We start from the raw sequence: 60,948 nt of genomic DNA, 5'->3' as shown, positions 1-60,948 counted from the left end.
TTCCTGACAAATTTATAAAGTAATTAAATTCCATATATTTTTCTAAAGAAAAGTATTTATATATGAAAGTCATGACTAACGTAACATATTATTTCCAGTGACTCTGCTTGTGAGTTGTTTCCTTAAAATACTTCGTTGCTTATAGAATAAGAGAACGTTTTTAGAACATTCTCTTCTCGTGAGGTAGAAAATCCATTTACCTGTTGGAAGATTTTAGTCTATTCTTAGAAGATCGTAAAACAGCTTCTTTACTATAATTATTTCTACAAAGACCAAAGCAAATAATTTATTTTTAAACCGAAACGCTATGAATTTTAATTGAAAAACATCATTAGTTTTAGTGTAAATTGAAAAAATAATAATTTTTTAAGTATTTATAGCATGGTTCAATTGTTATTAACTCCAAGGTGACATCTCCCCTACATTAAGTCGTTATTTCATTTTAAATAATTGGGTCCTTTTTTTTTGGTTTCGATCCGGCATTGTTTGAAATACAACCGTGGAAGCAACTTTGCTCTTCTAAAAAACTCGTTTTTTTAATCACAAGGCTAACTACGTTGTTTGTCCATGTAATAAACATCTATTTAATGTTAGGAGCTTTATAATAATAAAAATAATGGCAATTGCATGTCCTACCGCTTATTCTATAAATTGATGTATAAAAATAAATTTCGTACGTTTGAATCGTATCATGTTAGTTACAGATACGTAAACAGTTCTAGAAATAAACTCGAATAATAATAATAATATGTTGCGTGTGAGTAGTAATTAAAATTAATTAGTTTCAGCAATTAATAAATAAATATTATATGCTGTGTCTGCGAATATGTACGATCTAGATTTTTCATAAAGCGAATTGTAATAAAATGAGGGTTCCCACGCTTTCTCGAGTTTTGAACATCTGTCCACAATTGCAGATGCTCTTTATGCACGAGGGTTGTTCTTTGTATTCAGGAAATTTCCAGGCGGATCAAAGGTTCTCCAGCTGCTACCTTCCTGTCGAAAGTGCTCCCTCTCCCGCTCTTTCGTTTAATGAAAGGCACGTTTGGTAACGTAATCACATGTCAGTTCATGGAATTTTGTTGCATCCACAAATGGAAAAATACACTGTTTATAATTTGCAGAGCAATCAGTTCGTATTTAAGACGTATATTAAATAAAATTGAAATATCATTGTTTTCATTTATAAAAAAACAAATATATTGTTTGCTATCTAACTTTTTTTTTTGGCTATTTGTTATTCAATACTCTAATGATGCACGTATTAAAATAGTGATAGTATTAGTCATATTAATCAATAAATAGATTTTTACCACTTGAAATGAAATGAATATAATTATGGCGCAAATTCAGTGATTTTTAAATCTTTGTATCGTATTTTAAGATAAATTATCTGTATTAGATAATACTTTATGAATTAGTTTAACCTAAGGTAATTCCCATCTGCAAAAGAAGCAGATTAAGAACATTGACATATGAATCCAAAATTCCCAAAAGTACATTACACCAGTGATTCTCAAAGTGTGGGTCACGACCCACAGGTGGGAGATTACAGGTCAATTCTGGTTATTTTTCTACGTATACCCATTATTCGGTGGGGTCGCAGAAACTTTGTATGTCGCAGACCAAAAAGTTTGAGAATCACTAAATTACACGACAGATTGAAAAAAAGAAAAGAAATTAAGGGAGTTACAAGTTTCGGAAAAACCATAGTTGATCTATGAGAAATTAAGACGACGCACGACTTTAATGATTATGATGAAAACGCGTTTTTTTTACAAATTAAAGTTAAAAATGTGTTAAACTGTTGTGTCTATGATTTATCTATGTTTCCTTAACAAAAATTTGTTCAGTAATTCCTCATTTTTTTGTTTCATACGAAACTATTTTCGGACAAAAATCGATGTGAAATGTAGCAACTTTTTTCGGACAGAGGAAGTAATATTTATTGATAATACTATTGTAATCTTGACTTATTTTTTTATTAAAATTACGACTTGACTTATTTTTTTATTCTTTATAATTCAGCATCCAAAATTACCGAGGTAAACGCTAAATATTTTAATTAAAAACCGGTTAACCAGTTACCGGTATATTTTTTCAAATTGAAAATTTCGTGTGATAGTACTACTACCACTACAATCAATACTTTTATAGAATGTACAGAGAGGCAATGAACAATATAGTATTAGTTTTTAATAAGAACCGGTATTTATTGTAAAAAAAATACCGGTAATGGAATTCCTATTTATAACATATTTATATATTATTTTGATTAAAATTTTGTATTATATTTTAAGTATTTGGATGAATAAATGTGTTGTTAGGAATATATTTCACTGAAGTTATTGACAAACTCTGCACGGCTTTCGTTTTTTTTTTGTTTACGGATAACTCGAGTTCCAATTATTTCCCTGAACTCGTTTTTTAACGAGATCTTGAAATTGACGTGGATTTGTACAAACGTATTTCTATATTCGTCCAATGGAAATTGCTACTACCTCCAGCTGCGTTCCTGGAACGTGAGCGGATGGCTCCTGCTCGAGACAGACACTTTGTTACGTTATTTTTCTCATCGTTTTCCAGCTCGACGAGCAATTTCGAAAGCAATATGCTTTCCAATTAAGGATACTGTCGACGGCAGAGAACTTCTTTTTCCATTTGGATGAACTCGTGCACTCGCAATCATAGTGCCGGAACATTTCCTCCGCTAATTAAAATCTACTTTTAATTGCAGCTCAGGACGTTCTCTCTCCAATTGATGCACCGGCATCTGTGCTTCAACGCATGCTACATGTTCAATCTGGACTATACATTATTGTACACGGTATGTATTGTTCGTTAATACTTGCAGTATGCTTCAAGTTTGAAAACAAACCGATATAGTAACGCCATCTCCTTACACAATCACAGAGCTTAATAACAAATATGAAAATGTTATATCATTTACAATGAATAGGGTCGTATGATGCTATGATATAACGAGTCAACCGCATCTGGCGACACATAAACAAATTAGAAGTCGCCTCCCCACAGCTCAAACATAATTATGTTTGGAAGTCACCCACATATTTTAAGATTACCCACAACATTAATTAAACAATGAAGTCTGTTATCAAAAACCATTTGTTTGTAATACGCAGTGTTTCACATTTTATTGATTTTTTTGGAAAGTACTGGGTTGGCAATAAAGTAATTGCCGATATTCAATTTGGATGGGAGTAGTGTTTCTTTTGAAAGACTTCTGTCAATGTTACAATTATATTGTCATTCACAGCAATCTTAATTTGTTTGTTGGGTTCAATTTTAACAAGAAAAGCGTTTATTTTCGTCATATTTCGCAATTGAATGGATCCAAACTATGCTTGGGGAATAAAGCGAGTATTCATACATTGTTGTACTTTCATTCATTTGGCTGTAATTCCTTTCCTAGCCTCCATGGATCTATAATAAGAGGAATGTATGAGCAAATTAAACATTTGTAATCTCAAGGTTTTTTTTAATATATTTATTTATGTGTTTATTCTATAACAACTCTTATTATATGACTCACCTATCCAAGGCCTTCCAAATTGTGATAAGAAAATTTGTGAAAAGTGGACATATCTTTGTATCTCGGTTATATTTAGTTGTGTATTTCTGGTTAAGCATAAAAAATACTTAGTTTTATTTAATTATTTGCAAAATCTTTAAATATTTACTACTATTATTACTCTATTTCGATTTGCTGATTTAATTTATATATTTGCTTGATTTTTATATTTGTTTTTTGGGATTTTTTTGTTGTTTTTTTTGGAATTGAACTAACGTTTTCGTATTAAATTTTCATGATACAGGCGACTATAGACAAACGGTTTTTATATTGTTATGATGTAATTTATTTATCTATTACACATAAATTACGTAAGGCTACCATGGAGTGCGAGCTAAGTTGCATAGTTCCACTCCCTTTAAAGCAGAAGGAACAGAAGATGTCGAAAAATACATCAAAACAAATATAGGTTTCTATTCTATTTCTATTATGAATATAATTACAAGATCTTGAATGAGGATAAAATCGAGTGATCTATGATCTTAATAGAAACTACTCATTTGATTGTCGAATTGAGACACAATTAGACTTTCTAATTTTAAATTGTATTGAATTGATGACGAACATCCTCTTTTCTAACAAATTATCGTTTCATTTGATTTCGTATTATTTTGTATTTTTGTCTAATATTAATATCAATTTTTAATTTATATTTTCATTTTTCTGCACGTGCAATGAAATAAATAAATAAGTAACTACGTCAAATAAAATCAGCAATTTTAGTCAGGACTGGATCAAGGCTTAGTGCCCTAATTTAAATTTTATTAGAAAATATTTTAGTAATTAGTTGGTCCATAATAATTGGATTGATTTAAAGAATAATTGTTTTACATAATTACAATTTTAATTAATTTGTGTGTGTGTGTGTATTTGCAGCTGATTGGAGCTTCGACGACTTACATGGTTATCTTGATCCAGTTCGATTTGGCCAAACCCGCGGATCCAGCGGGCTGCAACAGCACTGCATAACAAGTTATTATTTTTTTTTATTATTTCACTAATCAACAGATAAAGTAACGCACGCTTCTTATGAAATAAGGAATTTGTTATTACAGAAATATTGATAAAAACGTAATAATCGTTAGGCGATTGCGATAAATTAAGTTGAAAAACACTTTCGACACGAAAGAATCAAACGATTTGTTTATTAACGAGCATCGCTTGATTCGAGATAGATTGTTTTTTGCACGAGTAAAATGCTGGGTGTTCTGGTATTGGTGATTGGCGTTTTTCTTGGGAATGCGGAAGGTGTTAAAGTGATAGTGGTAGGTGCAGGACCTGCAGGAATTGCAGCCGCCACGACCCTCTTATCGCAAGGAATAGATGTGACTGTATTGGAAGCGGAGGATAGAATTGGAGGTAGGGTGCACAGTGTGCCCTTCGGAGATGCCGTTGTGGATATGGGCGCGGAATGGTGCCACGGGCAAAAGAATAACGTTGTTTATGAGATGGTGAAGCATTTGGGGGTGTTGCAATCTAGCAATTATTCAGCGTCTCTGTTCATGTCGGACAGGAAGGTGGTCGGAGATCAATTGACCTCTGATATGCATGAGCTGTTCGAGGAGATTTACAGCCCGGACGGCAATAAGAAGCAGGAGGAAGGCGTCACGGTTGGAGAATATTTCATCAAAAGGTAGATCATCTTAGTTGGTGAAAGATTTTTTTGTTGAATTTTATTGTATTATGATAGGTATAATGAGAGCGCGAGGCAGAAGTTCTCCGGGAAAGATCTCGACATCTGCTTATTGAGCTTGGACCTCATGCATCACTACGTACAGTCCTCAGAGGGAGCCTTCTCTTGGTTCGATACTTCGGCCAACAGTGATTATAGGAATTGCGAAGGAGATCTTTCGCTGAACTGGAACGGTTTTGGATACAAGACCGCGTTGGAAGTGTTGATGCGGAAACATCCTAGGGTTTACGATCCGTCGTTTCCGATCCAATCCAAGATTCAACTGAACAAGGTTGTACAGAAGATCAGCTGGGACGATGGTGTTAATGTATCTTGCACGGACGGTACCTTTCACACTGCCAAACACCTGATCTTCACACCATCACTTGGCGTTTTGAAGTACAAACATAGGAGGATGTTTTCTCCCCCGTTGCCCAGACACAAGGTCCGGGCTATCCGAGATTTGGGTATCGGGGCTGTCATGAAGGTTCTGATGCATTTTGAGAAACGCTGGTGGCCCGAGGAATTCAACGGATACAGCTTCGTTTGGACTCACGAGCATCGAGACATGCTCATCGCAGAATTCACCAAAGGACCTTCCAGAGTAAACACACGTTTTTATTCTCTTCTAATCCTAATTGCTTTTTTTCTTCCAGTACGGTAGATCGTGGCTTCTGAACTTCATGTCTGTACTACCATTGGAAAGGAATCCGAACGCACTTTCCGCTTGGATCACCGGAGATTTGGTTCCTGAAATCGAGAAAACTTCGAATGAAACATTAATAGATGGCCTCCACTTCGCACTGGATAAATTCCTCGGACATAAATTCAACATAACAAAACCGGATAAAATTCTCAGGTATATTCACCGATCACTTTTTAATATTCAAATATAATATATTTCTCTATACAGGACCAATTGGTACGCAAATCAAAACTTCCGCGGAACATACTCGTTCCAAACAACCGCGTCTCGCAGAATGAAGGACCCATCCAGCAACGAAATCCTTGCGGAACCATTGAAAAACGTGCAAGGAGTTCCAACCGTCTTATTCGCAGGAGAAGCCACCCATTCCCATTACTATTCCACGGTGCATGGTGCAATCGAAACGGGCAGAAGAGAGGCTAATCGCATTCTGCACTTTATACAAGACGCCGAGAACGAATTGAGTTGAACCTCTATAGATATTACCACATTTAGCCGCAGCTAAGATTACCTCTTGCTTTTGTTAATTAAGCTATAAGAAAATCAGTAGTTGATAATTGCACATCCTGTAGCTCGTTTTGGAGAGCAATAGGGACGGATAAAAAAATAATCCGGTAGCTTGACAATAGAGAATAAATAAATTGATTTAAGAATTGTGACATTCCCAATATCCAATCCAATACATTTTTCTCTCTCTCTCTCTCAGTGAATTCTATTACAAAGTAGTAAAAGTGAAATGCGCAGAGTAAACATTTCTTGACTAGTTTTTAAGAATCGCACGTAATCCATTGTTTCAAAACCGCGTGGCTTGATTCGTTTCTGGTTAAATTGCGCGTCCTTCGAGATATTCCATTTATTATCGTATCCGTTTACATTATTTGTAAACATTTGTGGTAAAAATGAAAACCACAGTATATATATTTAATTATTATCTAAAAATAGAACTGTTTATGAATAATATTATTAAGATTCATAATATCTTGACTATAATCTAATGATTTAGACATCTATTTACTAAATTCACAAGTTTTCAATATTTATCTCGAAATATGAATAATTTCAATAACAATCATTGAACTTATTATTTATATTTATTTATATTTTTATTAACTATTAAAATTGATTAAACACAACGAAAAATTCTTTTAGTCAGAATAGTGGAGACAAATTATAAGAAATGTTGAATAAAAACATATTTTATTTATTTGAGTACACAATAACAAAAAAATTAAAATATAAAATCTATGATCACAATACTAAAAACCATTTTTAAAATATTAGTATTTCCAAGATTGATTTTTTAAAATAACAAAATATATAATAAATTCATCTAAATATACGATAATTTGTGCGTATATCTACATATGGACATAATTCTATCACAGAATTGAGATTATCATAAGATTACTTCGTCATCAATTGCTGACGATTATTTCATTGTAAGGAACATTTCCAGGCTGCTTTCTTCTCAATGTGATTATGATGCTGAAAACGAGAGAAAGCAAGAATTAATTGAATGCTTAATAGCATCGTGATATTGTTTAATTACATGATAATCATGACCTCGATTAAGAAGACGCCACCTTCGACGAGGGAGAAGCAACCTGGGAAATATTGCAACGTCCTGTTGTAGATCGCAGTGTAAAGCGGAGTTCCAACGATGGTGGTGAAGCTCTCGAGGGCAACTGCAAAGGAAAAGATCTTGCCGACTTCATCGGTGCCCACGATTTTGGAGATTAAGGTTCTCAGCATCGGACTGAGCATACCTCCAGGAGTCCTCATAACGGCAGCTATAAGAATAACGTAAGTATTGCGTTGATATATGAGTTAATTACTCAAGTTACCGAGGTAGATGTGCCAAGTATCGGTGGCAAAGCTGATGATGATTTGAGATACCATCATGAATACGAATGAAACCAAGAGGATGGACGTTTCGGCGATCTTGAGAATTTTGTGTAATAGATAAACTCCTAGGATGGAACCGACTATGAAGAAGATAGAGTGCACGCTCGAGAATATCGTGAACGACTCCATCGACCACTGTAATTTATCTATTAAGTACATGTACATCAGACTTCCGTCGTTTATCGCGAAGATGTACAAGCAGAGCGAAGCTATGCACAGCAACAGCATCGGTTTCTTATAACCATCCCGCACCTTTATGGTGGTCTGGATCATGTGTTTTATGTGATGCAACGAGAATAAACTTGGGGAATCCTGAAAATTATATTCATTGATATCATCCAATAAAATTGTATTTCTCTTCTACCTCAATTTCGCTTATGTTCACGATCGTTTCTTTCACGAAAGCGATGGTGAAAATGAAGGCGAACATATAGGATACCGTGCTTATCAGGAAGACGACTGTGTAGCTGGTCGCGTGGTAAATGTACGAAGAGGTGATCGTTCCAATGAAAATACCTAAAGCCATAGAAACTTCAAAAATGGCCATCCTACGTGTAGAAAGAAAACAAAGGAAATCAAGCAACTTCTGTATCCGCATGGAAATCACTTCACCTCATGCCTCTGCTTTCGGTCGTGCTGGTATCCGTTGCGTAACACATGCATATCATTAGGAAGGTCGGAAATCCTCCGGTGAATATCATTGGAATGGAACTCAAGAGCAGGAACCAAGGATTCGTCCACGGCACTAAGCTTATCGCTAGTTTAATCGAGTACGCCACGGCCATTCCTAAACAATTCTTCCAATGAATCATACTGTGAATGTTACTATTTTTATTATTGCAATAAATATTATTATTAGAATATTTAAAATATTTTGTTTTTGTTATATTAACGGGAATTTCATCACGAAGTTCTATTGTTACCATTATTTTGAATTACGCATAATCATGGTGTAAGTAAAAGCGTTCTGAATACCTGCTGTAGTGACAATGACGGACGATTTCCTTCCGTGCGTATCGGACCATGGCCCTACGAACAGACAGATCAAAGAAGGGATAATGGAAGAGAGCAACGAGTTGCTCATCAAAATCGTGTTCGCTTCAGGCTGGACTTCTTCAAGCAGTTCATGGGTAGCATTATCCAAATACCTCTCACCCAATTTCGAGCAGTTCGACTCGCTGTAGCCCAATATCACGGTGCAAGTGCGATAGATCACGAAATTCGTGTTGATCGAGTCTGCAGAAGAAAAACAAACAAACATTTGTATTTTTCAAGAGCGCGAACAAAATTGTAAACAAGAAACTCACCTGATATGTATGCCGCAAAAAACACCATAAAAATGGGAACCTCGATGCAATATCGGGACAAGTTCAACGTCGGACACATTTTGGTTTTCCTGCGATCAAAGAAAAAGTCCGCAAAGGAATGATTCAGTTTTTCCCGCTTCGAACAATGCAATGCAATTCTGTTACCGTATATAAATTATTGATATTTACGACTGATGACTTCACGTCTCATAGACTTTCCGGCTATCGAAACAAAGAACGTAACATTAAGACTCGTATAGTTTTCAAAAATCTAAACAATCACCGTCGAAACTCTCAGATGATTATCATAAACGCATTAGTCTGCGAGGATATTAATAAATGAGGCGAACGCAAAGTGCACAGAGCGCAGAAAACAAAGTCTAATTTAGGAAAGCCGTTTGTAAACGTTTCGTAAATCCTTCAATAAACAAGACGGAGGCTAAAACACATCTGCGCCTCCAGTATTACATAAACTACTCTATTTTTTTTTGTTCGACCCCACCGCGTTCATTTTGAACCTTATCGCATTTCCTGTTTACATCATCATCGATGAACGTTTTTGCATACTACAGCAACAAAGAGAAATGTACAGGCTATATAAATGTAATCATCCAAATTCAAGGTTTTCCCTATTTCTATTTAAAAAAAAATCAATTACAAGTGAGCGAGTCGCGCGGCGGCGGAGATTCGAATTTCGTCATTCCTGCATAAAACGCAGATCAAAATCAATACTCTAACTGGCTGTTACCTAGTAACCACCGGAAGAAAAAGGAAACAGCAAACAAAACTGCGTTACAGATGTAATATTTCCATTTCGCTGCATCGAATGTAACGCTCCAATTATGACACGAAAAGTTGGAGATTGCACATCACGATTACGTTCACGTACAATTGTTTTTGTTTTTTTATTTTGAAAATATTACGAGCGACTGGCGCAGTTTACTTGAGCAGCGCAATGTGTACTAAGTAGGATTTAGAACCTGAATGTTGTGGTGGTGGCGATGATGATGAATTGTCGCTCAGGGTCACATCTAATTCACGGTGAACGGTAAAAAAGTAGAAGGATTTCAATACAAATACAGTTCTACAGTAGGGTCAGATAAAGTAGATTAATCACCTATCAATATCTGTATCAATGACTTATCGAAATAAAATTTAGTATTATCATGGTAATCCAATGAAAGGAATAAGAACAACTTCCATCTCTTGCCTTGCGTTTTCCTATAATTTACGGTTTATGTTCACATTTACTAAGATTATTCGATTAATGATTAGTATATTAACTGTAAAACCGAAGATTTCATATGATTAACAAATTGTAATGGCTCAAAAAACGTCGGTAGTTAACCCTTTGGCCTAAATTAGTGCTAATAAAAATGTGTAAATAATTAATATAAATAAAAATATTTGTTCCATTTACAAAACTCAACAAAGACAGAACCTTATTTCTTAGTACAAAATAAATAAAAAAAAAACATATTATTAATTGGCAAAGATGTTGATTGAATAAACTATATAAGACATTAGAAACTCGTGTATCAAATATAATTTGTTTGAAATATAAACAAATTATATTTGATACACGAGTAATACACGCATAATTCATTGTTGTTGATATTCAGTAGATATTTAAACGTAATAATCTCAACGCACGAAATGATAGCATATCTATAAATGTAAAGGGTAAAATATATTAAGAATTAAAAACATATTGAGAGTAAACAGGAAGAAAACAGCGTTGAATAAGTGAATTGAGAAGAAAGACACTCACCTTCACCTTACCCTCGATGCTTGAAAACACTAACTCAAAACATATTAGATTTAACTGGGAACTGGAGTGAATATTAGGCGAAATATACAAAAAAAAGGCTATACATATTCTATTATCAGCAAATTTCGTTTTTGATCCTTGAAGACTAACATTTCCAACTGCTTAAATATTATCTATAAGAGAATTTAACGCAATTTCGATGATAGAATTTAATTAATTACTTGACCTAATTCGTTTAAAATCATTCATTTACGGTTTTTGTCACAAAGATTTTAAATAAAACATTAGTTTTTAGCACAAAACTTTCGATATTCTATACATCTCCATATTGAAAGCAGTAATTTTTGAGTTTAGTTCATATGTAATAAGTAGGTTGTGATCACAATACAAACATAAAATCTATATTTATATCATGGATTGTCCAAGCAGTTTGTTTTTTTTACGTAAATTAGAAGATCAGTTATCTCAATCTCATTCAATTCTTTAATTATTTCTAATTACCAGTATATACTAATGACTCTAGTTATTTAACTTTAACGATTATTTCGTTAAGTATAAGTATGTTTTGAAATTTAAAAATAACTTCGATATTGAGAATACATGAATCACCAGTGATTATTAACTGTTCGCAATGTCGTGAAAACGAAGGACGTGATAATATATTGCAACATTTAGATAACAACTTGACACATTACAATTGCAGTTTTCGCTACATTTTTGATATTTTTTCAGTTTGTCTAGATAGTTTGATTATCAGTTAATTAAGTAACTTAAGTTCAGTACTTTCGAATCTAGACTACGAGATTAAATTCTTTTTTATTCAATCCATCAAAACGTGTGCTTAACTTAGTTAAATTGTCAAAATTATCAGATAATTTGACTATTTTCACGTATTTTATAAACTACTGTGTAACAATACAAATAATAGGTTATCTTTTCTTTTTATTTTACGAATTAAAGTCATTAAATTTTGTACATATTGTTTTTTGCCTTTAATAATACATTTATATATATATATATTTATACTTCTATAAGGTTTCACAGATAATTTGTCTCTTAAACTTAAATAAATAGAAAAAAACAGAGCATCCCATAAAATAGAAAGATATTCAAAAACTCCTTAGTTATACAATATAATAAGAAACATCGAAGATCATATTTGAATAATCAGATAATATAACACAATTTTTTTTGAACCAACATCATGAAGTAAAACTCAACGATCGGTTATCCTACAGAGCTGATTATATAATCGTACCAATCGTAAATAAAGTGTCTTTTAAAAGTATAGAAAGCGGTAGGCCCTTGTATAGCTAATGGATTCTTGTAAGATCTTCAACCATTTTCACTAGGTCGTCGACTGTGCACTCCTGTTTCATTCCACCTTCGCCGGTGATCTGAAAGGATAAAAGGGTTATTGTAAAAGAAAATGACTTAAATGAGCTTTGCTTTATAGTTTACCTGCAAACCGTTAGCAACCTCCTTCATCTTATCAATAGACAGATCCAAGAAGCTTTCGATTAAGTCACCATCGATGAATCCCTCGCACGGTTCCGTTTTGATATCGGTGTGGAACGATCTCCAATGTGAATGTTCAATTTTGCCTACAGACTTTATAACAACCGATAATTTATTTTGAAGCTCGTAAAGAAAATCGTAGAAATCAGCAGAGATTTGCGACACTAAGCCTGGAAATAAGAAGTTCACGATCGGTTAGTTCAATGATATTCGTGTTTGGTACAAATCTAAAATTACCAATTGCTCCTCCCACTGTTCCAAAAAGCACGCAACCTGATGTGGGTGTAGATGTTTCCCCCAGGTTTTGCATGACTAACGAACCATGACGAAAGACGTTGATCATATCACCGACATGTATTTGACCAACAACTTGCATTTGAGACCGTTCATCGTCGGTCGGTGCAGCACTGTCCTTCTGGCAAACAAAAAGATTAAAATTGTTTTCAGCTCCAAGGAAGACCTCGTCATCTAATATTTCAATTGAGGTCATCCAGTTGGGGTTGTAGTCGCGAGCGATTTCCTCAAAACTGCCCTCCATCGTTTTGTATTGCAAAAGTGTCATGCTGCGCATCAAATCACCGACCAAGATAAAATCGCCCTTCGTTTTCAAGTATAGAGAAATAATATTATTGAAGTGAGAGCACTCCAAGCGCAACTCTTTCTCTGCGGTCCACTCGAACAATCGCACGGTGCTATTTATGCTAGCCAGTAGCTTCCCATTGAACTCGGCTAAAGAGTAGCAGGATCCTTTGATCTCTTTATCAGAGACCAAGGTAAGTTTGTTATCAGCTAACTGGAACATCAACAGCCTACCCTGTTTCGGCTCGGACTCTTCGGGATTCAGCATTGCCGTACCAACAACATAATACGTTTCCTCTCCTAATCTGCAAGAAATTAAGGACATAGCGTACTCCTGTTGCATCAATTGATATGCGTGGAGGACTTCGAAAGTGTTTTGATCGATAATCAGTAGACTGTGTACTTCCACTTCCTGGCCATATTCAGCAGCAGCTATAAGACCGCTGGCACCGGACTTTCCGGATGTAAGAGTCCCGACACTACTAGGTACGGTCACCGATTGCGCCATGGTGCTGGCACTTGCCCTCGAAGGATTGCAACCTGTTGCATCCTGAATGTCCATGCGTACCGAAAGCACTCCGAACGACTACAAATAATAAATAATTAAATCCAAAATTCACAACATACAAATCAATATTATTACTTGTGATTGTTCCTGATAGGCTATACGCCTGGGCGATTCCTGAAGCGGTACAGTTCTTATATGTAATTTTTGAATTTCATCAATAGTACCAATCGTTACCGAACTATCAGTAGCTAAAGCCAAACTGCATAAACAAAGAAACGCACAATATTAATACGTCTGAAACACAGCAAACCTATTATTTGAATTACCTGTCTGGATAAGCTTCAGCATTTAAACTGCACATGTGGTTTACTTCTTTCATGTTCACATTAGAGAATACGAGCTTGTGATTTGAAGAGTATATGACTGTCGGTCTATCGGAACAAGCAAAAACGTTGGTGGAATTGAGCGAGCGGAAGGCTCTTAGGACAGTCGGCTGCGTTCCCAGTGTCACCTTCTTCTTCTCAGTCAATGATCCGGACTCGATGTTCAATATGAAGTAAAACATCGAACCATCGCCGAGTGCGCATAAAAGATAATTGTTATTTTCGAATGTCGTCATTAGCACAGATCGAGGTATAATTTCTACGCAGAAACAAATTTCCATGTTTTACAATTTTAAATTATTATTCGTATAATATAGTTACCTCCTCCCAAATTATCCTTAGCAACTTCTTCTAGTTGCGGTAAGCGGAGTATCCTCGCCGATATATCAGTCCATAAACCAACTGCCACCCAATCAGTCCGTGTTATTCCTTCACCCAATGGACTTATATCCAAGCAAGCTACCTCAACTTCCAGAGTAGTAGTTCTACAAAATGTTCATTTATAGTTGTTTAAATTTGCTTTATAAGTATTTTATGGAAACTTACCCCTTTAAAATCAATTCGTCTGGATGTATTTCGATGTAATACAATTCTGATCCGGTGGACATAACTATTTGCTCCATGTTACAGGCGACCACGCTGATATTCTTATCGTTAGGCGGTTTCCATTCAGCCAATAAGTTTTTGGTTTTCGCAGAAATCAAACGTGCAGAAGACGGCGTAATCTGAACAATTTGTTCGTGAACCACGTTACCGCAGAAGAATGTCTGCTGATCAGATGTGAATCCTGCAATATCAGTTTCTTCGACTTCTTCCCCATTCAAACTTAAGATGCGGGTCTGTCCGACGAACGAGAGCACAATAGTATTATCAAATTTACCACCGGAGGCAATGTTTAAGGCCCACATTCCTTTTATGCCAGGCAAATCGATGGAAGCGTGCTCCTGTATACCGATTCCATTACGGATTATCCTCAATGATCCTTCCTTGAAAGCTCCAGAGCACGTGACTAACTGGCCCTGGCCCTGTCTCTCTAAATCTACCACACACATATCCGTAATCGGTGCCAAGTTTGTGAACGACTCCATCAGATTAACGTAAGAACCTGTATCATCCGCTTTCGAATTCAGCTTCACCAGTTGCGAATCTCCTAGGCGCGATCCAATATATAATACACCATTGTCCAAATATGTAATGCACTCTGGTATAGATATTTCACCTGCAAAGACAACGCACTTGAAGTGCTAAGCTGTTACAAAAATCACCTATGAACTGTAGTTACCCAAGAGCTCAACCTTTAGATCTCTTACAACGTCACCACCATCACCGCGACTTTCCACGTCCAAGAACAGCATATAAAGATGTCCAGCCATATCTCCCAGCAAATACCTTAGACCGCTACGATCAACTTTCGCATAGCAAGTAATAGTGCTTTGCTATTGATTGCAATAAAAAAGAGAAATAAATTAATAATGGAATTATCTTAGATTAAAAAAAAAACTTACCTTTATAACTGGTGGTGCAACAGCAATGGATGTGACTCCGTCATGGTATAGAATACTCTCCTGCCCGATAATGATAGCTCCACATAGCGGAGACGGAACAGGTATAATCATACTCGCCTCCGTTTCTACATTATCTTGTTTCCAAGGCGTCTTCACAAATTCTTTATCTCTTAACGATATCTCATGAGTCTTCACATGCCTCCCGTTTACGTCCTGGTGAATCAGAATTATTGTGGGATTTGTACATCCATGTAAGAACTCAACATCATGTACTAATAACTCGTCCATTCTACAATAATTGCTTGTGTTAAATTACACTCAAAGAAAATAAACAAATAATATTAACAACCTTATACTTGAAGCTTTGAGTTCACAATTTTCTTTATCCAGTGGTATAATTTTGAAGAGACCATCGTAGAGCCTCAAACCAATAACTCTTGCTTTAGGATCAATTACAGCTAGAATACCAGTATCAGAAGGTTTTCCTATGCAATCTGCAACATTGCCATGTGCCTTTGTTAGAATCTCTAAATTATCTCCATCACTGATACATTCAAGGATCATTGCATCATATCTTAGTGTAACCAGGAATAGTAAATCTTTTTTCTCATGCTGCAAAGAAAATTGTTAAATAACAAAAATATAAACCAAATGAATGAAACATACTTCAGGTCTGAATAGCTTCATGACTGCAATTTTTCCATAAAGTCCAATATCCTTCAGTGGCCTTAGCCCTTCAGGTGTTACCAGATATATCTCTAGTCGCGAATTCTTGGCAACAATTAGGTTCAAATCGGTTGGTGATGTGAAATTTCCTGTAAAATATCATTATAGGTTAGATACATTGTGTGCTCCACCATAGAGAGAAAAATTAATCACCTGTAACACAAGCAGTTACAGAAGTGGGTTTGTGTGCGGTTACAACATAATGATTAGCCATCGCTTTCATCTTCACGTTTCTCTAAACTCAACTATTCACAAAAATAACTGCAACTGTGACTGTTTGAATATTTATTTTTTTGAGTACATCAATGTTTATAGGTTTTGACAATAAATGTTGCCAACTTTAAAATATATTTTTTTTTATAAATCTTTGCCAATATACTATGAAAATAACATGTTAATGTTGAAAAAATGTAACAAACAAACTTGGAATTAATATATTATTTTTTATTAAACATTCTAAAAAACAATTTATTCTTTAATAAAAAAAAATTGTGGCGGCTGTTAAACCCAAAAGGGGTAGAAATAGGGCCGGAGAGATTTATATCAATAAATAAATTGATATAAATCTCTTTTATTTTAATTAATTCTTTAATAAAAATGAGAACTAATATTCATAACTGGATCAAAGTGTAGTACAATATAAATTTATTGAGTATTAGATAAATATCACATTTTAATCTGCGCATTAAGAAGTACTGAATAATAAGTATTATAACGCTACATATTTATATGAAATACACCTTTCAATTAAATAAATGTAATGTCAATGATTAAATCTTGAATAATAAGCAAAAACAGGTCAAAATTAATTATATTGAGATTATGTAGCTGTTTGGGTTTAAGCTTTGATGGTAACTCTGTAGAGGCGCCACTTCAATTGCCAAAATATGCCGCTATATAGAGGCCTTTTACAAGTGTTAATTGGGTTATCTACATTATAGAGAATGTAAATATAAAATACATCAAAATCGAGAAGGTTAAATAAAGATAAGATGAGCAACAAAGAAGAATTTGAGAAGACTATTGTACCAATTTCTGAGCAGGACAGGGATCTGGCGAGAAATGCCTTAGAAGAATTCAAACAGTAAGCCCTAACTAGTTAGAGTTTATTGGTTATAATCGAATACTATTATTTCAGGAAGAATTATGCAGCCTGTTTGCAAAATATTAACAAATTGGATATGGGTCAGGACTTCAAAGTGCTGCACAACAAATATGTGGCAGAATATCACAAGAGTGATTTGAAGAAAACTGATCAGTTCCAAAGGAACATGAACAACCTTCTAAATCAGTTTCAATTGGTCCCTGACAAATTAGATGATATTGACCATTGTGTGGCATATTACAATCTGGCAGTATTGGCATACCATCAGAAGCATTACTCCTATGCACTTCAGATTATGGATAAAGTGTATAAATTTATTGAGCCGATGGGTATAATGTGCCACATCTATTAAGTATATTATTTCATATTTTCTTTTATTTAAGATGAGGCTTTGAGTAGGCAAGTTGGACTTCTCTTGGTTGAACTGCATTTATGTGTGAAACTTGTTGATAAGGCCAGCAACTTAATCACATACCTTCATAATCATGCAGTAAATGAAAAACCCATAGAGAAAGAAAAGAAACCTCTTTCAAAGGGCACAGAGACATACTTGAAATGCTTGGATATGTATAGGATCAAGTGCAATATTCTCAAGCATTCAACAGCTTCTGTTGGATCTGATTTGCAACTCTTGTATCAGAATCAAAAGGGGGTAAGTTGAACTTAAATAAAATTAATATATAAATATAAACTATAAGAATTAAATAATTTTATAATTTAATTTTAGAATGTAGAAGTTGTGTTTTTAATGGCAAATAAAGCATATTTGGAAGGTAGTTTTCAAGTGGCTATGAATTTGTTAGAGTCTATGCCTAAAGACAGCATCAAATTGTGAGTTGATGTGTGATGAATATGAATGTTTGTATTTATATGATGATTTGTAGGACTTCTGGGGAATCTTCCATTATAATGTATTACAATAATATGGGTATAATACACCACGCAATGGGAAAACCAAATATGGCCTGTCATTTCTATCAACAGGCTATCAAAGAAGAGATTTACACTAATTCTAAGTTGAAAGGTGTGCTCTGTTTGCTTTTGTTTTGATGGGTTATTAAATAACTTGCTTTTTAGGAGAAACTACGTTGTTTGTGAATGGTAGCTCTAAATACCATGAGTTAATGTATAACCTCGGGATATCCATGCTGCACGCAGGAAAAGCCGCTCAGGCCTTCGAATGTTTCATCATTGCTGTTAAAAGGTACCACAGAAATTCGCGACTCTGGCTGCGGATAGCGGAGTGTTGCATCCAAGTTCACAAGGAGAGCAACGCCATTGATTTCGATATGTACAAGAAGCATAGGGATCTCGTGATACAAATCGTTGGTTCGAAAGAAAATCAGAAGATTGTACTTACAACGAACATCACCACCGACAAAAAGTTTAGGTAATCTTTCCATATTACAAACAACGATTGTTATTAAATCTCTGTATTTGCAGTAGTGAGAGCCAGAGCTATGCCGTTCCGATAGCTACCTTGGAATTTGCCAGTTTATGCTTAAGAAACGCCAAAACCCTTTTACCTTCCAGCGAGAATTCCTCGCCGGTTCCTTTGCTGCTAAGTCCAGGAGTCTCTCCACAATTAACATCCAATCCTGGCCCGTCACCATCCAGTCCTCTAAACTTAAAATCTATTGACGAACTCAGGAACGCTATTTTAGCTGCCAGTTCCTACGTTTCCATATGCCTAGGCGATTACATCGTCGCATTGGAACATTCAAAGGAATTATTATCGCAACCTAAGTTATCAGGGGCTCACAGGTAATAATATCGAAAAGCGTTACTCGAGTCATGAATCTTAACAGTAATGAAATCAACTAGATTTTGTTCTTTATAATACAACATTGGTAATCAGTTATTTGACATTTACAGGATGTTGGCTCACTTATATGCTGCTGAGAGTCTTGTCCTTCTTGATAAACTATCAGATGCTTTAGACCATCTGAATCCAGAAAACTTGAGGGACATCTCTCTGGATATGGATCAAAGCGCAGAGGAGTGCGCGATTAAAAGCAGCCCCCCTGCAAGTGAGTTCTGCATATATATTTAACTTTTTAAATTTTCTTTTTTCTTTCATTTTAAGAATGGTTCCCGAACACTCTGAACGGTGCAATGGCTGTGATGCATTACAATATAGCTGTGGTTAAGACCATCCGCGGACAATTTGATCAGGCACAAGCCCTGCTCAAGCAGATTTGGCAGAACCGTAACAACGAGAGTCGCGTTCCTGCTCACATTGTGATGCTCGTCCTCTACATAGAATTGCAATTAGGTTAGTTGAAGAACAACGGAAGCCATGACCATCCGCAGTATTAACTGTACACGTCCATGGTAGATGTGTCACATACAGAATTAACAAATTTGATTTATTTCTAGGACACGTCGATGTGGCAAGAACTATTATTAAACAGTATTCGCTTCAACAAAAAGTTAATTAGACTATCTTTATTTGTTAAAAGGAAGAGATTTTGTACTAAATAAAATACATGTTTGTTATTAATTAATTTGTTATAAATTATTTAAATGTGATACTATTAAGTTATCCTCTTTTCGCATTTTGAAAATATTACATTTAACGTTCAATTTTTATCTTTGCAAAATTTGACTTACAAAATAGATTAGAGGGTTATTATTTATCAGTTAATTATATTTGATTAAGAAAAAAATGTCCAAATTCTTTTGAGATTTATATGTTTTTGTTGAAATTAATCTTCGTTATATTCTAAGGAAGATTATACAATTAAAACGCTTTGTGGTAATTACGTTTACTTACTAGACTATCAAACACAATTTATTCTTACGTAATTATATAAAATTTATAAAACAATAAGTCTACTCAATTAACTTTAACGATAGATTGTAAATAGACATAGATGAAAAATATGTTTTTTTGAATAATGAAATGAATCTTCTAATCGCTATAAGTTGTATAACAGTATAACGGTTTGTATGGCCAAATTAATGAATCTTACTCATTAATATGCAAAGTATTTTACAGCGATTTCCATATTAATACATTATAAAAACGAAGTTTAAGGGGACATGTATATAGTTATAAATAATAATGTTTGTTTATTTTGAAATGCGATAGATAATTAAAATTTTGATATTGAATGGGTTAAAGAGAAATCCAATTCGTATATTCGCATGACGATTATACATGTAGAAAATACGCAATCATTTTCTCATTATCATATCGTTACGACTGTTACGTAATTGTTGCTGTTTATGTGTGTGTATATATATATTATGATGCCGTTGCGCGTCCATTGTCGAGGATTTGGGACTTCTTCTGACAGATGTCGCCATGTGTCGGTAACAATTTAATGTAATATTCCTATAAATAAATACAACAAACTATTATGCAATGATTTGCGTTTTGATCAGAGCATGGATTAATTGAAAATTTGGAGCTGGGATTGATCGCAGAGGATATGTTAGGGGATTTGGTTTGAAAAAGAATTGTAAGCGTATGCAGTAGACCAGCTGAATGTTGGTAATGGTGTGTAGTCGAGGATATTTAGGCATATGACTGAGCGACTATGCAATGCGTGTGATTTTTCATTGGACATTTCTCGACGCGGTACGCAGCAACACAGCTCCGAAATGTCGAGTGAGGGTGAAAATGGGAAAAATCCAACGGCAGAGGTAAATTACAATTGTTTTCTATTGAGGAATCGGTGTTTCGCTATGCGTGCCTTCTGCGGCGTCCCGAAACGCCGTTTCCCGATCTGTAAAATATCGATAATCGCCCGATAAACAACATGTTTCCAAGTGCATATTCAATATGGCCGGTATGTTGATAGTCGGAAAAAGCGGGAAAACTTTTAGCAATAAACAAAACATCTCGGTATGCTGCGACCGATCATGATTATTGTGCGAGGATTGTTCCTAAAATCGTTTACATTTGCAGCCCGCGGAGGCTGTGAAAGCTGAGGAGGCGACTGAAGCCCCTGACAAGCCTGACCAAGACCCCAAGCCAGAGGAAACAAAAACAATTGAAAAGGAAGAGGACAAGAAGGAACCAGCTCCAAAGGAGGAGAAGGCCAATGACAAGGTAGAGGAATCCAAGAAGGAAGAGAAGGATGAAAAGAAAGTAGATAAAAATGAATCCAAGGATGAGCCTGAGTCGGAGGACCCAGAAGATAGTGACAAAGATGACGATTCCAATGATAAAACAGAGGAAAGTAGTCCCGAAAAGAACACTGCTAAAGACAAGAAAAGCAACCAGAAAAACAATGATGAAAATAAAGATGTAAGTCTCAACATTAATTAAACATAAGCATCATTTAATCATAATCTTTTTATAATTTTAGGGAAAAATTGAAATTCCGGAAGGGTCTGGTACTCAGCTCGGAGAAATACCAAGAATACATGCTTCAATATCCCGCTTTAAAAATGATGACCTTAAACTACTGCATAAGTTGCTGTTCAAGGCACCAGGCAAAACTTTGCAGCTCAAGAAAAACATTAGGAAGTTCAATGGTTTTGATTTTGTGCACGATTCTGACGAGTACAAAAAGAAATTGACTGCCATTGAGAAATTCGAGTTGAAACAGTTGCGGATTGTCAGCGAGATGCTCGATCTGGAGAAAAAGGGTAACAAGGATGAAGTCTCCGAACGCATTCTGGATTTTTTGATAGAACCTAAGGATTCTGGTAAAGCGGTGGGCGGTGGAAGACCGAAAAGGACTGCTGCCGTTAAAGCTAACAATAGAGGTTATTCTTCGCACGATGAGTCTTATTCCAGTGATGAGAAAACCACACGAAAACCGGCACGTCGTAATGCCGGTAAGCGAGCTAATCTTAAGGACGAGACCTCTAGTGAAAGCGACGAAGAGTTCAAACCTTCCGATGCCAGCGAGGAGGAGCGACCTGTGGTAAAGCGTAAACGCGTTGGCCGTAAGAAAAAGGACGACAGCGAGGAGGATGACGCCAGCGAGGTCGACAGTCAGAACAGTTCCGACGATAGCGATGTAAGTGTTTTATAATTTCATATTTGCAGTGCGATTATAATTTGGTTGTGTTTGTGTAGGATGGTCCTAAAAATAAGAAAAAGAAGATGATTAATAGTAAAGTGAAACCTAAAGCTGGACCTGGTAGGGGAAGAGGACGTAAACCTGCTGCTTCTCCAGCTGCAGCGACGCCCAAGAAGAAGACGCCTGCTAAAAGGGGTCGCAAGAAGGCGCAGCAGTCCTCTGAGGAAGAAGAGGAGAGCGCTCACGAAGAAGAAGGCAGCTCCTCAGAGGATGAGCCTTTGGTTAAGAAGACGGCGAAAGCGCCACAACCTCCATCTGTAAATCACTCAATGCATCATCAATTTTCCTATTAATACTAATTGACTACTTATAATTACAGGACGAGGAAATCAAGACCTATGTTAAAGAAATTTTAGAAGGCGCCAATTTGGAGGAGATCACGATGAAAACAGTGTGTAAACAAGTTTATGCGCATTATCCTGATTTCGATCTCACTCATAAAAAGGACTACATCAAGACTACTGTCAAATCAGTAAGTATCAGTTCTGTTTCTTAGAATTGTAGCCTTTCATGTAGGTTACTTGCATTTATTGTATACTAACAAATCGCCATATATTCCTTATTATTAGATGTATATTGATTTTTAAAAATTGGGTTATGAACATATTTTTGGTTTTTATATTACATTAATATACACAAAAACATATATAGATACGATTTATAAGATCAACTGTGTTCTGAGACTTTACTATATCGTCTAAGTAAAGTAAATAAAAAGTAGAAATGTGTTACCTTTCGTTAGCTTTAATCATCGTATATATTAATAAAACTTTAACGCCAATATTTTCATTTTCAAGTTTACTTTAATATAACAAACAATGGGTAATTTGAATGGATCTCATTCATCAGAGAACCGAGTCGTGCGTTGTGTTAATATGTTTCTCGAAAATGATAGTAAGTGCAATGTGTATTAATAGCTTTTTCCTTTGTTTCAGCTTATATCAACATAATTAAATATATTTTTTTTTATATTATTTTCCTCGGGAGATGTTTTATTTTATGTGAATGCATGAAAAACAAAAATAAGGAAAAACATAATGGTAAAAGAAATTTACAGACACACACAAATTCTCTACTGCAAGTTTCAAGTACAAAAGAAAAAAAAAGCAAAAATATTCTCGTTGGTATTTTTCCCCTTCGGTTCCTCTCACGGATATAAAAGAAAACATCTTCACCAATTATTAATTACGACTATAATTAAATATTCATGACTACTACGGTTATTATTTGTCGTTCGTTCGTTTCGTGACGTTTCTTTCGTTTCCTTCATTTCTAATTCTGTTTTCAATTATATTATGACGACGCGCAGTGTAGGAGTTTGTAACAAGTAAGAATATAGATTATATTTTATATTTGATAATGTAAAGAGAAAAAAAAAAGAAGCTAAATTTAAATTAGATAATGTTTTATTTGTTTTCACTTCTCAAGTTTTGTTTCCCGATTTAATTGTTCCGTTTTCGATTTTGTGTTTCATTTTTTTAAATTAATTAATTAATTTTTAACAACATCAACAAAACCACCCCGCAATGTGTAAACCGTTCTATATATATATATAGAGTTTTGTGAATTTATGAATATATACATATACATATATCTATATTATTGAAACCCTTGTTTATTGCGTAACGTTTTAATTTTTTTTGTTTGTTTATTTATTTATGTACAATTGTAAATGTATATTTATATATATAGAGAGAGAGAATATATAACGCGGTTTATACATTTGTGCGCAAAGTGAATTTATTTTCGATTACGAGGATTATATATTAACTTTTACACCTTTATTTTTTGTTACATACATATATATATATCTTGGTACATATATACACGAGAAAATAGGTATTTAAGTGTTTTCTTTATTAATATATATATATCATAGTATGGCATATTACTTTGGAGGCTTGTTAGTCGCTGCGATACTTTTTCGTTTTTTTCTTCTTTTCTTTCTTTATTTTCTTGGGAAATTGATGAATTTTCGTTTTCTCTTGAAAGAGAGAGGATGCGCAATCAATAGGTATCCGGTAGTTCATTCGAATCGGAAGACTATATAAATATGTATATAATTTTGAGGAAAATGATTTTATAAATAAACTTATATTTGAACGCCAATTAACCTACTTTTTATTAGTTCCGCTCCGTTCTAAATTTAAGTATTGACCAGTCCTGCGATGAACGACTTTCAATCGTCACTCCTTGCAAATAGATGGCATCTCGTATCTTTTCAGTATTTACATACTAGATGGCGGATGTCTTCATTTTACAAACTATAGGATTAATCAAAATTTCTACAAAATTTCCTTTGATTCCTCTTTCAGCTTGTGTTTGTTTTCTTCATTCTTCATATTTGAAAAAAATAAATAAATATGAAAAAATATCCAAATTGAAGTTTTCTTCCGTAAAAATCATTATGAAAAATAACTTTTTTTAAATTAATTGATATACTTTGTAATGGATAAAGCAGTGATAATATTGGTAAAAATAGACTTTTAATTTAAAGTGACTGAAAACTCGTCAACAGATTACTTGATTGAAACAAAATTAAATACAATATGATTAATGTTTCGCGTATTAAGTGTCTGTTCTTTCCTTTTTCGGAATGGGTAGGTAGGATTGAAGGGAAGTGCATGTATATGCGAGGGCCTTTTCTGCGGAAGGAAATTAAATTTAAGTGAGAGAGGAAGTAGTCTCTCTTATATTCGAGTGGTTGTAATTCTTGAAATTCTCTCCACCCCAGCTGCCTTTTCATACGGCACGCTAATATCTCTCTCTCGGAAGGTGGCAAGTGAGAACGCAGCAGAGGCGGTGGCGGCTTCCAATTGAAAATTGTAAACCACCACCGCCTTCCCTCCGTGCAGCCAAACCGTACCACCCAACCCCCGCATCCCACGCAACCACACATTCCTCGCATTGAACATTCGCACCGCAATTTATATATATATATTTTGAGCCACCCTCGATCCTTTCTTTGCACCATGATCGACAACCATCGAAGGAGAACCGTGCTAAATTCATTATTCGAATTCAATTTCCACGTTGCGGAAATAGCGCATTCTTCAAATGATAAAACTAAATGGTACATCACCGAGATTAAGTTAAACGGATAGAATTTACGCAGATTTGCACTTTCCAATATTTTAATGTTTTGCGATTGTTTAGTAACAACAACAATATGTTTCATATATATACGATACTGTAACTAGTGTTGCTGAACCGAGAATTCCCGGAACAAATTTCTCGGGAATTTTGGAAAAATATATATTTGCGATACACGGGAATTTTCGTTCTAGACTCGAGAAAATTAAAACTTGAAAATGACACTAAATATGTAGAGAAATTGCTAAGGTTAAAAATTGTGTTAAAAAAGCATTAATTGATCATAAATATGGGTGAACTATGGAAAGAAACAAATATTCTAATATCATCTGGCGCATTAGAAGATAACTCAATTGAAAGTAACAGTGGATGCTCTAAGTCGTAAAGACTCAACTTAATTGGGGTAATTATAAATTTTTGTATGACAAAAGTTAATAAAATCGATAAAGACCTAGGAAAACATATGTAAAATGCACTATTAGATAGACTTGGACAACGGAGGGATAAACGTATTGTAATTTTCTTCAAATATTTACATAATTTAGAAACTTACTTACAAACTTACTATAACTTACAAAGTTTTTTTCAGTAGTTCAAAATTAGTTTAATGGAACGACTTTTTTTTAATTTCTCGAGTCCCGAGAATTCCCGGAAATGTCCTAAACAGTTGCCTCGTGTCCAGGGAATCAAATAAATGTCGGTGCTTAGCAACTGTAACTGTAACCAAGGAGATGTATTGTTTATTTAACACTCTTTGATTCAGATATTCAGAAAAAAATCCTGAGTTCAGGAATATCTTCTATCTTAGCAAAAAAATGTGCTTAGAGTAAGCTTTTTTTGTTTACAAAATTGCTTGCTACGTCCTTATTATAAAATGATTAAAGTATCTGTATGAATGTTTCAGTACTGGCAGTCCTCGACTAACACGGAACTTGAGTTACACTCGTATAACACGGTCAACAATCCTTGTATAAAACGGTACTGCAATTTTGTTTCTTAAAGAATACCTTTGCCTCTGTCTTGTATATTTAAGAACATATGTACATATAAATAAATACACAGGGTACAATGTTTGTGTTGGATCTGCGGTATCGAATAACACGGTTATTAAACGTGTTATTCAATGGTCGATTAGTTGATTAATTCTTGATGTAATATAAAAAGTTATTTTATGTAATAATATATAAGTCTAATATTGAATAGATGAGGAGATGGAGGTGGGTTTATTCGAGCGCAAGAAATTTGTATTTAATGTGCTATTGATTTATTTCGCGATCACGACGATACGTATATTTCAAAAGGGGATTTCTGGTGTTGAAATTATATAAAGCAATTGGGGTCGGTCGTGGGGGAGGGTCGGAGTGTGGCGGTCGGAAATTTAAATACAAATTGCACTTCTGAGGGTATAAAAATGTCGTCGGCAAATAAAAGAAACTGCGTCTCCTCACCCTTAAGCTTCAACCCTAACCGTTTCACTCATATTTTTTTTTCACCATCTCCTTCTCACTCTTTCTCTGTTTAATAGGTTCCTTAATATCATCTTTCTGCCGCCTGCTCAGATGGGGCGAGGGTGACGCGCGGAGACACTTGATATTTCGCTCGGAAAATGGTTTAATTTTCAAGTTAATTGGCTTGAAGTAACGCCCGTTTGTACACTAAATCAAATACAATGTTGTGCATATATGCAACGGTTAAAATTTAATTCTAATTAAATAGTCTATCAGGGTTTACGGAACTAATTAAATTTATAAACTTTGACAGTTTAAACAACGATTTATTTTAAGTTTTTAGATTTCATCATATTTCTCGAAAACCACAACTAGTATTTACATCAATTAGGAATGAAATTAAAGATAAATGTATAGACTTTAAAAATGTGTAGGTTTACTTATTGTAGCATTCGTAGTAAGCTGTCAAAGATGAAAAATATTTCATAAAAGCTCGAAAAACAGTCTTTAGATTTTATAGCTGTCTATACATCAATTTAGAATAATTAAGAGTGAAAATTGCATTGTCTTTAGATTTTATCATATTCCTCGCAAAGTAATAAGTATATACATCAATTAGTAATGAACTTAAAGATAAATATATAGACTTTAAAACTATATAAGTTCATGTATATTTGCATTAATGGTTTAAGCTGTCAGAGTTGAAAAAAAAGAGTTAATTAAGCCTCAAAAAGTATTCTTTAGATTTTATTGAATTTCTCGTGAACCACAATCAGTATATACAAAAATAAGTAATAAAAATTAAATATAAATGTTTAGGTTTGAAACGTGCGTTGATTTAAATTTGTAGCATTTGCGGTTTTTTTTTGTACTAAGCTTTCAATTTGCTGTTACTAAACTTTCAATTAAAAATTATTAAGACTGGATTTTCTCTAGCATTGATTATTTAGTTTACCCCAAGTAAGCTGTCAAAGTTGAAACAAGATTTTCTTTGTAGATAATATTGAACCTTTGTATCAAATCTTGTATTTAATTTTTAATTTCTCGAGTCCCGAGAATTGCCGGGAATGTTTTAAACAGTTGTCTCGTGTCCCGGGAATCAAATAAATATCGGTGCTTAGCAACTGTAACCAAGGAGATGTATTGTTTATTTAAGACTCTATGATTCAGTTATGCAGAAACATTTCTTGAGTTCAGGAATATCTTTGTAAACTGTTAATTAATAATGTCTTGTTTAGAAAAAACAGTTTAAAAATTAAAGTTTTTTTTGTGAATAATATTGAAAACTGTGTAAGAATTTAATACATTTCTACCACAAAAACACATTGATTTTCCTTCTTCTGCAGAAAAATTAAGGTTTGCTTTGTTAATAAATCTATTTACAAATATGTGTTTTTTTATGAAATTGAAGATAAATGTGTAGGTATAAAATGTGCAATAATTTAAATTTGTAACTTTTTTCACATTTTCTTGTGTAAGACATGATTTGTATTTAGATTTTATCGTATTTCTCGAAAACCACCATAAGTATTCACATCAATTAGTAATGAAATTAAGAATAAATTGATTTTAGAACATGTGCAGATTGACCTGACAAAGTTGAAGAATCGATTTATTAAGTTTTGAATAAATCAATGCTTTGAAATAATTGCTGTTAATAATAAATTAGTAATTAATAAATCTTTATACAAATTTTCTATTTTTTTTATGGATCTGAATTGGATCCGCGTTTCTTTGTGAAACATCACAGTCGCATATCGTTCTAATTACGGTAAATACTAATTAGAACGTAGTGGAATTAATGCACGCTCGTTTTGTTATATTAACTGCAGTGTGCTACAACTACCGGTGGCAATTATTGTTTGCCTGCTTGGAGTTATTCACGAAAGGGGAGTTGATTAATTCGCAATGTTATATAAATGCGTTTGCCTCACCCAACGTTTTATCGATTGCCCACAATTCATTGTTGCACTTAATCGAAATAATTAATCATTTCGTTTCGTATTGAAATACAACAACAAAAATAATCAGTTCATTAAACCTTTGTCACTGTAATCATATTTCTTTTGCTACCAGTTATAACATAAACATTGAAATATGGGTTTGGTATGTAACCCACGTATAGTATACATTAACTTATTGCAATTGAAGCAATATAACTTAACGAGGAACTGAAAATAAATTAAATGTTATCATCAATTTTACTCCAATAAATAAAACAAAATTTTCCATACTATTAATGTTTTCTTTGTTAAAAATTCTGTAAAATTGCAATTTATAGTAAATTATTTTTGCAATAAGTAAAAGAAAATGAAGATTTCTTTCTTAATAATTATATTAATTAATAGTTTGAAATTAAAGTTAGTTTTTGTTAAAAATGATCTAAATGAGTTAAATTTCTTGACAAAAAAATAGATTGAAAATTATTAATTTTCTTTGTTAACCTCTTAAGTGGTCATGTCGTATATATTCGTCATGGTCTATTGTATTACGTGGCGCTTATGACGAATATAGTTGCATTACTATAAATAAACAAATGATTTTGTAAACTATTAGTTATAATAACTTAGTTAGTAGAAAAAAACAAATTGAAATTAATCATCTATGTTCTTAATGCAGTAAATGTGTTTTTTTTGTATTAAAGTTTTCTAATTGAAACTGTAAGCTTGGTATCAAATATTTTTTACAAATAATTTGAATTAATTTAAAGAATTTCTACCAAATAAAAAAAGTAGATTGAAATTAATATATTCTTTTTCTATTCTTGAAAAAAAATGAAGGTTTGCTTTGTTAAAATTTCTGTAAATGTGCGCTTTGTATGAAATTAATTTTGCGCGTCTGAAGTGAGTTGCGTTTCTTTTCAATTAATCCTCGATGTTAACGGGTAAATTTAATAAGTAGGTGTGTTGTGTGAATGGGGAGAGTTGTGAATCTGGAATTGGGAATGATATGAAAACGGAGGAGAGGACGAAGAAAAACGAAATCAACTTTTCTTTCCCCAATATATATATATATATGTTTGTTAAGGGTTGCCGATGCTGTTGAGACTTTATATTGAATCTGTGGGGTGGCTGTGGATGCGAATGGTTCGGTTGCCGCAGCATCGGTTTGTATATATATATATAAAATTGGAAGAAGTGATATCTTGGCCAGGACTGTCATCCGCAGACCGGGACACTCGAACGGGAAGTTCAGCTCGCTCCATGTATATTCTATATCTATATAGATCTACACTTCTGCTTCTTATATTCCGCGCTCGCCCGAAAACTTAATTGAAATACTATTAGCATTCCCGACCAATAATTAAATTCTCAAATTGAAAAATTCCATTTTCAAGTTGGTCTCCGACCGGAAAGATCGAAATCATCGGCGGCGTAGGGGTGCAGCAGAAAGAGGATGGGTGATGGTGGTGGTGGTGATGAAGGAAATCGAGGAGGCGGTGTTCGCGCCGCCTCCGTCGTCCTTTGTGTCCACTGTCACACAGCAGGATCAATTATATATTTCTTCACATTTCTAACCGAATGATTATTAAAATTTGCCACCCACCCCTCGCTCATTGTGCGAACGCGACGACGACTAAGACGGCGATTTATGAAAGCACTTTCGGAAGAAACTTCTTAGCAGTAAACGGAGAAAACTTCTCTCTTTGGTCGTCCTCTTAAATAGAGTATTATTCCTCGATATATATATAAGAGAGACATATATATATATATTTATTTCACCGGGTTTCCACCTTTCCGAGACCATTTCAATGGGGTGCAAAACTTTGTCATTATACGCCCTCTTAAACTTTTAATCCTCGCCTCGCACATCCTTCGTTCTCTCGTATTTCCGACACAACCGTGTTATAATAACATCAGAAAGCACAATGCGTTTCAGTTACAGCTCGTGTTACTATTTGCAAATAATGGAACCCTGCGAAGGGTCGCACAAAGCAAAGAACGAAACAAACAAAAAAAAAATAGAGAAGAGAAAATATGCGCGGCACATAATAATAGTAATATATAATGCGATTTGTCCTCTGTATCATAATATATATACTCACACATTACTTCTCTTCTTTTTTGTGTGTGTGTTTAGTTCCGGTATAAATCAGTAGTTAACATGGTATAAAAAGCGCTGGCGCGGACAGTTAATGTTTTCGCAGCAAGGGGTTACTTGCACAACCCCTTTGTGTGTAGCCATATAACGCTCCGTCTGCGTTTTATCACCACAGCAAATCGAGATTCTTCCAATAGGAATCTCTTGTGATGTCGTAATGTCTCCTTCTTCTTCTCCTCCTCCTTCTGTTCCCTCGACCTCTGCAGCCACCGCCCGAATCACTCCAATCGGACCACTTTTGAATCAAACTACGCGAACTAATTTTCCGCTCGTTAACGTTTTTTTCCCTCTTTTTCGCCAGTCAACTTTAAAAATATACTAAGATTATTCTATTAGCCTCTCACTATTGTAGACTTATTGTCTTTATGGTTATTACAAGTGTATTCATAATTGCACAATTTCCATTAATTTTTTTTTCATTCAATCCAGTTTTTACTTCTAATATTAGTTCATGAATACGACTTTTTTAAATTAACCCTTTGTTACCTGAACATAGTATAAAAATGTCTTTGGATTTCTTTTAATACACATTAAAGTTTTTTTTTTTATTAAATTGCAATATTTTCAATGAAAAAAATATGTGGTACTTTTCGGTAAAAAAGTTTAAATCGCGTAATACGTAATTTACAGAAACGTAATTATATAATAAAAAACAATTTTCAGTATTTATAAGACATTTACTCTTACTATACTGTTTACTTATTGTTGTATCAATTATGTTATTTCTCATTCTCCTGTAACAATTGTATGGGCACCAAAATCTCTTTATTTGTTCTGTTTGTCTTAAGTTTTAGAATTAGAATGATGATGTTCTCAATTTATTTGCGAATTATATATTAAATTTATTGATGTACCTGCTGCATTAAGTTACCTGATTTTTTGCTAATGCAAAAATAAAATCCTAATCTAGAGCAGATATATTTTTATTACATCCTGCAATAAACCTAATTACTCTTTCATGTATCATCGTTCCGGTATTTCCATTATCAAATACTTTTTTTTATTACTATGAATAAAAAGGAAAGAAAAATGATAATAAACATTGCAGAGAATTAATATTTTTTTCATAAAACTTACCATTGACGATAATATACCAAAAATGTTTTCATCGTGATGTATTTTTTTTTAAATTTAATTTATAAATTCTGTAAAATACGACAATTTTACTTATGCTGATGATACAGTAATTTTATCATCAATTTAACTCTGTCGTTGCAACACAAGAGCTTCAAGATTTCTTGAATTAAATTGAAAAATGGTTATAAACGCAAATGGTTCAAAATTTACCTTAAAAAAAGGAATCCATTTGCTTTAAATCATAATTTAAGCCCAGAAGCTGACGTCGCCAAATTCCTGGGTATAATTTTAGATCGCAGACTTACATGAAAAAAAAATACATAAGAACCAAACGCCAAATTATACTGGTTGACTGGGAAAAGATCGAAGCTATCTTTGGAAAATACAATTTTATCTTATAAACCTCACAGCCAGCAATTCAAACATTGACATTATTCAACGTTTCCAATCGAAGTGTCTGCGTACTTTGGTGCAAGTTTCTTGGTATGTGTCAAACGACGTGTTCCACAATGACATCCAAATTAATACAGTGAAAATCTCTATGTTTAGTGAGCGATACCAAAACAGATTAGAATAGTGAAACTCCTTATAGACTAAAAAGACATAACACCCTTGATTTCCCTAATAGATTTTTAAATTAGAAGAACGTTTTTAGTTATTTGTTTTTATTGTTAAAATTAATATTTATTTTATAATTTGGAAAGTTTTCAATGGGAAACTATTGTTACATTTTGTTACATTCTCAAAACTATTTACTCATGTGGCAGATTGTAAATAATAAATAATTTATAATTTCCTTATAGTAACTGATAAAAATGTAAGAGTTTAAGTTTACTGATAAAGTTTTCTTACATTTTATTTTTTCTTAATTAATGAATGAATGAATTATTTATGTTATGCTTTTTTTCCATGTTTTTTTTTTGTACAATATATTATTATTACCCAGGGTCAATGGCCCTTTGAAGCAGTTGACTTTTTTTTTTAAATTTATTATATTTGTATTATTGTATTGAGTTTGTATTTTTTTCTGCTTCTATAAATATTATTATTATTAATAAATAATTATCGATAAAAATGGTAATAATGACATCGTTTACCAAATGTGACACATAGTTTCTGTTTATCGCAACAATAAATTACCCAAAATATAAACTGAATACAATAACAAAAATTAAATTAATCTATTGCAAAGAACTATTGACTATAGTCATTATCATTGTTTTATTGTTATCAGAATTATTTTGGGATAATAAGTTTACATATCGCTAACATCTTCAAATGTCCAGTGGATTCATCAAGCATTAACGAACACAAAACCGTGTATTATGAAAAAAGTTAAAAACCTTTCCTAAGATTCTGTATTGTCCTGTGTTCAAAAAGCAGGTAATAATAATAAAATATAATAGTCATGAATGGTCTTTACGTCTAGTCTTGCGTCTGCTCTGTTTGCTGGTTAGATGATCCTTTGTTTTCTTTTTGTTTAATTTTTCTTTCCATCTTCGTTTCATTATACCTTACGAGGATCTCCATGTGACGAGTGAGGAAGTAACCCGATACATAATGCAAATTCATCTGACGTCGTCTTCCTGTCGTCGTCGTTCCTACCTTCCATCCCTCTCACCACACATCGTGCGTTTTTTTGTCTTCTTCACTCCCAGACCAAGAACCATCATTTAAACCAGTGTTTCTTCGCATCACAACAATGGGGATTCGATTGCGCGTTCCCATTACAAAAAATAAAAAAAAATAAAACGGTGGTGTGCGGCGCGCGGTGAATCGAGTCATTCGATATATTCTGGCCCATTGAGCGTCTTGTAAATTGTGTTTGTATAATGCGCGCAATGCGAACGCTTTCCTCCTTGGGTATAGTGTTTCATTACAATCCGTGAATAGTTTTTTTTTCTCTTCTCTTCTTTTTTGTGTTGTTGCCGTAATGGCCATTGTATTCGAATTACGGTCGGGTCGGCATTTAAACGCTACTTAAACCGAATAATATCGCAGCTTGATTGAGGGGCGGTGAGCGCGCGGTCGGGGGTGGAAGCCCGTCGCGCCTAACCTCATCTCATTCCTTCCTTCCTCCTTCAGCGCGATCCGTACAGTACAACAATAAGAGCAACAGCATAATAGCAATAACAATAATAATGCAAGGAAGTTTCGGCGATTGTTGATTATTGCTGCTGCTGTTGTCGTTGTAGATGATGATCGTGGTTGTGGTCTTGCTGCTGTTATAGTCGCTGGATGCGGATGGTATTGTGCTACACACACTGAGGGATTGAGTGAGAGAGAGGACTGAGCTTTGGAGTCGATGTCGAGTGGACCGTTTTGCACAATAGGGTTTCTAAACAGCAAACCTCCCACTGGTTCTGTCATTGTTTAAACCTTATGAAAGCTGCACATGCTGCCATTGTCTACTAACTACTGTGATATTGTGCGCCCATTGTGCTCCTATTTAACTATAGATTACTCGGCCACTCGGCTAAAACAATCTAACAATGACTTAAAACTATTAACGAACAAATCGAAAATAAATTCTATTCAATTGCTCGCTTCGAAGAGGTGGTGGTGGTGGAGGAGGAGGAGTAGAGAAACCCCTGCATCCATCGAACAGCCCCACGCGCCGTGCCGGGCCCCACAGTTCCATTTAGCACACACTAATTGCTGCAATTTTACACAAAACCTGCATCCGCTCTTTTTTTTATACAAATTAATATGCTTATTCAATTCCATACATAATGATTTTTTCAATATACTGAATGGATTAATGAAAAAAATACCTCCAAAAATCAATGCTTTCATTTCCTCTATTCAATCTAACAGGACTATATAAAAACTTACTTTTGTACATATCAATGGTTATTGGCTTCTATCGTACAATTCCATAGAAAAATATGTAAATCATTACATACAATCACATAAAGAATTGTATCTCAAAAAATGCATTCATTATTTAATTAAATAGTGATTAATAAATATGGAAAAAAACATAGGAATTTTACTTTAAGACATAAATTTTATTTTAAGAAAATATTTTGAAAACTTTTTCTGAAATTCAATAGTTTTCACTGCTTTCATTCAATTCGAATTAAAGTTCATTCAAACTAATAGGACAACTTTAAAACTTTATCTTCTACAAATCAATTTATTTAATTCCATTACAAAAAATGATTATTTAAATGATTGAATATCAAATATTTTTTTCTAGAAAGACAGTTTTAGTTTATTTAACAAAAAACCGGTCTTTTTTCTTACCATAAAAAAAATAATGATTATATTATATCACAGAATTACTATTGAATGTAGCTAAAGCAAATTTATTTAGAATTTTACAAAAATAAATCACTTTAACTGATATTGAAAAACTATTTTGAAAGTTTGATTTTTACAAACTAATAGTTTTTTTTTTCTTCCATTTACTTATATTAATAATAATAGCAAATACATATTAGCAATTTTAGTCCAGCTAATAAGATTAGACTAGACTTTTTTTTAAAGAGTTGAAATAATGAAGTTTGCATTTTACCAGAGATTTTTTTGATTTATTATAGATTTGTCAAAGGAATATAAAATATAAATAGACTTGAATTAATTGTATTTTTTAATTAAAATTATAATAAATACTGCACAAAAGACTGAATTCAGCATTGAATCATTATTTTAACTAGAATAATTTCATGATCACTTGATTTGTAAATGAAGAATCAATATTACATTTTGCTTAATGATTTTATTTCATTATTAAAATTTAAATATTAAGATTAATAAAATCATAAAATTAGAAGAATTATTATTAATCGAACTTAAATTCTACATTGGCAAGGTTTGATTTTGGCTGAACAAAATAATAATAAGTAGGTTAAAGTTGAAAAGCTTTTGAAATTACCATTATGTTTATCTTTATCAAATTTTAGCAAAAATATTGCCTTGTCTTGATTCTATTTCTTTACTCCGAAATCACAAAGAAAAGAAATTAAGTGTTCCTCTCGATGCGCTTATTGGACGCATCCGGATAAAAGACCTACACTCTTCGCAGTGGTAAGTTGTGTGTCCAGAGGAAATAACGAGCGCTTTAGAAATTCTACAAATTCAATGGTTATCTACAGCCAGTTCGAGGGCGGACGTTTCGAGTGCTCGATTATATTTTCGAAAAAAAAAAACAACATGCATACACAACATTTAGAAGTGTACGTATATAGAAAATATGTTCTTCGTCTCTTTCCATTTCTGCTTTGAGCGTTTGTATATAAATGTCGTCCGAGAGACGCTTTGTGGAATAGATATATAGGTGTATATATATATATTTATATATTGAGAGTGTGGACAAGAATGGAAGGAACGAAAGAGATCGGAGATCGCTTTTCCAGTGTGGATGGATCTTTCGGTACTCGAGGTCTCTTGAGAAACCCCCGAGCTGCTTCCTATACGTACTCTCATACAATATACATATACACACACACGTACACACTCATACAATTTCGTTCTCTTTCTCACTAATAAACGTGAAGAAGACGTAGGCAAGAGGAGGACGGAAAGCAACCGGCGAAACCACTCGACTCGTTTGTAAAATGTTTTCGTTTTCGGCTCCACCACTCGAGAAACGAATCCTGTCCATCCAGAGGATCACGACTTGAAATTGATGCCGTTTTTTTTACGATTTCAACTATAATTACGTCATCCCATATGAACAGCAAAGACTGATTGGAAAGTTTATAAAATTGCATATAAAATATTTAGTCTTCAAGTTTTGACATGATTTAATGGTCAAAATAATTGAATAAAATCTTATGGTCTACTTATGTCTAAATTCTAAAATTTATTAACAAAAAACTAGTAAAGTTTTAATGTAGTTTATATTTACAATCAAATAATAATAATTATATATTTACATCTTCATGTAAACAATGATTTCATTTCTTTACTCATTTACATTAATTAAGAAATATAGTTTATATTGATTTTCGATTTTTTTCTTCTTATTTTTCAATCAAATAATTATTGTCAAAACTTTATTCTCTATAAAAATAAAAACTATACCCGTTTTTGAAGATAGATTGAAACTGAAGAGTAAAACCAGTAGAATATATAGTTAACATTCACAGCTATTCTACTCTTCTAATGTTTACATATTTATTAAAAGATTATATTTTTAAGCTACAAACATTTCGTTTTAAAATTAAATCTTGTTCGCTTTCAGTTTCATTCAAGATGCATCGAATATTTCAGTTTATGGCTATGCATACCATGGAAAAGGGAATAACTCAAAGTCTTCGGTCGTAAATTCTTTGCCTTTCGTTTTTACGTATTTTATTTTTTCCCGCAGACAAAATTGGTTTTATATTGTTCATAAAGTTTATTTCTCAAATGAAACAATATTTATATCATAAAAAATATTAGATTAAATATAAATCTAATCATTTTAGTTTGAATATTATATTTTTATTTTAAAAATTAAGATTGTTTGATAAAAATAATATTTTTTTTAATTTGATAATAATTAAGCAAAGTCACGATGTTGTAAAGATAATGGAAGTAATCGAATTGGATTGAAATTAATTTTTGAGGTAACTTCTGTTCGTTCCATTCATCCCATTTGTATTTTCATGTTTGCTCTCTTTCCCTTACTTCCCTCACACTGTGTGTGTGTGTATGTTTTTTCCCTTCTTCTGATGCTTTTGTTCGGTGTTTTATTTGTCGCATGAATAAGCGTGGTGCGAATGCTGGTGAGAGCGAGGGTGGATGAAGAGGGTGGCGGTTGGTGGCGAGAGAAAGACGGAAAGCGGAGGAAAGAGTCGTTCTGCCGGAGGCCTTGCTTCGTCGGTGGCGGCTGCGGCGGTGGTGGTTGTTGTTTGGTGGTTGTTTCTGCGTGTGTATCGGAGTGAGCGAAGACAATTTCCCGTCGCTTTGAGACTGTATATTAGAGCGGAGGAGGGTTGCTCTGCTGCCTGCGAGGTCGGCCCTGGAGTCGTTCCGGGCTTCTCTTCTCGTTTCCAACGGCCCTTTCGAAGTTAAACGGCCGTGAACACGACACTAACACACACTCACCATGTATATGTGTATGTGTGTGTGTGTGTGTTCTGTAATGAGACATGCTTCTGCTGCACACACACACATACTAACAAACGGTAAAGCCGTCGCTCGCAAACAACCGGAAACAACGGCCTTCCACGGAGCAACCTCGACTGATTAAACGAAATCATAAAAAAAAATCTAAAAGAAGAAAGCATGAAAAATTAGCGAGGGAGGATATTGTTTTTGAGACAGATTTCCATTTCAGTTGATTTGGAAGAATTAATTGCGTTTTTTAGAGAGACAAGAATCTTAACTTTGGTTTATAATTAGATATTGACAGACAAATAGACTCAAAATATGATTAGAAAATGTAACATTTTGAATACAATTTTTTTTTACTTTGATGATCACGTGAAAATAATAAGTTCATCAATATTACATTATAAGTTTAAGCGTTCACACTTTCAGATTCAAAGAGACAAGATTCATACTTTAATATAATTTTATCAATCGTCGGTAATTTTTTTGAATGATATAAGCTGTTTGTAGACTTCATTTTGATGCTTAAATTATCTTCACAAATTCATTAAATATATTTTATTGTTACGAATTAGGTAAATTTAGAAAATAATTACAGGTAAATGGTAATTTCTTATTGATTTAAATATTGAAATTTCGTTTACAGAATATGAAATTAATTTTATTAATATTTTATTATACAATTAATTGTAGAAGCTTTAGAGAATTAAATTTACGTATTCAAGAGTGACGTACAAACTTTCTGGATGTTGTCCATTTTTTGCGTAATCCTTTACAACTTAGAAATATACATCAAAAGGATGATTATTGTTTATCACTGTTGAATAAATAAATGATGGATAAAAACTTTCAACAGTAAACGTCTCAATTGAATCTGAAGATATTATAGCTGAGACTGAGACTGCATTTGTCCATTATGCAGAAAAATGAAGAAAAAATCAAATAAAATTTATCGATTTGCTGAGTCTGGTCTGTTACATTAAGATTTCATTTTTGATTTGTTATTGTAGTACAAAAAAAATAATTTAAAAGAAATTTCCAGTCATTTACCAACAATTTACCGGTTCATAATTTTGGATACTCTGCTACACATGTTACTTAACCAATCAGAATTAGAAGTAACGAATCATTAATCGTATGATAATGATTTAAAACTTCAGTAATATTCTCCATAATTCAATACGTTCATAAGAACTCCTTTAATTTTACGAATAATGTTAAGATTAGCTAATGCGATAAATCAGAGACGAATTTTAAGAAATCCTAATGATAATATTGATTATAAATAATAGTAATATATAAAAATATAAATAAAAAGAGTTTAAAGTTTCTCATTTCCTAAATTTATTTCTTAACAGAATTTATGTACAAATTGGAAATAATTAAAACTGTAATGATTAATTAATAATGGCTTCACAAATCAATTTTGTTATCCACCAATAATAAATTGGGTGGAAATATACAAATATACTAAAGTATTTTATTTCGATCAGATTATTTCTACATCCACGAATACCACCTTTTATATACAGTATTCCCCCCTTTTTTTATGAAGTATTATGATTGGTAATTGATTGAAATTGGATTCAATTGTGGTAAAAATGATGCAGGAAGTATCCTTTCCTGAATCTATCCATCCGAAAAACTGTCACCGATTTGAAATTCCAGTTAATATAGTTGCAGGTAAACAGATATTTTTTTATGGATCAACTGAAGAAGGTACAAGAAGGAAAGATTTAACAATACGATTATCAGTGACAAAAATATCTCATGCTTCTATAGATATATACAATTATTATTATCGATTAGACATTTAATACCTGAAGAAAAAAACATATATTTCATGTATATTTCTATTGAAAAATAAATTTTGAAAATACTCAGCTGAGAATATGAAATATAATTGATGAGAGGAAAAAATTTGTATAGAAATTATTATAAAGAAGGTTTTGGTTGGGAACGTTGAGAATAGATGTGTGATGAGTAAATGCGAAAATTAAAGTCAATTGAATGAATTGAGGGGAAGGCTTAAAACGGCCGACGAAACTCAAGTAGAGTTCAGTATTTGAAAATCAATTAGCCTATTACGAAGAGAGTCCAAACAGGTGTAGAGTGTGTTCCAATAAGTAAGTGTCGTCCTTTCTTCTCTACTCCATTCTTCCTTTCTCTCTTCCACAATAAGCATCCTTCTTTCCGATTCTTTTCTCTCCACTTTCCTCCTTTTGTCTCTTTCTTTTTTTTTTGGTGTTGTCCAAACAGTGAGCGGTCTCGTCTAGCCGCCTGTATTTACACAGCGCGCTTTAACTTTAAATACAGTGTTTGATTTGAATGGACAGGTAACTAATGGCTCGGTCAATATTAAATGTATACACTCACCTATTATTTGGTATTACGTGCACCTCGCCTCGCCACCGATCCGCTCTTTCTGCTTATTATACTTCTGCTTTGTTCCATCCTGTATCCATTTACAATGGATATGCGTGTATATATATATATATATCGCACCTCGATACCTTTTTTCCCGAAGAGCCTGCCAACTCGAGTTACACGCCAGTTTATCGCAACGATACTCACTCTCTTTCTGCCAATACACGCATTCCAATCGAATTACACTGATCTCATCTTACGGGTCCTCCCAAATCCTAATAACATGATGAAAAGAAAAGAAAACACGCAACATATTAGAAACTCCAAACAAAGTCGAGCAGAAGACGCTGCAAAGAGATCATGATTGAAATCGAATGCTTTGCTCTGCCTACATTAGATAACAACAGATATTTCATTTCATCTTTGAAATGATACACCTTTTCATATACAATTCCATCATAGTTATATTATGCTTTTGTTATATATCATTTTCAATTTTCAAATATATAAATTATTTTTTGATAGTAAATATTTGTGATATTATATACAGTAGAACTTTGAATTGTCAGTATAAATCGTTGTGGGAACGTGCTTGTAATCCATAGCACACGTATATCAAACCATCGCTTGTTTATTAAGTTATAATTAATTAAAAAATGGATCTTCTTGAAGGTTTGACTGTAATTGCATTACTTGAATATATGTAAAATCACAATAATATTCACAAATTTAAATTATTTTTCGAAGTGAATTACATTTGAATTATTATTAATTAATAATTTTTCAAAGTAATTTTTTTTGTTCAATAAATATGTAGTATTTAACTTCATTGAAAGATTTATTAAATCAATTGGTAATTCTTCAATATTAATGAGTTTAAAATTATTGAATAAATTTTCAATCATTTTCATTGTTCCACTACAATTCAATAAATTTGTAGTATTTTTATATACTTCTATTTATATAATAGAACTAAATTCTTATAAAAACAATAACAATATTTTTAATAAGAATTGCTAAAATAATTTATATTTTTTCACAATTATTGAACATTTTTCACTAATTTTTATTATTCTATATATTTCAAGAAATTCTTAGTTTTTTTTTTGCCATAATCATTAAAATAATTGTAATTTGAAATAACTTTACCGATTTAATAAACAAATTAATCAATTTACATGATTCTTATTTAATTTCTAATGATTAAGGCCCTATTAATGGTAGTGTTTATCAATGCTCACTTTACATTATAATCAATTTACTCTTGATATCGATTTTTGTACAACGGACAAATCTAATATGCTATAATTTTTGTTAATAATTTTGTTTTAAAATTTCTTTTTAACCATCGTTTTCTTAATCAACAGCTTCAAAAATTGAATTAGGAAATGTGTCAATCTTGAAAGAGAATTGCATTATAAATTTTCATATTTTCATATTTTTAATAATTAGTAAATGAGGAATAAAATACTATTTTCTTATTCGTATAGTTTGTGGAATTCTATATATTGTTCTGTCGCAGAGAGAAAGAAGTAAGTTAAAAAGTGATTCTCGTGAAATAAGTAAATTTCAGTCGTTGTAGTGAATGAAGAAATAAATCCTTTTTAGAGTACACACACTCAGAGAGAGAGAGAAATGAGTTTCAATTGATGTGCGTGTTTTTTTTTGTTGTTGTTGTTGGGACATCGGTGGGGGTATTTGAGTGCACTCGAGTTGGGGGGAGGGGGGTTGGTTAGATTTCAGGGATCGGAGGTCGGATATAATTAGTGTGATACAAAGTACAATTGGAGTGGTTCCCCGATAACGAAAACATATGTATATAAATTAATAATTATTAAGGACGAGAGGATCGCAGGGGTGGCCGTTGTTGCCAGGGGTGGTCGTCTGTGACCTCGCCAGTCACAATATAATAATACCCACTGGCGTCTGTCATCGGCAGAGGTCCGTCACAATCGCAATCACAATCACAATTGGCAACTCTCACTCCCCCTTTTTCCCTCCGACAGACAGAACGACCTACGGACGCGATCTCTCTGCCTGGGGGTGAATGGAGAGAACCCTTTCTCACTCTCTCCTCTTGTATCGTAGTCCTGCGACGTTCCGCACTATCAATCGTTAATAAGATTAAAATCATCCGGACCCCGATTTAATACAAACATACATAGAAACACACACAATACCGATCAGACCACAACACAGCATCTCTCCCATTCATGGACCAACAATAATAATAATAATAACTATACGTTCAAATTACTAAATTCTATTTATCCAACAACAGATTTATCTTACTTTTAATTAACAGATTCACAGTTCAATTCTATTAACATTTTGTCTAATCCTATTATCAACATACATTACACCTGATCATTGATATTAAACACTTTTGTATTACAACCTTATATTAATATATTTCTACACCAATATTTACTAATTACTTATATTCAAAATAAATTAATAATTGTATATGATCAAAACTACTTGTTTTTCTTTAAAATTGTATTGATTAATATATGATTATTATAGTTATACGAAAAACTTTAAATTTTATATCTATATAAAGGTGAGAGTAAATATTTTTTATTTTATATTTCCAAAACTACTAAATATAGATTTTGAAGAAGAAAAATATAACAATTATAATAACAAAAAACATTATGTTTTTGTGAGAAATTGAGTTTTACTAATATTGTTGAGACTCAATGTGGCCAAAACACATTGTAAAAATGATAGAAAACGTAATGTTTTGGTGAGGTTAGCACGTTTAGAAAGAAAAGATCCTTGATAAATATATATTGATATGCGGAAAATATAAACAAAATGTTACAATTTTCTTTAATAATATATTTAGTAACAAAAAAAATATATTTTATAATATATAATAAACAAATTTTATCAATCGATATTAAATAAAGTTGAATTTGAGTCCAATTGAAAGAAAAAAACGATTGGAAAGAGGTGATTTGGAGTGATGAGATCAACTTGTTTCTTCATATCTTGGTTAGAGTTTAGCAAAACGATACTGCATATGTTTTCAAGAATTGTGCGTCTACTGTAAAACATATATGACGTAATACAAAATAGATGAAACAGATTCGTATATAAAAAATAAATATTATTGGAAAACTTTAATAAATCAGCAAAACAACTGGTGGATTTTGATAATAATCTGAAAAATACAACAGTTAATGTGAAAGAAAAATTGCTCTAGTTCTGTCAGTCATAAAATTTTTATGATATTTAACTTTAAGCAATAAGTACGAAAAAGGATAGTTTAAATATAAGTACAGGTATCTCCCGACTTACGATTTCCCGGACTTGCGAACACAATTATAAAAGCTGTCCAAACAAAAATTGATAATTTCTTTAATAAAATGTAATATTTTTGGAAGATGTACTAAATAATTGTGATGTCCACATTGAAAAGTATTTGTAAGTAAGTATTTTGTTTATTTTCATCTATTTTTTCAAATTTATGCAGTCAGTAAAAGTAAAAACCATGATAAAGTGTGGTAAGACAAGTATATTTTGAATTTTTTAAAATTCCCCCTACTTACGAACAAATTCGAGTTACAAACAACCCTTTGGGACGGAACTAGTTCGTAAGTCGGGGGATACCTGTATTTTAGATTTACAAGTATGTACATTTGGTAAAAGTTATTGTTAAAACCTAGTTAATTCTATACTCCTCAATATAATTAACGATACCAGTCTCAAAGAGTATAGAAATTAGTAAATTTAAATAAAACATTTTATTTTTGTTTTCGTACAAGAATAAGATTTTGAATATTGAAAGAATTTAAATGCTTAGATTTCTAAAACTATTATTGTATTTTTTTGAAAAAAATGGGGTGTAATAATTGATTATGTTTTATGTAATATATTTTTTTTCAAATTTTAAATTTCATTCTTAAGGTGCGTCATATACTTGGTGAAATACGGTATATTTTCTTGAGATGAAGTAAAAGAAAATTTATTTTCTATACTATGCTGAATAAACGGATATAATCAATGGAAGTTTTAAAGCGGTGGAAAGGATGGCTCCGGGGATGAAATCCATTCTCCTTCGGATTTTAGTATTAAAATTGGTCTCGGCGCGGATTAGCCTGACTCTGGCAGTTCGGTGATGAGTTCTTTCTCTTTCCACTGTAAAACGCATACATACACACTCACACAGCATTCAGGCGCGTGCCCTTTGCGGCGCGACGAAAATGCACTTTATTCGCTAATGCGATTTAAATTTCCCGTCGTGCGAACGGTTCGCTTCATCCACAATCACACTAATAACCACAACCTCGACCACATCCATAACCAGAATTCCACGATTGTTTCCGCCCGCGGCTACCAGGACGGATTTTAATCCGCGCCACGCGCCCTCCAATCCCATTCACGCCTTCCTCTCCTTGTCGCTCTTCAGCGCCCGGCACCTCCACCAAATCCCTCGTTCTCTCTTTTTCACACGCACTCACATGAGCATAGTCGTCCTCTGCCACTGACATTTATAATAGTTTATATTTGCATTTTAAAGTGAGCCACACTGCGAAATCCGCACACGTGTGTACACATGTTAATTAAATCTCACTAAGCGAGATTATTATTACTTTGAACCCAGTCGGAAGCGGGCAGAGGGGGCGAGTTGAAGGGTGTGAGGTCGTCCCCGGCGGCCGGAAAGGGGTGAATTTTCCACTTCCGCGTTGATTAAATTAATTTACATTTGGAATATATTTATCGCGCAGTTTACACCGGACTAATTAAAATGTCACACTGCCGAAGGGGGCTGATCTATACACTTGTTGACACTTTGTTGCCGTCACGTCCACTTTACTATATACCGCATCATCGAGACTCAATTACGAAATACATGTAATTACAATTTCATCGCATATTAATAATTGTATCAGAATTAATGACTAGTTCAAGTGCACACTTCTTGTGTCACGAATCATACATATAAAATACTTCATTATTTTAACAAAAATCAATACAGTAGAACCTCGCTTAACAAGAACCTCGTATAATGAGCATTTCACTTAACGAGCAAAATTAATTTTTAAGAAAATGACTCGCTTAACGAATGACGTTTCGCATAACGAGACGATGAGAAGAGAAGTCCCGGATTGTACGCCTGCTACATCATTTTTAAAACTTGTGCACACATCTTATGTTTCACTATACGAGTATTTCATTATACGAGTATTTCATTATACGAGTAAAAATCCGGAAATATTGGAACTGATTAAATTCGTTAAGCGAGGTTATTCTGTATTATATACATATTTTTTTTCTTATAGAATTTAAAAATGATTATCAAAAAAAAAAATTAGAAGTAAATATATATACGAGATAAATAACAAAAAGTTACTTTGCTTATTTAATAAAACTTAGATTTATTTTTGTCTTTATTTTTTTTAGTTTTTTTATATAATATTTTTATTATATAGAAATAAAAAATCATAATAAAATAAAAAATATTATTTTATATAAATTTAATTTCATGTTTGTTTAAAGAAATTTGGTTTTCAACAATAGTTAACATACCCCGTTACTCGCGGGGTCTCTGTGAGATGCCAGTGGATACAAACTAACCATAACTTTGTACTTTCTTCATACTGACTGACGGTTTCTAAAAGCACTCTAAAGTGGGCTGAATTTTATAGTAATGCGTTGAAGGATTAACAGTAAAATATTATTAGCAGTAATATAAACTTACTACATTCAAGTAAAACTTGTCACTTCTGTGTTTTATGTTGTAACGAAATGATTTTTTTTATAGCAGAATACCATGAAATAAGTTTATAAAATAATATTGTAATCCGTTTTTGTAATAGATTTTAAGCTTAAAATTGAATGAACATTTACAATATTTAAAATAAATAAAATTTAATAAAAACTTATAAGAAACTTAATTTTAATGTGTTTTAATTATGTTCAGGTAACAAAGAGTTAAAAAAGTATTTATACATGACGCACCTTGGTTAACTATTAAACATACAAGTTGGACATCACCTGCTCTGAAAGAAAAAAATCTTTAAATCAGACAAAAAGAAAACTAAGTAAACAAGTAAGCTGGATATTTGAATATTAGAAGAATTGGGGCACATAATTAACAATTGAAAAGAAGAAGATATGGATCGTTTCGACGATGAAAATTGATAAATAACTTTGGACTAATTCTCATAAAGTAAATATTGTTTTGTACACAAGACGAAGGTCGATGTTTTTCATGTAAATACACTAATAAACAAACAGAAGCGTATGTGCCCTTTGGTTCCCGTACAAAGGGGATGGCCCCATTGTACAGTGGTCCGTTCACATTATTATGAATATATTTGTATAAAACCCTTTACGTGATTTTTTGATGCGCGCGACAGAATAAGAGAAAGGGAAACAAGAATGGATGTTTGAAAGAGAAACGAGGAGGTCGTAGCAAACGTGGTAGGGAAAGGTATAAATGTTGATGATTTTTTTTTATATTCCTGTTTCTGCCGCTCGAACGCTCACCTTCAACCCCCGATCGAATGATATCATCTATATATCATCTGGTGGATGGACGAAGTGCATTCATTTTCACGCACTCCACCGCAAACAACCATTTTTGTAAGCCATTTGCACACGAGTTCATTTCATATACGCATACATATTTTTTATTGTTGTGAATTCAGCATTGTTTGCGTTATGATTTTTGTTCCTTTTATTCAGACGTTGGTGGTTGCTAGTGGTATCTGAATGGGCATGGGCGATATACCATCGGGTCTCACCCCTTTCAACATTAAGTGATAGGCATTTAGCATATCTTCTGGTCCGAATAATGGAATCAACGTTCCAAATATTAATTATTAATGATGAATCCACGTCGCGTACACAGAGGGAGAAAAAAATAAGAGAAATGATCGGACGATTGCATTTCACCCTTTTCAACGAATAACAAACATATTTAATTCACATAAAGTCCAACCCTTTTGATTGCCTCAGGCTCTAAATCCATTAGCAAAAGATTAGTGTGGTTTCATTGCATTCATAGACAATAAAAAGTAATTTTGTTCAAATATTTATTACTTATTACAATCTGCAACAAAAAAAAGAGACAAGTTCTCGAAATATATATATAATTGAGAAAATCAAAATATTTAATCTGTAACATGAAATTTACTTTGAAACTTATATGGAACTTATATATATATATATTATTATTATCCATACATATTACATTCATTTTGCATCACTTTTTTTTAGAAATAGTAAGAATTTTTCTCAAAAAGTATAATCTTAATGGATTCCTGCGAGACATAGTTGTAAGTTTACATAAAATTATAGAATTAATATAAATATTAGTTTATTATCCGACGGCAAATATCAATTATTTTTAATATTTAGTAATGTTACGGAGTTCTTAATGAAAGATCTTTATGAATAAAAAACAAAATAATGACTTTCCAGACAATTAATTTAATTATTAATAATCATAATAATATCTGGTAAATTCGTTTGTAATTATGAAAAGTAAACTAATAAAGTAATTAGAGTAAGTGGATTAAATTAATATTGAATTGCACAATTTGTATCAATATTTGGATAAAAGAAAGCTTAACGTTTATTGACTGTAAATATATAACTTCTTCGAAAAGAAGAAAAGTCAAATTAAAGAAAAAAACTAAAAAAGACAAACACAATTGAAAACGTGGTGGTGCTTCACCTTTTAAAATCAATGGTAACATTTATTGGCAAAAACTTCTTTAATTTAATGTCCATTTTCTTACTCCTTTTTTAAACATGTGGATAATTTTATTTCTAATTACTTGGATGTTATTATCTTGTTCTAGTATAACCTTTTTCCAAGAAATATCAATGTTTTCGTATAATTGCAAACTTTGTAATAACATAATAAATTTAATTAAATGCACAGGAAAGGCTTTATTTTATAAAACGAATTACCAGTAATTAGGGAACAAGGTTATTTCACAATGGATATTCCTTACATTTGTGCACAAATACTTCTTTTTTTTTTCTTACTTTTCCATGATGAAATCTGCTGTTTTCTCCCTTCGTTTCTTAAATTAATTAATTTGTGTGCAGAGAGAGTTTTCGTCGAGGAGTCAGGACCAGAGATCCGGATTCCGGTTTCTCAATCGGAGAGGCGGAGCACACAGTAGCGTAGCTAGGCTCAAATTAATAATATATATTCAGATTGGTTGAAACGCGGCAGTCGGTTGGATTGTTCCATGTTTAATATACATGTAATTTCGAACAGAGATCGCGTTTGTTGTATACGCGCGAACGTGTGTGAGAGTGCAAATATAAATTTTGCATTTGTGTGTATATTTTAATTAGAAATTACACGCGCCAAGCAATCCGCGCAAAACGTATATACGTGCCCTGCCGAACAGGCGACGAACCATTTCAATTCATATCAACACTGTTGTATAAAACACATAAAATACAAAGAGAAAGAGAGAGAGAAATAGCGAGACTGAAATAGAAAAAGAAGTGGTATAGGGAAAGAGAAACGAGAGAGAGAGAGAGAAAAACCGTTGCACAGCTAGCAAAACACTTTTCAAAAACCTTCATCAATTATGCAATTGTTTCTGTCATGTAAGAAAATATGCGCGGTTATAAAAATCAATTTAGTAAACAAATAAAGATTTTTTTCTTAGAAATGAACATAAGGTTTTCATCAGCTATGCAATTGTTTTTGAATGCAAAAATCAATTTTATTGATATTATTAAATTAGATCACCGATTCAATTTCTGTCTGCGACGCAAGTTGATTAACTTTTTAAAAATATCAAATGGAATTTGCCGCCATCATCATCATCAATAACATCTATAAAATTATCCTATATTTCACACACAATGGATATCACTCTATTTTTTGCGTATGTTTAGAGAAGATTGAACAGATGAACCCTTATTAACTTGAAAATAATATATTTTGAAATAATATTTAAAAAAAAAGTGAGCTGGAAAGAATTAGTATAAATCACTTTAATTGAAAACAAAAAAAGAATCAAGTTATTTTTCAAATGTAATTTTATTTTGAAATTTTATTAAAATCTCTAAGCAATTTTGTAATATTCTTTTAAACTCTTGAACTTTTGAATAATAATTTCCAATGAAATTAATTGAAAAATTGCGATGTTCGTGAATGAAAAACAAAACATGGGAATTCCTCAATTCAATAAAAGCATAATTTAATTAAGTTCTTTCAGAATTCAAATAATAAAATATTGGTAATATAAATGAAAAGTAAAAAAAAACAGATTGAAATTTTCTGTACATTCTCAGAAATGTGTTAAATGACTACGTTTTTCAATTTATAATAAACATTCGCTTTAATATTATGAAGTTTTTTTTTCTTCCCTCTAGGAAGAGCCTATTGTGAAGTTATAATTACCAATAATATTATTAAGTCCATTATTAAGTTATTTTTTTTTATAAAGTTGAGAATATTGATTATAATTGGTTATTTTTCATGAATGAACATGTTTACCAAATTAAATTATATGAAATATATTATTAACTGTAAATAAAAGAAATTGTTTTTAAAATATAAATATAAAACTTACTTTTAATCCTTGTTTAATAAATACTGAAATCACAATCACCATATTTTATAATCACAGAAAATTAAGTCATAAAGTTTATTTATAAAAGTTATTAAATTTTATTATCTTTAGCATTTATTTCGTTGTAATAGTAAAATGATCAGGATTGACATCAAACTCACGAACACTATAATATTGATTACGGATAAAGTGATCAGCACTTTTTCTTTTGACGTTTGTCTCGGACATTCGGCTTCTTCCACGTTACGAATCATCTTAAATCACGTTTTGTCTCTCGATATTAACAAAAAAAACTCAATTTGACGTAAATAAACTATTTATTATTAGTGTTGCTAACGGTAACTGTCAAATAATATTTAATATCTAACAGTCTTGATTTTTATCAATTGAATACATTAATAAGTTTTTTATTGTATTGTAGACAAATTTAATTTAGACTTTAATATTTAATTGTTTGCAAAATATTATACGAAGTTTGGATCTTTCTATTTTCTTACATAATAAAAACTTACGCAATACTTGACAAGTATTGATTACCTTACATATTATTTAACGTAATTGGATAACTGAATAACTTTTGTTTTATAGAGTTGAAAAATGTAATATGAAAGATATTAAATTGTAGGAACATTTCAAGTGAAAATTATGTTACATTATTAATACTTGCGAACATACTTGTCAAGTATTGATTAATTTACAAATTATTTAACATAATCAAATAATTGAATAACTTTTTTATTGCATTTAATTATAAGCAAAATTTCAAGTGAAAATTATATCGTCTTTTGATCTTTCCATTTTCTTACATTATGAATACTTGCGCAAGATACTTGACAAATATTGATTAAATTACATTTTATTTAACGTAATTGGATAATTGAGTAACCTTTTTATAGTATTATAGACAAATTTAATTTAGCTTTTAATATTTAATTATTAACAAAATTTCAAATGAAAATTATAATGCGTTTTTGATCTTTCCATTTTCTTACATTATTAATACTTGCGAAGATACTTGTCAAGTATTGATTACTTTTAATATTATATAAAGTTTATTGTATAGGAACCGAACCGAAACCGTAAACTGAAATTAACCGGAATTTTTAACTGTAACCGGAAAGAAAAATTGCTCAATTGAAAAACCGAAACCGGAATAAAATTTTAATTACGGTTAATTTCGGTTCAGGAGCATACATGAGCTCTTTGAAAAAAAATAATGTTTCAACGTTGTGTTTGTCGGTCTATTGTGAATAGAGTATATAAACAAAGAATGTATAAGAAACATCGATGAAGTCTCTTTGAATACTCCGAATTCTCCGAATCATCAATATCAATAGAAATTGCTTTTTTTCGATTTTAAATTTTAATTTCAACCGGAACCGAACCGGAACTGAACCGAACCGAAACCGAATCTGGAACGATAAACATTTACTTGAAACGTAACCGTAAACCGGAACGAATTTAATTTCGGTTCGACTCTGTTCTTAATCTTTATATGACATTCAGTTTCTGAGCAACCATCAATTCATTGAATAATGAAACAAACTGTAAATGTTTATAATATCGTTTAATCTGTACATTGATTTAAAATTTAAACGTATTATTGGTAATACAACACCTGTGAAAAATTTACCTGAAATAATAAAAGATAGATTTTGTATGAGATTTTTACTCTGAAGCTTGGATACAAACCTTAATACTGTAATATTTTGATCTGAAGATACGAATACTACAAAAAAAAAACGAATCAGGTATTAATGAAATCTTTGCATTTTTAAATTTATGGTTGGATGTAATAATGAAAAAAAGCAGTTTTGGGCCAAAAACGAAATCATTTCTATATTTTACACGTTTCGTATACAACACAGTTTTCAAATAATTTTCAAATATTTGTATCATCTTACATGTGCGATGAGTATTTACATTACTTATATATATCTTTGTTTTTTTTTTTAAATTTATATATAGATTTTATTTTGTTTTCCATCTTTCCGCTCTTCAATCGTTTCGTCCGACCACTTCTTACAACATATTACATATTCTCTCTAATAATCTACAGTTTTACAACATCGCATCAATCGTGGTGTTTTTATATAAATCCTTTCATGTTTAATCCTTCACCAATCGTTCCACTAAATCACGCTATTTAATAAAGACAATAATAATAATAGTAATGATATCGACGATGATAATGGTAATAATATAATACATTTACTTAATATTTATAGCTATGGTACATGATTATATACAAAAGAATTAAAGATGAGACGGGAGACGTAATAAGAGACTTTAGATTAGTACAGTTTAGTAAAGCATATTTTCATTATATATGTGTATAGTATATATATATATATATATATAGGTATAGTATTATGAGGGGTGAGTTATAGACTATAAATAGGATATCACTTAATAAAAAGGAATCGAGGGAGGTTGGGTGATGGCCGTTGCGGGGTGGTTAGGAGGGAGACACGGGGTATGTTTTGGGTTGAGTGTGAGTTGGGGTTTGCGACTGGTGGGAAGGAAGGTTTTAATATATATATGTGTGTGTCTGTGTGTATGTATATATGAGGATTGGTTTCTAGTGGCACACTAGAAAGGGGCGCCTCTAACTACCGGGTATAATATAATTTATACCGCGCGATTCTCTGGTCGCTACAGGAGCACAATAGCCGCAACCCCTAAAACGCGATCCCCGAAACTCGATTCATATGTATTTCCTAATTAAATTTGGATCCGGTCGACCGGAAGCGCACGCTCTCATTCACAGTCTCGCATTAACAAACGCGGAGTTCATGATTCCTGATTTTTCATCTACTCTACTCCGAATACGAGGTCTTATCGGATCCGGTATTGGAGGCTGGAGAGGAGGCAGTCGTCTTGTCGCTGGAGTAGAGGTCGTGATGGACGAGTGGTAGGCCGTATTCTTGCGGCGGTCTGATCACTGTTGACAGGTATCCGGTGCCGGCGTACGGCGCCGACAGGAATCTCCTGCTGGGTGAGAACCTGTGGAAGTTTGTTGGTGGACCCAGTGGTGAGAACGCCGATGGGGTTGGTATCTCGTCCTGCAGATTGCTCAACATACCACCGACACCGCCGACGCCCACGCTCACCATCATCTCCATCGCTTGTAGCACGTCTCCTTTGCACCTGTAATTACACAATAAATTTTATATTATAACAAAGAACAAAAAACTCATTACTCTATTTTATAATTACAACAATTTTTTAAATCACACTTCATGTTGACAGTTGACATTTGTACATCAATCAACGCATTGGTTTCATAATTATCACAAACAAAAAGTAACTGCATTTATGACAACAAATAGAAATAAAAATAACTAAATTATTTTAGGCTACATATTTTTTCAAAATTTTTATAATCAATTTTTTGACTTGCCTAAAGAAAAATACAATACCATATAATACAAGAAAAAAGCTTTCAATTAAGAAAATTTTCAACATTTTTATAAGCAAATTGATTTATATTTAGAGAGTCTAATATCTTTGTAAAAACACAACTTATCAATGATGAAAAAAAATTAAATTGATTTTTATTTAATATTAATTGTTCTACCGAAAAATGGAATTCCAAATATGTTTGTTTAATTGTATAAGCTTTGAAATTCGAGTTTGATAATAATATTATTATTTGTTGTATTATTTCGATGTTCAACATAATTAATCTATTATGTTGAACATCGAAATTTAATTAAATTTAAAATAAGAGATTAATCAATATTGAAATTTAGTAAAATCCACTACTAATTAATTTTATTATATCAAAATTGATGGTAATTTCTTCTGTTTTCTTCAATTTATCAGGTTTAAAACTTTGTTTCTTTATTATAAAATATCTGATTTATACTACAATAATATCTTTTTATCCGTCTTTTAAGAAGCTTATTATTTGTTTATTAGTTAAATATAATTGATTTTCTTCTTAAAAATAATTGTTCATTATTATAGAATTTATATTTTGTATAGGTTACATGTGCATCTGGCAAATTGGTGTAATTAAAGATGAATGACAATTGTAGGACGATGAAAAAAGGGATGAAAGTAGACAGACATACCTTTGAAGGATCGTTTCGATATCTGAGCGGCGCCTTCCTGGGAAAACCCTGAGCAGAATGTCCACCGGCGACCTTTGATGATTGGGGTATTGTTGATGGAAGGGCGAGAACTGAGGCGGAAACGTTGGATGGTAGGGCATGAAGGGCGGCTGCTGGTGCTGGAGCTGGTGCGGAGGACTCTCAGTCTTCTTCAGTGAAAGGTTCTCCGGGGCATCACCGGTGTTATCATCCTCCACATCGAGATCGGGATCGGGCGTGCGTGACGTTTGTTCAGGTGATGGAGTCGGCGCCGAGGTGGCAGACACCTGGGGCATCGTCATCAACGGCGAATGCCGCGCCCTCTTGATATCCTCCTGATCAGAGGAATCTGACTCCTCCTGCTTGAAGCATTCTTCGATCCTAGTGCGTTTCGAGCATCCGCCTGCTGAAACATAAACAAGAACAAGGACGACCGTTAATCAAAACTATTAATATTTGATGATGATACGTAAAATACGCTATGATCTATCTATTACTACGAATGGAGCCTCTGAATGGAGCAGGAGCTGTAATTATTCATGGAGTGTGTTACAACCATGCGGCCTCATAAATTCGTTGGATATAATATAATGTCTGTATTCTCTCTCGCCCTACCATTTTCATTTGATATATATCTGTGTGTTATTATGCTGCGCATTGTCTTAGAGCGCCACCCCCTTGAAGGACATATATTACATCCTCGTTGCTCTGGCTGGGACATGATAACAGTAGTAGAAACTGGATCTCTGCGTCGTTTCATTTTCGACATCACGGCGTTCCCTTTCTTTCGCGTCAGCCGACGACGACGTCGACCAAATTAAATTCGTGTTTCTTTTCTCTGTTCTCTTCTCCACCCTCCACCCATCACCCCATTCTTCTATTTTTTTTCCTCCTCGCTCGGAACTTTTTCTTCTTTGGTATACACACACAAACCCCATCCGTTTCTACTTCAAAATAATTGCTTGTCAAACCCCGTTCCGATATTATAATCCACCCGAAACCAATCCATCGATCTCAACTATTTAATTTCAATTATACAATACACTTATTTTTTCTTTTTTACTACTACTACTACTACTAAAAATGTATTTAGTAATTTATTAAAGATGATCGCAAGCGAATTTTGCATTATTTATTGCAAAATGTCAAAGACACAAACAACAATTGTGGAAACAAACTAAAGTGTGTAAAATTAACAATGGTCGTAATCGTAATCCAAAACACTAAAGTCAATAGATTCAAAAGATTTCCACAATTTTCTTCTGCAAAAGAAGCACATTAAGATCATTGTCACATCCACAATTCCCAAAAGTACACGACAGATTGGAAAGAAGGAGAAGAAATTAAGAGATTTACAAATTTTGTAAAACCGATGAGAAGTTAAGACGAAGTTCTATGACTTCTATAAAATGTGATGAAAACGCAGTTAAAACAGCGTGTTGTTTTTCAAAAAGAAATTTTAAAATGATGTGTCTATTATTTATGTTTGAATTAGCAAACATTTGTTGATTAATTCCTCATTTTCTTGCTTCTTACGAAATTTAGCAACTATTTCCTGACAAAAGTTGGTGGCACTATGCGAGTTAATTTACTAAAAATCACGCTTCAAACTGCATTTGAATTTTTGCTCCTTCGAGTTCTTCTCAGCAATAATTTCGTTAGCTTTGATATTTTCAACGAATAATAAGCCAAGTTTTCATTGAAATTCATAATTCTGTGTATACATAAATATATATATATAATCATTTCTTTTTTGGGTTGCGCGTTCAAATGTACATTTCCGCAAAGCCGAGTTTCCATTTCCATTTAATATTTTTTTGTGCTGTAACGAAATTGTTTTCCCCGGCCGACCGCGACCCTTGAGGTCACTCCGATGAAACAAAAACAGGGTTTTACAAATTTAAAATGAAAAAAAAAAAAAAACGAGTAACGTTCATTATTAGTTTTGTTTTTTTTTCCCTTCTGCCATTTTGTGAAAGCTCAATGCAGATTACGTAAACGCGCTGTTTCGTTTTTTTTTTTACTCTCTTTCTCTCTCAAACGTTTATTTCGTTTTGTTTTGGAGCTCAAAAATAACTGAGTCTCTTTTATATTCGGAAAGTTCGCTCCGATGACCGTTGAATTTTATGAACAGTTCGAAACGGAAATCTGAATTTCGTTTTATTTTTTTTTGGCCTGCTATTATTTCGGCCACAATGAAATAAAACGTTGAGCTTTCGCAATTTTTCCCTAAGTTTTCATTCAATCATTTTCGTTTCATTTGATTTGATTTTCTGTGCTCGTTTCGTATTGCGGATAATGAGGGTTGTGCGATTTCTCCTCCTCATCCACCCTCGTTCTTCAGATTCCTTGCGCGCGGTTTTTTTTTATTATTATTTAGAGTGGTTTTGGGTTATTGTTAATAAAGGCGTGAGGTGCGATTGTCGTCGCGCGTTCGAGCGTCCAACTTTCCGCCCGATTTTTCACACATTTTCCTTCTGTTCCGTTTATTAACACTTTTCCTCGCACGCAACGGCATTAAACAACGGCAGCCAACGAATTTATTAGAAACCATTAAATATTCACGCTAGGCTTGCCCGCATCACGCTCACCAAATTTTCAAGTTGTACAAATATTTGACTGATTTTTTTTTTTCATTTAATGGAATGGAATTTCGAACAGCTCTTTCGTTTCCGACGCAAGCAAAACAACGAAAATTTCAAAAAAAAAATATTCGAAACCTGCATCCCTCTTTCTTTGTCTTTCTCTCTGAAACTGCGTTCAGCGTTCTCGGCTTAGGTTAAAGAAAAAAAGAAACAAATATTAGACGTGGTATAATACTGAATACAGTGTAACATTTGCCGAGATAATGGCTGGGCAAACAAGAATTGCTGCCTCCAAAAAGCACTCGAGCTCTTCGCCAAACACCGGTACGAATACTAATTATACGAAGCCGCACAACGAGCGCACGGAAGGAAAGAAAGCACGGTACGAACGAACAAAAAAAAACAAAGGCAAACAAACATTGGGTATACTTGCAAATGTGATTTTTTCCCTCCACCCTTGAGAAGCCATTTCTGATATGGAATTATTAAAAAATATGTATATTTAATACATGCATACTTTGAGATGGAAAAAAAGTTTTATTTTTTAATTTCACCTTCCCTTCTGCTTTTTTTTAATTAATTTGCAAATTACATCAACGGCTTCGACATGATTTCATTTATAAAAAAAAATACGCAGAAGTTTTGATCAATTTAAATAAATTACAGCTTACTTCCTCAATCCTCAGAAATAATAAAAACAATAATAATAACTTCTGTTTTTCTTTGTTTATATCAACGGCTTCTTGATTATCATTAAAAAAAAATATGTTTCATTTGTCAGAATGTTTCAACAGATGGAACAAATAAAGAATTTTTGTTACTATTGTGTTTTATACATCTTCTTTGTCTATCATATTCAAATTTTCAAAGAAAATATTAATGAAGTTTTAATTTAAAAAAAAGAAGAAGTTTATATACATGAATTCAAGATTTTCAATAAGAAACACAGAGTTTGTAAATATTTAGATTTTCATAATTTGACAGAAATATTAATATCTTAAGTGGTAAATGTGTAATTTGGTTGTAATTTAACTATCATTATAATGATCCGTCTTGTTAATATAATCGTTTTCGAAGAATTGCTGTTATTTTTGAAGGGTGGATGAATATTAGTATCCCTTTTGTGTATCCAGTCAGTTGAGTCAATTTGTTGGATGGTTGGGAATGCAATGGGTCAGAAGGAGAAAAACGGTGGTCGGAAGAGCGGGGGGGAGGTTTTATCAATTCATGATGATGATGGGGGAGTTCAGAAGAATATAAAAGAGGCCATCCTCGTCCTCGAGGAAAAAAGAGTGTATGAGTGAAAAAGAGAGGGAAGAGAAGGGAAAGAAAGGGACTTCATTAAGAGCGGCCAAATGATACTTGTGGAATCCGCAATAAGCCAGGAATGCGGCCAACCGCTCCATGTTCACCGCGAGTAACCATTTAATATAATGGCCAAAGCCATTACACACTCACACATACGACGTGTTTGTGTGCGAAAGATGAGGGCGTCGCGACGCTCCAACATATTACCTTGACGTTATTTTCATTAACCGCTATCAAAAGATGTCACGTCTTGCATAGCTCACTTCGTCTTCATTGTTATATAGGCCCCATTCGGGCAGTAGAAATTGAATAAGTTACTTCATAAGTTCATTAATCCATGTTTAACGAATAATTAATGTATTTTTTTTGCTGCGTCTTGAGATTGAGGAACGCCTCAATCGACCATCCGCCATTAATGACGGACAAATAAATGGATGTTATTGGTGTTCGCTCAGCTGTAACACCAAGCACGTTCCCAAGGCAAACTTCAACGAATCACCTTACGTATATTTTTTTTGTTTCAACCATTTCATGCCTACAATAAACATCAGATCGTCAGAAAATTGAATTTGTTTGAACGAATCATATAAAATCAAACAAACATGCATCAACGCAATCTAAATGTGTTCTACGTTCATAGTTTGCTTTACGAGTATTCGTTACTAATCGAAATTACCGGGAAAATTAAATTTCTTGTTTCTCGGGAATAAAAAAAGAAAATCGTGAAAAGTTACCTTTAGATATTTCAGTTAATACTTTCTTCGTCATTTTAATTATTTCATTTGGCATTTTCTCGTTAATTTGTGTAATTTATAAGTTACTTTTTTCATAGAATTAAATCTAATTAATCTTCGAGAAAGAATGTTTCTTATATAGTTGCTTTATTTATCAAATATTGAATTTGTGAAGAAATAAATGTTAAAATTGTAGTTTATGAGAAGGCACCAGTTTAAACTTGAATTCAATCTTGAAAATAGTATATTACTGATTCTGTTTAATCATCCCTGTTTAATTAGTAAATCTGAATTCTATAGTAATTATTGCAAAAGCTTATTGATAGTTAATTAATTTTCTATAATTATGTAAATTGGTAATGAAAATAGCGTAAAATGTCCATAATGTAAGTTCCTCAAGTTTATGTTCGAAATATGATGTATTTTTTTTATAATAATGGAAATAATAATTACAATTTTTACATTAAGGAGCACCTCGTATAACGAGCATTTTTCTTAACGAGCAATATGAATTGTAAGAAAAATGACTGAGAATGAGAAGAATGAGAAGAGAAGTCCCGGATTGCGCGTCTGCTACATCATTTTTAAAACTTGTGTACACATATTTTTGAATAAATTTCACTATAGGAGCAAAAATCCGGAAATTTTGGAACGTAAACTCGTTAAGCGAGGTTCCACTGTACTTCAAAACAGATGTTCATTATATTTGTATCTTTTTTCACATAATTAATTAAAATTATGAAGAATAAATGTAAGGTTTATTAAAAGGTTTAAACTTGAATTTGATATTTCATAATAATCATCAATATTTTTTTTATAGTTTTCATATAAATTTACAATTATTGCAATAATGTAAGTACAACATTTGTTAAGTTAAGATTTTTAGTAATAAAAAAATGCAAATGAAAATAGTGATTGGAAATTACGTAAAATTGTCTATAATATGGAAATTTAAATAATAATAACAATTACTTGCAGATACGGTTTTGGGTGAATTTAGTCTACAGATTTGGGATGTAGTAGTTGTGTTCAAATAATGGTTGAAGTCGAAAGAGATGCGGGGTTTCTGAGGTGCATCGATTGATTTCTGTTTATATTCGGTGTGTGCATGTGCGTGTAAGTGTGTAAATTTAATATTTCCACATGGATGATGCCGAAGGGAACTGAAATAATGGTCTGCCCTGCGTTTACCATGATTCTTCTCTTACTTTTCTCTCTTTCTATATATATGTATGTATATTTGTGTATACGTATATAGACTTTTGCGGATCGCGTTATGAATGTATTTGTGTGTGCGTTCGGTCAAGTGGGTCGGCTCAACATTAATGACTTTTAATTGATCCCTCTCCTCGTTCATTTTTCTTTCCGCTAACGACTCTTGAAAATATGCAAACAAAACAACTGAAAAAAATATATATAGTACATACATAAAGTACACATACTATACATGTGAAAAATGAAGCAGGAGCAAAAGTTAAGGGCAGAAACACAAAACGATACACGCGTTCAGCACACTCCTCCGTCGATGCCCACAACATCAATTCTGTTTAACGAAGAGCTTAGGATCAAGATCAGTAAGCTCTATTATAGTTTGAGTTTGAGTCAAAACTGCTAAATATTCATTAATTATTTGATTTTATTCTTTAATGTATTTAGACTAAATTTATTTTTCCAAATGCAAATTAATTAAAAAATATATACATTATTTGTTAACTTTGATATATATTTGATATTCCTGTTTCATTTGTATTAAAAATTCTTTTTTGCATTAAGAAATATACAAATTATAATCAATAAATGAATTGCAAATAAATAGATTATATTAAATAAATGTATATTTTTTTCTTGATTTCAATGAAAAAAATAATAATAATAATTAATTTTCCAAAAAAAAATCGTGAATTTAGAAACTTAATATTGAAACAATGAGTAAAAGAAAATTCTTTGCATTTTGGTGCTCAAATAAACAATATTTTATTGAAAAACATAAACGTACTAATTAGATTGGTATGTATTAGAAATTGAAAACAAAAATTTAAATTTTGTTACAAAAATCTAGAATATATTTGCTAATCATTGAATTAATTTACTTTTAATGTATTGCAATTTTCAGTGTATTTAGTTTGTCTTTATGAATCGTAGAATTCAATTAATGTAGTAGCAGATTATTGGAAACGCGTGATAAAATTGTATATACTTAATTAAAATTAC

General features: G+C 32.6%; 6 protein-coding genes and 1 long non-coding RNA gene across 10 annotated transcripts in view; 4 read left to right on the top strand and 3 right to left on the bottom strand.

The window, feature by feature from the left end:
• The first annotated feature begins 471 nt into the window (after positions 1-471).
• LOC108568646 lies at positions 472-4,635 on the top strand. Its single transcript, XR_001891301.1, has 3 exons — positions 472-569; positions 2,738-2,827; positions 4,469-4,635. It is a non-coding gene; the product is annotated as an uncharacterized LOC108568646 (long non-coding RNA).
• A 26-nt stretch (positions 4,636-4,661) lies between these two features.
• Positions 4,662-6,623, top strand: LOC108568645 (spermine oxidase-like). Its single transcript, XM_017929853.1, has 4 exons — positions 4,662-5,225; positions 5,283-5,868; positions 5,921-6,123; positions 6,178-6,623. The coding sequence occupies exons 1-4, from the start codon at positions 4,789-4,791 to the stop codon at positions 6,437-6,439; spliced, it is 1,488 nt and encodes a 495-aa protein (XP_017785342.1). The 5' UTR covers positions 4,662-4,788; the 3' UTR covers positions 6,440-6,623.
• A 527-nt stretch (positions 6,624-7,150) lies between these two features.
• On the bottom strand, positions 7,151-10,155 carry LOC108568644. 3 transcript variants are annotated; one of them, XM_017929850.1, is made up of 9 exons: positions 9,466-10,155; positions 9,348-9,404; positions 9,183-9,271; positions 8,851-9,111; positions 8,488-8,662; positions 8,240-8,423; positions 7,815-8,187; positions 7,520-7,760; positions 7,151-7,455 (listed from the first exon to the last, which is right to left on the bottom strand). In XM_017929850.1, exons 3-9 carry the CDS (start codon positions 9,259-9,261, stop codon positions 7,386-7,388), a joined length of 1,383 nt encoding a protein of 460 aa, XP_017785339.1. In that variant the 5' UTR covers positions 9,262-9,271; positions 9,348-9,404; positions 9,466-10,155; the 3' UTR covers positions 7,151-7,385. The 3 variants fall into 3 exon arrangements, with proteins under 3 accessions (XP_017785339.1, XP_017785340.1, XP_017785341.1); XM_017929851.1 differs by having other exon boundaries at positions 9,931-10,155; XM_017929852.1 differs by lacking the exon at positions 9,348-9,404 and having other exon boundaries at positions 9,931-10,155.
• A 1,815-nt stretch (positions 10,156-11,970) lies between these two features.
• Positions 11,971-16,499, bottom strand: LOC108568627 (DNA damage-binding protein 1). Its single transcript, XM_017929828.1, has 12 exons — positions 16,326-16,499; positions 16,113-16,261; positions 15,796-16,058; positions 15,447-15,735; positions 15,224-15,377; positions 14,488-15,160; positions 14,263-14,426; positions 13,885-14,200; positions 13,694-13,817; positions 12,709-13,636; positions 12,415-12,641; positions 11,971-12,350 (listed from the first exon to the last, which is right to left on the bottom strand). The coding sequence occupies exons 1-12, from the start codon at positions 16,393-16,395 to the stop codon at positions 12,267-12,269; spliced, it is 3,441 nt and encodes a 1,146-aa protein (XP_017785317.1). The 5' UTR covers positions 16,396-16,499; the 3' UTR covers positions 11,971-12,266.
• A 567-nt stretch (positions 16,500-17,066) lies between these two features.
• Positions 17,067-19,758, top strand: LOC108568568 (CCR4-NOT transcription complex subunit 10). Its single transcript, XM_017929742.1, has 10 exons — positions 17,067-17,256; positions 17,311-17,606; positions 17,661-17,929; positions 18,005-18,108; positions 18,162-18,301; positions 18,355-18,667; positions 18,721-19,041; positions 19,153-19,307; positions 19,364-19,552; positions 19,657-19,758. The coding sequence occupies exons 1-10, from the start codon at positions 17,165-17,167 to the stop codon at positions 19,716-19,718; spliced, it is 1,941 nt and encodes a 646-aa protein (XP_017785231.1). The 5' UTR covers positions 17,067-17,164; the 3' UTR covers positions 19,719-19,758.
• Positions 19,759-20,701: 943 nt separating this feature from the next.
• Positions 20,702-23,300, top strand: LOC108568642 (protein DEK). Of its 2 annotated transcripts, XM_017929847.1 has the most exons (6): positions 20,702-20,928; positions 21,194-21,535; positions 21,597-22,256; positions 22,316-22,576; positions 22,639-22,791; positions 23,255-23,300. In XM_017929847.1, the coding sequence occupies exons 1-6, from the start codon at positions 20,809-20,811 to the stop codon at positions 23,267-23,269; spliced, it is 1,551 nt and encodes a 516-aa protein (XP_017785336.1). In that variant the 5' UTR covers positions 20,702-20,808; the 3' UTR covers positions 23,270-23,300. The 2 variants fall into 2 exon arrangements, with proteins under 2 accessions (XP_017785336.1, XP_017785335.1); XM_017929846.1 differs by lacking the exon at positions 23,255-23,300 and having other exon boundaries at positions 22,639-22,880.
• Positions 23,301-52,373: 29,073 nt separating this feature from the next.
• LOC108568588 (doublesex- and mab-3-related transcription factor A2-like) overlaps positions 52,374-60,948 on the bottom strand; it is a 10,013-nt gene continuing 1,438 nt past the window's right edge. The window contains exons 2-3 of the mRNA XM_017929768.1: positions 54,093-54,516; positions 52,374-53,163 (exon numbers count right to left, since the gene is read on the bottom strand). Of these exons, the coding sequence (XP_017785257.1) occupies positions 52,833-53,163; positions 54,093-54,516 (755 nt within the window). The 3' untranslated portion in view covers positions 52,374-52,832. The remainder of the gene's footprint in view (positions 53,164-54,092; positions 54,517-60,948) is intronic.

Source organism: Nicrophorus vespilloides, unplaced genomic scaffold (genome assembly GCF_001412225.1).
Source record: "Nicrophorus vespilloides isolate i.1.1-1 unplaced genomic scaffold, Nicve_v1.0, whole genome shotgun sequence".
Classification (NCBI taxonomy): Eukaryota; Metazoa; Arthropoda; class Insecta; order Coleoptera; family Silphidae; genus Nicrophorus; species Nicrophorus vespilloides.
Note: the sequence above shows the minus strand (reverse complement) of the source record. Positions and strands in the feature narration are given on the sequence as shown.

Coding starts and splice junctions, on each gene's coding strand:
- LOC108568645 (XM_017929853.1), top strand. CDS start 4,789: ATGCTGGGTGTTCTGGTATTGGTGATTGGCGTTTTTCTTGGGAATGCG. Junction 5,869..5,920: donor TCACCAAAGGACCTTCCAGA/GTAAACACACGT, acceptor TTTTTCTTCCAG/TACGGTAGATCGTGGCTTCT. Junction 6,124..6,177: donor AAACCGGATAAAATTCTCAG/GTATATTCACCG, acceptor TTCTCTATACAG/GACCAATTGGTACGCAAATC.
- LOC108568568 (XM_017929742.1), top strand. CDS start 17,165: ATGAGCAACAAAGAAGAATTTGAGAAGACTATTGTACCAATTTCTGAG. Junction 17,607..17,660: donor TAAATTTATTGAGCCGATGG/GTATAATGTGCC, acceptor CTTTTATTTAAG/ATGAGGCTTTGAGTAGGCAA. Junction 18,302..18,354: donor CACTAATTCTAAGTTGAAAG/GTGTGCTCTGTT, acceptor CTTGCTTTTTAG/GAGAAACTACGTTGTTTGTG.
- LOC108568642 (XM_017929846.1), top strand. CDS start 20,809: ATGACTGAGCGACTATGCAATGCGTGTGATTTTTCATTGGACATTTCT. Junction 20,929..21,193: donor GGAAAAATCCAACGGCAGAG/GTAAATTACAAT, acceptor TTACATTTGCAG/CCCGCGGAGGCTGTGAAAGC. Junction 21,536..21,596: donor ACAATGATGAAAATAAAGAT/GTAAGTCTCAAC, acceptor TTATAATTTTAG/GGAAAAATTGAAATTCCGGA.
- LOC108568627 (XM_017929828.1), bottom strand. CDS start 16,395: ATGAAAGCGATGGCTAATCATTATGTTGTAACCGCACACAAACCCACT. Junction 14,427..14,487: donor GACGAATTGATTTTAAAGGG/GTAAGTTTCCAT, acceptor AACATTTTGTAG/AACTACTACTCTGGAAGTTG. Junction 12,642..12,708: donor AACAGTGGGAGGAGCAATTG/GTAATTTTAGAT, acceptor TCTTATTTCCAG/GCTTAGTGTCGCAAATCTCT.
- LOC108568644 (XM_017929850.1), bottom strand. CDS start 9,261: ATGTGTCCGACGTTGAACTTGTCCCGATATTGCATCGAGGTTCCCATT. Junction 8,663..8,850: donor CGTCATTGTCACTACAGCAG/GTATTCAGAACG, acceptor AGAATTGTTTAG/GAATGGCCGTGGCGTACTCG. Junction 7,456..7,519: donor ATCGAGGTCATGATTATCAT/GTAATTAAACAA, acceptor TCTCGTTTTCAG/CATCATAATCACATTGAGAA.